Source organism: Trematomus bernacchii, unplaced genomic scaffold (assembly GCF_902827165.1).
Source record: "Trematomus bernacchii unplaced genomic scaffold, fTreBer1.1, whole genome shotgun sequence".
Lineage (NCBI taxonomy): Eukaryota > Metazoa > Chordata > Actinopteri > Perciformes > Nototheniidae > Trematomus > Trematomus bernacchii.
Genome location: NW_022987895.1, coordinates 1 through 65,681, shown reverse-complemented (window position 1 = coordinate 65,681; position 65,681 = coordinate 1). Strand labels below are relative to the sequence as shown.

General features: G+C 40.2%; 1 protein-coding gene and 1 pseudogene across 1 annotated transcript; both read left to right on the top strand.

The window, feature by feature from the left end:
* Window positions 1-17,431: 17,431 nt before the first annotated feature.
* On the top strand, window positions 17,432-41,531 carry LOC117469917 (annotated as a pseudogene).
* Window positions 41,532-47,729: 6,198 nt separating this feature from the next.
* LOC117469919 (verrucotoxin subunit beta-like) lies at window positions 47,730-63,694 on the top strand (the record flags this gene model as incomplete). Its single annotated transcript, XM_034114392.1, has 3 exons — window positions 47,730-47,759; window positions 59,220-59,321; window positions 61,581-63,694. Coding segments are annotated over exons 2-3 (2,214 nt in total), but the record flags the coding sequence as incomplete, so codon positions are not given.
* Window positions 63,695-65,681: the final 1,987 nt, after the last annotated feature.

The window sequence follows — 65,681 nt, the reverse complement described above, 5'->3', positions numbered from 1 at the left end:
GTGTGGAAATCTCAATTCATTTGTAGGGCTGCGTGAGTATGGCCAAAAGTATGGGAGTAAATCTCACTGTACATACATTTAGCATGGTGTACAGGGCCGGTCTTTGGCATAGGCGACACAGGCGGTCGCCTAGGGCGCCAGATCTGGGGGGGAAAAAAACCTTTTTGACTGTTTGCGCTCATCCTAATTTTCGGCCTTGATGTAACAACATTCATAATTAAGTAAATGTAACACCCTTTTCACCCCGGTTACACTTTTCATTTGCCCTGTACGATGGGCGCTGTAAGTGATGAAAGTGGGGGGTGTTGGCTTATCAGGCGCCCGCAGCTCACAGCCAAAGTGGGCGTGGGAGCGAGCGAGAGAGATAAATGCAATTTATGTAAACAAATATTTCCAAGGCACTCCTTTATGATTATTTGGATAAACAGGTTTGAAATCATTTCAATGTATACTATAGGACAGTAAACCAGAAATATCGTTTAAAACTTGAGAGATATAAAAATATGCATAAATAAATGTTAACTAGGTAAAATAAGATATGAATGAACAACAAAAATAAAAGTTACATTTATTTGTTATTGGCTATGGTAGGTTATTGGTTATGTTCACATATTTGATTATTAAAATGTAAACCGATCTTTTTCATATGGGTGTTTAGAGTTGTACCCCCTAGATCTAGTCTCTAGTAATGTGTGCTCAAAGTGCACCAGATTGAAGCATTTTACTTTACATTTTCAAACATTTCTTCACACACACACACACACACACACACACACACACACACACACACACACACACACACACACACACACACACACACACACACACACACGCCGCTGCAGACTCTGCACGAAGGAGCCGCGGTGCTCCTGATCGGAGCAGAGACACACGTTCACTAAGCGGAAAAACTATATCCTGTCACAGAGATCTGCTATTTTAAAGTAAAGTCAACACATATCGACCCTAAATAAAGTCTATATTAAGAACGAGAGATGGTTTAACATATGGCTTAAACAAATGACAAATGAGCGAGGGTGATGACGTCAGAGCATCGTCCTATGTGCCGGGGCTGAGCCCCGGACAGCCCCGGCACAATTTAACCCCTGAGTACGTCTGATATCAAGGATATGGTATGAGGGCATTTGTTCTCACTAGTCAGGTTCTGTTATAAACATGTTAGACTTTGACCGTACATGTTACACATTTTTCTTACATGTAAGGCCTTTCCTTCAACTAGTTTGGCTTTTTTTGCACTAGTGAGCAACTGTATGCAACTAGTTAGATATTGATTCAACATGTATGGCTTTTTCCTAAATTAGTGGATATTTTCAGCCCACTAGATGTGGTTTTCTTCTCTCTAGTTCAACACAATGAACTAGTTGACATATACGTGCAACTAGTTTACTAGTGATGTGTAGGAGGCGTGTGGCGCAGTGCCCTGGTCTGGGGATCAGATGGTCACAGGTTCAAACCCCACTGCAGTCAGCATGTCGTTGTGTCCCTGAGACACTTCACCCCAAATTGCTCCTGTGGGGATTGTCCACAGTATTGAATGTATGTAAGTCACTTTGGATAAAAGCGTCTAACATGTAACATGTAATGTGTACAAAAATGCACTAGTCAACATGTATGACTTTGAAACAATTCACTAGTTAACTAGTAATGTTTTATGTAAAGCAGAGTGCCAAACTAGTTTGACCATATATCTAACAAGTGAAATCAAAGAGCCAACTAGTGTAGGCAGCTGCCATCTGATATCAAGGATATGGAATAAATACTCAAAATTAAATGTTCCCTCTGTGGGAATCAAAGTATTCTGATTCTGATTCAGAAATGAAAGGTATATCACGGATGAATGGAAAAATCGGAATATTTATTTTATCTATATGTAACTATATTTGAACTCAGGTGTTGCTCTTCCTCCTCTGACGGCTCGTCCCTGATACACCGGTTTCCCCGTGACTCTGAGGTGTTTTGATGAGGGTGTGACGGCGTCCTCAGATCAGATGCATGCAGACACAGGACAGACGAGGACGAGCTGAGTTTCCTCCACACCTGAAGAGAGTCTGTGAGTGGACATGAAGAGAGTCTGTGAGTGGACCTGAAGAGAGTCTGTGAGTGGACCTGGAGAGAGTCTGTGAGTGGACCTGGAGAGAGTCTGTGAGTGGACCTGGAGAGAGTCTGTGAGTGGACCTGGAGAGAGTCTGTGAGTGGACCTGGAGAGAGTCTGTGAGTGGACCTGGAGAGAGTCTGTGAGTGGACCTGGAGAGAGTCTGTGAGTGGACCTGGAGAGAGTCTGTGAGTGGACCTGGAGAGAGTCTGTGAGTGGATCTGAAGAGAGTCTGTGAGTGGACCTGGAGAGAGTCTGTGAGTGGACCTGGAGAGAGTCTGTGAGTGGACCTGGAGAGAGTCTGTGAGTGGACCTGGAGAGAGTCTGTGAGTGGACCTGGAGAGAGTCTGTGAGTGGACCTGGAGAGAGTCTGTGAGTGGACCTGAAGAGAGTCTGTTATGTCAAGTCTTGGACCTTCTCAATATAACTATGATTTAATTACAGTTTCCAGATATTGGAAGAGGCCTATGAGTCTCTTTGCTAATTATCAATGATCTTTGAAATTAACAGCAGATGTACCCATGTTAAGTAAATTGGCAAAGGTCAGAGGAACTCCAAGAGAGGTCTTCCTCAGATATAATACAGTTAAAGTCTTGTTAGTTAGTGGTTCATATCCAGCATGCATTAGCTAAGAAACGATAAGGATGTTGGTGTGTTAGTTAATGTAAAGAAATGTATGTGCGCTCATGTGCAGACGATATATATAGTTTGTTAATTGGATAATTCATATCCTGCAAGGCTCCTAAAGACTTCATGAGATAATGACCTTTTGACATCTGGAACTTACATGTTGCTCTGATGTTGGTGCGTTCAAGTTTAGGAGAACTGACAATGTGTGTGCGTTAAACATGATTAGGGAACATGTTCGTGTGTCATTTAGGAAACCTATAAGTGTCGTGTGTTTCTGAATATTTGTGGGACCATTTCTGCGATTGGTTGCTCTTGAAGCAAGGTAATGTTTCCCCATTATTGTTTAGTGGTGCGCAACTAAATAATAATGATTAATCTCAACTATTTCTGTGTTTGTGTTTCATTGATTCCTCTCTGTTTCATTCTTTCATGTTGTGTGAGTACTTGGATCGCCACAACATTTTGGAGGTTCCACCGAGATTGCTGATGCTGGAGGTTGCTGTGTTTTTCCCTGGAGGTCTCAACTCACCCTGATCAGGCAGCTACATAGAAAGCTGTGGTAAACTCAAGGAATTGAGAAACCAGACTTGAGACTTCCACAGAAGAAATACCAACTCACAGTAAGCAAAACGTATTTGGAATGAAATGACTTTTGAAGTTGTATTGGTTAAAAGGAAAATGCAGAGGAGTGGATTTGAGATATTTGCACAGTTATGGTTGAGATCTGTTGATTGTTTGTTTTGTTTGTTGGTCTTGTTTTATGTTGATAAATGTTTATACTGGAGAGATCACTTTATCTGACCTCGTAATCTGCCTGAGAAGCTAAGGGTTTGATTGAGGGGATATGATCTTTGCTAGCCGTAAGGACATGTTATGCTGGAGGAATCACTGTATCTGACCTCGTAGTCGTGAATTCTGCCTGAGAAGATCCTAATGATTGTCTTAAGGTTCAGATATTCATTTGGCTGAGGGGATATGATTTGCTTTGCGAGCCAAGTGCACATCCGGTCCGTTCGGTAATTAAGAGATTAATAAGCCCGATCTGAGTTCAGGGAGTTAAAAGTATAAAACTTGCCTGGCGACTCTGTGAATTCACTACATACAAAAGTGGAGTTTTCCATGTTTTGTCAGACCGTAATGTAGAGTCTGTGATAAAGCGCTAAATGTTTTGGTATACCATAGTTTTAATTTCTTATTGGTCAAAGAAGCTGCAGTTTGAAATATGTCCCCCTTTCTTCTGAAAAGGCTGAGAATTCCAGCCGGGGTGTGTCTGTCTTTGTCTGTGAAAGTATCTCCCCCCCCCTTCTCCTGATTCTGCTCTAATTGTCGAGCAGCAGCCCGGAGTGTGTCTGCTTGTTTTTTCTCTGAAAGAAGGCTGCATTGTGTTTCTCTGTTTAAAACAAGGAGTGAAAGATCAACGAGTGATCTGAAGTTGGAGTGAATACATTGAAAATGAATAGATCAATGTGTGATTTGAAGTAGTAGATATATTGAAATAAATAAGAAACAATGATTTGTTGCTATTTAAACATAGTCTTTGAGAACTGATTGTTACCATTGCATTGCATTGTGAATTTCATGGTATTTGTCATTTGACTAAGAATTGTTACTTATATTTCAAAGGAACTTAATTACATACAGTAACGTTAAGGCAAAGTAAGAAGAGGTTTACTGAGTATATGAAGTACATTAAGGTAAAGGTTTTATTCAAATTAAATATAATAGTGGATTTTTCCACCTAGTACAATACATAGAAAGAGGAGAATTGTTAAACATGAAATAACAAACTCACTGTAAGAAATATATATTGTAATATTATTTAGGAGTTGTATTTATCATACAATAGTAACTCTCATTTGATGGTTGTTTAAAGTAGATAGGAAACTGAAAACGCAAACGATTCACCACAATTGTATTTTTTAAGTTTATGAAGAAAGAGTAGTAAGTAATAAGCAGGAGGTTTTTATAAGTTTGTCAGTCAGAAGGAAGCTGTTAATGTTTAAGCATGAAAGAGGCTCTGTACGATGCTTGCTCAAGCCCTCTCACACTGTTGGATAACATAAGAGGTCAAGTGTGATTGATGAGAGAAGCTTGTGGACAGGAGCAGCTGCAGGGCACAGTGAGGAAAGAGAGAGACAGGAGAATTAAGATGTTTTGAAGAGTCTAGAGAGAGTAAATGTTATATAAAGTTAACTACTATTCTGGAAAATGTTCCTATGGTTTACTGTTTTATGAGTAACATAAAATATAAATATATATATATTACTAGATATAAGAACAACATGCTTATCTAGGTTAACAGAGAATTGCTATTAACCAGTTTCAGCTGCAACTATCCTATCTTTGTTCTAAAGAGAACATACGTTGAATTTACTATTAATGTTAAGAAAGTTCACAATTGATATCATTGAAGACCGTTTTGGATTAATGGATTGTTCTTTAGGGCCCAGAGATATTTATTCTTGGAATATATGGCGTGTCTGTCATAAACATTCATGCTTAGATGGAATAAAGTGTTGAGATGTTGAGATGCTTTTTTGTTTTTATTGAAACAATTGAGTGATAAGGAAAGAAAACTGTTCCGTGATGATTTCTTTAGGTTTTAGCTTTAGTGATGAAGATTACATTTTGTGAGGAAACTTTTCCACCAATAATTCATTAACTGAAATTAGATTACTTGGGTTTTTCAAATATAGCGCGGATTGAATACAGTTACTTGATGTTTTGTATTATTACAACCTAACCCTGCTTGTAACACAACTTAGATAAATAATTTGAAAAATAATAGAATAAGCAAGTAGATAAAAGATGAATCTATAGTGTTTAAATGAAGGTTTCCTTGTTTTGCTCATTTGACTTAGAACTGAAGTAAAGAAGAATAGTGTTTTATGAAAACTATCATTTCTCATAGTTTTAAAGATAAATCATCAGTTTGTATGAACTTTGATGTTAAAATGCATCATGGTGGAGAAGGAAGACCTTTTTGGTTTCGAATTTAAGAAGATTTTAAAGCAGACAAAAGAGATTTTACAATGTAGTTGTACTACTTTTGGTGAAGTAAAGAATCTGGGTAAACTACCACCATTAGTTTGTTTTAACATTCACATGTTTCAGCATTCCTGACCATATAGACACTCAGCCATTTCATTTTGTAAGCCGTTGGGGGAGAGATTTAAATTGAGTTTTTCTCTAGTAGCTGATTGGCTGTGATTACAGCAGCACTGGATAGTTATGCGCCACCTTTGGGTTGTACTCTGAATCAGTGTCTTGGTGAAATGTTGCTCACTACAGAAACAGAAGAAGTGTGCAAAGAACGCATCTCTGAGGAGGTTTTGACATTTTGCTTGTGATGGACATGAACCCTTGTTGTCAAGGCAACAGTGGTGTGAAGAGGAACTGCAGTTTTTGGGGATTTCTACTGTCCAGAGGACAACGTGTGTCTGCTGATTGTACCACATTGATCCAAGAGTTTCCTTCCCTCCAGATGCCAGAGAGTTTCCTTGAGCCCACTGACCAGGGCCGTTTCTAGCTTTTTGGGGACCCTGCCACTGACTACAGCTGCAGAGGACAACAAATCACTGACTGTTCTCATTATGACAAGATCTTGAGACAGGCTTGTCTCAGACTGTTCAGACTCTGAAGAAATTATGCAATGATTTTACAGCATAACTGTGCAAGAGTTTTCCAGAGGGTGGTGTAGAACATTATGTTTAGTGTTTAAGAAGAGAGGCTGCTTGTTTAACGATGGTCTAGAATACTGAAAAGATTAATACTATTAATATCCTTTATTTTGCATACAAGACATCTGATTATTATATCACACAGAATCATCTTGAAATATAAACTAGCTATGGGTAAAATGTGTGGTCGTTATACCATTGTTATAATGAACTGAAAGTAAATAGGGAAATAGTGTCTGGTTAAAGATGAACGGATTTGATATCCTAGAAAGGGTTAGTTATAGTGTGAATACTTCACAAAGTATTTACTAATGTATTTTGAAGTACAAATAACAAAAAAACACGAGTCCAGTTTTGTTTTTTAGTTTAAATTGTCTATTAAAAAAACTGTTCACCTTAGGTCTAGCTTTAGACTTTGATAGTAAAGGAGTATTTAGGTTTATTTTTTATATATCTGACATTTTTTTTAAATATGTTGGCTATTCACTAGATAGAGATTTATTGAGGACATTTCTGAAGATTGAATATTTGTTCAGTTTCTATTATTTCTATTTAAAACGTAATTTTAGAGTAACGAAGGCTGATGCTGAACTTGGAAAAATGTGTTAGTGGTCTGCATGATGTAAACAAAGAGGCTTTTGTTTGTTCAATCACCAGTTAAATGTGATACAGTAATACTGATCTACTTCAGTACCTGGTACTGTAAAATGGTTTGGTATGATTGATTTGGCTAACACTTAGTTTAACATCCTGATGTAACATTATGAGATATGTTCACTTCTAAGGGTAAACAAATTAATAAAAAGGACTATTATTATTATTATTAATTAATTGAAATATTAATTAAAAAGGCCGTTATCTGCAGGTTCACTTAGGGATGCCTTGCAAGAACATTTGTCAGGCTTTGTGTTTCCTAGGGGCAGTACATTAATGAAGTGTATTGATAATTTGTTTGTTTAACATCTGAAGAAAATTGTGCTGCGAACACGGGGAAAAACTTTGTTGCATTGTTTGACATCAACACAATGATGTCACTAGTAAAAACTCCAGCTGGTAGAATATCAAAGTGCACTACTAAAGGACATGAGATCTCGAGACTGACTTAGACTTTGCAAAGACTGAATGAATGTGAATTGATTTGTCAATTCCTGACTGTTACAGTAACACTGACACACCGACAGAGTGATTTTATTTTGGGATATACGCATTACTTTTGGAAGAATGGATTTCTGACTATGCCATATTAGTTGAACCATTGTGAGACATGGTGCATGAAATTTGTATTTGTGTTGACTATGCATGATCCCTGCATGGCTTGATGACTATGTAACTTGATATTTAACATTGTTGATTCTTTTTGACAGGAGAAAGTTTTCCTGATGATGAGTCATAGGACTTTGAAATAACAATATATGAGCAGATGGGTACTCTGAGGTATCTTACTTGGGGAAACATGGTCTCTATGGTTTGGAGGACAATGTTTCCAGGAGGGGTATAATGGGTTTATTGTTCTTGTTCACGTGAATTGTTTAACCCTCACATGATCCAGAGGGAAAATGAAACAACTTGTTGCCTAAACAATTTTTTTCCTACATGGTTAAGCTCCTGATTGGGTTCTGCTAAAGATAGGTATGATTAAATGTAATGTTCGAAGTTGGGATCTGATTGGTTTCAGCACCGTGGCTGAACAATTTTGCAGAATATGTTTGTTGTGTGCTTAGGAAATTGTGGGTAAGTAAAAACACAACACAAACAACATTTCATGGTTTCAAGAAGTTTAAAAATTATAGGTAAGACTCTAAGACCTAGTGGTTGACTTTAGGCTGTTAACCCAGAATGCAAGTGCTATTTTCTACCCAGGTCAAAGCTGTCTTTCCCTTGCAATCTTGAGGAGGGAAGATGGATCATTCTGAGGCAGATGTTTAAGGAGCTGCGTCTGGAGGCAAACTGGAGTGTCAATGAAGGCAGCTGGATGACTACCTTCAGTTCCAGCTATTCTTCCACTGCTATTGTCTTATGGGTTTGGGTCAACACGAAGAACAAAACCCAAAACTTCTGAGATGATTTACAGCCAAGTATATTAGTAATCTCAAACTCCAGAGAAGAAGATCTACCGTTAAACTGTTCTTTTACAGAAGTCTCAGTTTTCTGACTACAGTTCCGTCCAATTCAAATGGTAATGATGTTGCTTCAGATGTCATCAAGGGATTTTGCTATGAGATGGGACATTACAGCATGAAGGCTAAGATAGATATTCCATCTAAAGGCTACGCATGGAGATCGGAACGTGCACCACCTGAAGAAGCGTTCACTGGACAATATAACAGAAGCAGAAAGAGTGTACGCCAGTTACATCTTGCTATAAGTGTTTTGGAAGATTTTTCCTTATGTATAATCAAGTATTAAATTGAATGTTATTTTGTTAATATGTATGTATGTAAGTTTGTTAAACTTGAATGGGACAAATTGATTTTTTCCTCTTAAGCATACTGAGGTTTTTAAATGATTTTCCATTTAAGTAGAGGAGGTTAGCGCAAATTGTCTTTTCTTCCACTTTTTGTGTTATAATCAAAAGGGTGGTTTTTTGGCTATTTGTGAGTAGTACAGGTAACCCTGTGACTTCTGCCTTGAGTAAAATGATTATTCATTGATAAGTATTTTTCAGAAAGTCATTTTGGGCTTTGAAGGGCGGAACTCAGTAGGTTATCTGTAAGAGTTTTTTTGTATGATCTGGAAACTTAAATTAATAAAAGGAGGGAATGTTATGTCAAGTCTTGGACCTTCTCAATATAACTATGATTTAATTACAGTTTCCAGATATTGGAAGAGGCCCATGAGTCTCTTTGCTAATTATCAATGGTCTTTGCAATTAACAGCAGATGTACCCATGTTAAGTAAATTGGCAAAGGTCAGAGGAACTCCAAGAGAGGTCTTCCTCAGATATAATACAGTTAAAGTCTTGTTAGTTAGTGGTTCATATCCAGCATGCATTAGCTAAGAAACGATAAGGATGTTGGTGTGTTAGTTAATGTAAAGAAATGTATGTGCGCTCATGTGCAGACGATATATATAGTTTGTTAATTGGATAATTCATATCCTGCAAGGCTCCTAAAGACTTCATGAGATAATGACCTTTTGACATCTGGAACTTACATGTTGCTCTGATGTTGGTGCGTTCAAGTTTAGGAGAACTGACAATGTGTGTGCGTTAAACATGATTAGGGAACATGTTCGTGTGTCATTTAGGAAACCTATAAGTGTCGTGTGTTTCTGAATATTTGTGGGACCATTTCTGCGATTGGTTGCTCTTGAAGCAAGGTAATGTTTCCCCATTATTGTTTAGTGGTGCGCAACTAAATAATAATGATTAATCTCAACTATTTCTGTGTTTGTGTTTCATTGATTCCTCTCTGTTTCATTCTTTCATGTTGTGTGAGTACTTGGATCGCCACAACAAGTCTGTGAGTGGACCTTGAGAGAGTCTGTGAGTGAACCTGAAGAGAGTCTGTGAGTGGACCTGGAGAGAGTCTGTGAGTGGACCTGGAGAGAGTCTGTGAGTGGACCTGGAGAGAGTCTGTGAGTGGACCTGAAGAGAGTCTGTGAGTGGACCTGGAGAGAGTCTGTGAGTGGACCTGAAGAGAGTCTGTGAGTGGACCTGGAGAGAGTCTGTGAGTGGACCTGGAGAGAGTCTGTGAGTGGACCTGGAGAGAGTCTGTGAGTGGACCTGGAGAGAGTCTGTGAGTGGACCTGGAGAGAGTCTGTGAGTGGACCTGGAGAGAGTTCAGCAGGTGAGAATGCTCCCAGAGGAATCTGTCTCATCATCAGGATCACTCTGATCACATTGTGCTGTGTCTCTGTTTATCTGGACACGTTTCTTCATCCTGATTCTAAATATCTGTTTGAAATATTGTGTTTCTCTCTGAGTTAAAGCAGAATGAATTTAGAAAGATTTCCATGTTCTGTTGTCAGTGTTTCTCAGGTAGAAAGAGCAGCAGTCTGATTGTTATCTTAGATCACTAACATACAGAACACACGTCATCAGTGAAAATGCAGGGTGTGTCAGAACCGGTCTAAGAACTCTGATCATGTGACTGAGGTGCATTTATTTTTAACTCTTCATACTCTGACCTAAAGTGCATGGATGAAGTGAGAAGGGCTCAGATACAGCCATCCTCCTACACTGACACTGAGCTGTTTCACTGAAGAGCCTTCAGCTCAGCTCCTACTGGCCTACAGGACTCAACATCCTTTCTACATAGACCAATTTAAAGTTTGGGATTATAAGAAGGGTTAGGAGGGTTACTTAAAAATGTTTAATCTGTTACAATACCAATTACCTGTTAAAAACAGTAATCAGTAACGTAATCTAATTACCCCAATGTTAAAGTAATGTATCCTGATTACTTTCTGTTACTTTTGGATTACCTCAATATCAAAAATAAATATCAATAAGATTGCTTTTACTTATTGTATTCTGATTTTGACCCATCAAGAATATTTCTCTAATTGTCCACTAAAGAGGCATATGGAAAATGTAATTGTGATTAAAGTCACTAACTGCATTTACATAACTAACTTCCTTATTTGTATATTTTTCTAAACATAACCCAGTAGTTGTGTTGTTGTGTTATTGAGAATGCAGTCGTACAGGAACGTTGTTTTGTGGGAGGCTGATTTGTAATGCTCAGAGGAGAGGAGAACAATGGAGGCTGCTGCTTTTATTCACCTGGGTCCCATGGGAGGGTCTCACCTGGGGTGAAGAGATGAGATGAGATCAGATGAGATGAGATGAGATGAGATCAAATGAGATGAGAGGAGATGAGATGAGATGAGATCAGATCAGATGAGATGAGATGAGATGAGATGAGATGAGATGAGATGAGTGGCAGCCATGATAAGTGCCGTTCCAATTCTCTAGATGAAAGGAAAGGAGGTTTCAAACTTCCTTTATAACCTCCTTTAGCTTAGGAACCACTGGACCTCCCTAACCGAAAGGAGAGGAGAAAATGCTGCCCCACAATGCCTTGCGTCCGCGGGCCGCGGCATTTGCCGTCACCCAACAGTCGGCCGTTCACAGAAACAACCGATTATGAACGAGAAATGATATCATGAAAGTTACGGTGCTTATTAAGCATTTTAAAACGTATGTGGTAAGTTGCCAAAGTGCTTTGTTTTGAACGTTCATCAGTATTATAATCAAAAAGAGAAATATGAACGTTAGTTTTTACTGAAATGATCAAATAAAGTCAACATTTCATCACAGTCTTTACTGAGCTGTGTGGGGTTTGTTCAACTTTTAAAAGATGTTTGAATGGTGATATACACAGTGATAGATGTTAAGGACTAACGTTTATAATAAATACATTTGTATTGATTTTAAGATCTTTTCATACAATCATACGTATTGGGATCATTTGTATTAATGTGGACCGGAGGGAGAGGGTGATGAGCATAAGTTTCACTTTCCTTTTTTATTTCAATTCCAACTTTGGTCATGAAGAATATGTTTCTCTGTTGTCCCCGTTCATAAAGCATAAAGCAACAGCATCAGAGCACGGTGCAGAGTCTCTAGATGAGTTTACAGTAGTCCCTCGTTCTTATTAAACATCCCTGTTGTAGTCCGCTGTATAGAAAACTGTAGTTTCCATAGTTTCCCCACAGCAGCAGACGCACATTTATGCCCTCCGCTGGCGCATCATAAACACGTCGGATAGTGAAAGTGCAGTCGATTCTCTAAAGTACAGCAGTCTCTTCTCCAAAGTCCTTTTGAATTCTCCTATCCACTATCCCTTAACCCCGTGACCTTTCACTCAGAGGTCAACGGATAGACGATAGGGTTAGAACTTAGGAGCTGATTTTTGGAGTATAGAGTGGCGAAGTCCCTCCCCTTCCGGTGGACCTCCATGGGACCTTATTTCGGAAAAGTTATGCATTGAAGTCAATGGAGAGAGAAAGATTATCTTTCGATCCCGTTTGAATTGTGCCACGAATTACACATATGATGTTTGTCAATTTAAAAGATAATTTTGCAAGTCAAAAAAATTAAAATGTGTCGTAAAACTGTGAAGTAACACATTTGTTTGTGTGAAAGGCTCAATGAACTACATCTCTGGTCAACCACACACGTCACCAAGATGGCCGTCACTACTGTCTTGTCAACAAAACGATTGACTACCCTCACTATCACCACAATGAAACACGTCCTGAAGAATGTCATGCAAAGCTGCCTGCCTGCCTTCCTTTGATTCTCTCTGAACTGCCTGGTCGTTTTAATGTTTAATGCCAACCATTTGTGCAGATAGCATGAAGTAGAAAAGATCGCCGATGCTAACGTTAGCGTTAGCATTTCTCCCCCGGAATTAAATGGTGTATTATAGAATGATCACACCGGTGACAGTACTCTTCAAAGGGTTCACGAAATATGACTACTACTCTTACTGTTTAACATTTTGGGTTACTTAATGTTACTTCATGTTAAGGCTAATAAAAATGACAAGGCTGTAATGCTAACTAACGTGCTAGCTACTAGCTAGGTAGCTAACTTGATCAAGCCACTCCTGGTCGTTTCATCAGACGGGAAGCAAAAGAACGAGCAAGACCCATTGCTGGTATGATAACAACCTGGTACTAAGCACACAGGCATCTTGTTAAAGTTATCTTATCTTAGCCAGCGCCATATAGATAGATTATATCTATATGGCGCTGATCTTAGCTATCTGAATGGTGGAGGTAAACAATTGTGACATCACTTACGCGACTCTGGGATTTGTAGTCTTTCTAGTTACGTATTTTTCATAGTCTTATATTTCAACAGTTTTACGACAAACTGTGACTTTTTTGACATGGAAATTATTTTTTAAGATTGACAAACATCATATGTGTAATTAATGGCACAATTCAAACGGGATCGAAAGATAAGTTTTCTCTCCCCATTGACTTCAATGCATAACTTTTCCGGAATAAGGTCCCATACCCCGGAAGTAAGTGGGAGGGACTTCGCCACTCTATTCGACCGCAACCCACGTGATTAGTTCTCAAGCTCTGTGATTGGTTGACCTCGAACTGCATTTCATATGAAAAAAAACGTTTCGTAAAAGATAAAATCATACTTTATTCAGCAGTGCTTGCTTTACTCTTTGAAAGTCACCACATGAATGCATTGTAATAAATGGTTTGGCTGCATTAAATATTACACATCTGTCGTAGTTCTTTATTTATCTACAGAGATCGGGCCTCAGAATAGACCGGAAACTATTCTTTTACCGTTCTGTTTTAATTTCACAATAAAGTTAGTAGTAATAATTTGTTTTGATATTATTGTTTTTTATTAACTACTCGACCGCTGGGTCATGTTAAGACCATCTTTTCTGTGTTGCTGTGGGTTTTTTACATCGCTTTTGTGTTACAAATATCAAAACAATAACAGAATATATCCGTCGTAAACTAAACCAGAAACAGCAGTATGTTTTATTTTGTTAACACGGTAAACTTGACAGCTTTTTAACCCGCACCTCCTACTGGTTAAAGCACATTATTACACATTTAGAGTAATTGCAATGCAGGTAGATTGTGTTGCTTTTTAATGATTGTTTTAAAATGCCTTTTTCTTAATGTCTTTTATTTTTGTAAAGCACTTTTGAATGTGTTATATTTGATGAAAACATTTAAATATTAAGAGTATATACAAAATAGGAGGAAAGTAGAAGGTCAATGATAGAAATATAGAATAGCAAATATCAAGAAGATACTGTAAATCAGGGGTGTCAAACTCAATTTCATCGCGGGCCACATTTTCATAAAGGTTGCACTCAAAGGGTAACCTTGTAACGGTATAAATATATAATATATATATATAAAATAATGTATTATATTACATTATTGCCTCTGAATTGGATTATTATCGGATAAGCTAATAACTTAGTGATTAACTATGTCTGAAAGCAGAAGTCCAGGGCAAATAATTGCAAGTCTCTTCAGTGCGCATGTCACAAAACGAGATGCATTGTGGGACATGTAGTTTATGAAACAGGATTGATTGGAAGAATTTAAAACAACGTAAATACAGGATATAATTCCACAAGTGGTGATAGGATGATATGGTGATACACACTCTTGTACAGTAGGTGGTGGTATGCACCTTAAAGTTGTTTGCAATCCGCCAAAAACCGAGAGAAGAAGAAGAAGAAGAAGAAGAAGAAGAAGAAGCCGACTCCGAGCTGTCCGACTTCAGGCGAGCTTTTTGAGACCTCCCTCGGCTGCAATCGGCTATTCTCGTCTACTTTCGAGGCGAGCCGCAGCTCATCTCAAACAAGCCTTGTTTCTGTGAAATCATGTGACTAAAGAGAATCCTGCCCCTCCCTCCCCTTATTATACATCCATGCTCCCTCCCCACTGGCATTTCAAAACGTTTCCTCTCTGCTTCCTCATCTTCAGAGAACAACGACAAAGGTAAGAACACTTTAGAGCAGGAAGCATGATTTATGACGTTTTTACTTTTATCTCATAATTATAACGCAATATAAATCAGAATCAAAATCCCTTTATTTGTCCCACAGAGGGGATATTTACAATTGTTACAGCAAAGAGCCAAAGACAGCTTAATATCTTTATATTTCACTCAAGAAGTATGCATACAAACTATATTACAGATACAAAACGAGACATTTCACAATTTACAAAATACAGTACCAGTAACGGGCCGTCTCCACGGCAGCGTTAACAAATCTTGAAACGCTTCTGCCCATTCACTTTGAATGGGGTGACGTCACTTTTTTTCGCTTTCGCCGAAATGCATTGTGGGCAGGCGAGCGGAGATTCTCAGGATTTTCAAGATCCAAAGTTGAACAATGTTCAACTTTTGAAGCTGAGGAGGAAGCGTCAGCCAATCAAATCCCGTGTACGCAAATCTGACAGTTCAAGCTCTAGCCAATCAAACGGTGTGTATGCTGGGAGAGACAGACCGCAGGTCATTTCCTCATATTCCAAAACATGGAGGAGAAATTAGCGGTAGCGAATCAATCACCCGGTGCTTTATGACCAGACCTACCGGGATATAAACCGGAGGAGCCAGGCATGGAGGGAGGTGGCAGAGACAGTGGTATGTTTTCGCCTGTTTTGGGGAGTTTATATCCAGTTTACTTCGGGCTTTTTGGCTTCATATGTCGCGGGCGGGAGATTCATGTGATTGGATGATCGCAAAAAAATCCCCAAGCCTCAGATACGCCCACCTCCAAGATTTTTTTAACGCTGCCGTGGAGACGGCCCGTAACAGTATAGAGTGGCGAAGTCCCTCCCCTTCCGGTGGAGCCCCATGGGACCTTATTTCGGAAAAGTTATGCATTGAAGTCAATGGAGAGAGAAAGATTATTTGAATAATTATTATTATTTCGATCCCGTTTGAATTGTGCCACGAATTACACATATGATGTTTGTCAATTTAAAAGATAATTTTGCAAGTAAAAAAAAAAAAAAAGTGTCGTAAAACTGTGAAGTAACACATTTGTTTGTGTGAAACGCTAAATGAACTACATCTCTGGTCAACAACACACGTCACCAAGATGGCCGTCACTACTGTCTTGTCAACACAAGAGACTACCCTCACTATCACTACAATGAAACACGTCCTGAAGAATGTCATGCAAAGCTGCCTGCCTGCCTTCCTTTGATTCTCTTTGAACTGCCTGGTCGTTTTAATGTTTAATGTCAACCATTTGTGCAGATAGCATGAAGTAGAGAAGATCGCCGACGTTAGCATTTCTCCCCCGGGCTTAAATAGTGTATTATAGAATGATCACACCGGTGACAGTACTATTCAAAGGGTTCACGAAATATGACTACTACTCTTACTGTTTAACATTTTGGGTTACTTAATGTTACTTCATGTTAAGGCTAATAAAAATGACAAGGCTGTAATGCTAACTAACGTGCTAGCTACTATCTAGTTAGCTAACTTGATCCACACACTCCTCTTTCATCAGACGGGAAGCGAAAGAACGAGCAAGACCCATTGCTGGTATAATAACAACCTGGTACTAACTAAGCACACAGGCATCTTGTTAAAGTTATCTTATCTTAGCCAGCGCCATATAGATAGATTATATCTATATGGCGCTGATCGTATATATACGGTATTATACGTATATCGTAGTGTCTCAATTGTGACATCACTTACGCGACTCTGGGATTTGTAGTCTTTCTAGTTGCGTATTTTTCATAGTCTTATATTTCAACAGTTTTACGACAAACTGTGACTTTTTTTGACATGGAAATGATTTTTTAAGATTGACAAACATCATATGTGTAATTCATGGCACAATTCAAACGGGATCGAAAGATAAGTTTTCTCTCCCCATTGACTTCAATGCATAATTTTTCCGAAATAAGGTCCCATTACCCGGAAGTAAGTGGGAGGGACTTCGCCACTCTATAGCGATATAGCAGCCAGGTGAAAGTAAAACAAGTAGTAGAAATTGCACAGCTATTTACGGTAAATATGTTGTACAAAAGTATTATTGCACAACAGGAATGGGGGGGGGTTACCAGGGGCCGTGGTCGTTGTATAGTCTGACCGCAGCAGGAGAGAAGGTATCTCTCCGGGAGACACTGCAGTCTCTTCCTGTAACACAACATATCACTGCTATTATGAGACGGAATCGCCTTTTTGCCTTGGATCTTTCTACTTGGGCTGTTTCATACTGTTTGACATTGTTTTCTTTAAATGACTATATATGTGTGTTTTAGTTTATCATTTTTAATAAGACATCTTTTAGTTCTTAGATTGATTTTCTGCTGTAACTCCATCAGATTTAACTGTGAAATCTGATGGTTTTTGATAAAAACGTTTTAAATATCACTTTCTCTCAATAAGTGTGATTTTAAAGTCTGTGTAGTTTAAAAACATGTTTTCTTCTATGCAGAAAACTCATCAGGCGATCCATCCTCATGCTCCTGTAAACCAGTCACCATCGCACTCGTTTTAACATATATATAGTAGTAGTAGTAGTAGTGGCTCCCTACCCGGTGTTCACCTGTTGGACCTGCTGCCCTCCAGGGGGCGCTACAGGTACATTAAAACAAATACAAACAGACTAAAGACAGAGGCCGTTTCTCAATCGCGAGGATATTGGCTTCCAAGCCAATATTTCAAGGATGCTACGTCATCGAGTGCCGCCGAAGGACTGTTCCAATCTCCAGCATTCTTGGAATTTCACCGAGGCCGCGTCCTTGGTTTTGGGGAAATTTCGAGGCTGCACATGGGTAGACTTCGCGTCCTTAAAATCCCCACAATGCTTTGCGCATGGACCAATTTCCCCAAATCTGTGGCGGAAGATGTAAGGCGGGGCCTCTCATATGACGCACACCTGCACACTTGCTAGCCTGTTCCACTCTTTGTTTTCCAAATGCCAGGAAGTATTCTTGCCTTGCTTCTGAAGCAAGATGCTGGCTGTGCTACCAAGCCAGCATCCTCGCGATTGAGAAATGGCCAGGTTCTCCCCCAGAGCAATCACTGCACTGAACTCTGGCTCTATTACCCCTCAGTCTTCCTCCACTGCACATTAACCCATACATGCAATATATATCATTTATACATATTCCTATTCTCTCTACAACTGAATATAAGTCCTGCACTACTGTTATTTTACATAAGTGTGAATGCTGAGGGTCTTTGTTGTTGTATGTTGTCTATCTTATTTTTATTTATTTTTATGAATGTTTAATTTTTTTGTCCTTCAAAAGGAGTATCTCTTCTCTTTTCATTGTACATGTATAATGACATTAACGGCTTCTATTATATAATATTCTATTGACATTTTTAATATGTTCTTATTATGTTCTGATGTGTTCATACTGTCCCTCCTGTCTGTCCTGTTCAGGTCACCAAGACGAGGCGTAACTGAGGTGGAGGATCGCTGAGTCTCTGCTGAGGTGTTTACCGCTTTATAGGATCAGGTCACATGTGTGTCAATTAAACAGCTATTAGTTAGTTTCTTTTGACTTGTTAGAGAGTCCCGGTTCTTGGACGTGGATCCTAAAAGTGTATTATGGGTATTGTTTGTGATGTCAGGCTGTATGCTACGGAGCCCCCTAGGGGACATGGAGAAGAACAAATTAATTGGTTGAAAAATAAATAAATACAAATGTTTTGCGAAATCTCGCCAAACCCCTTCGCGAGATCTCGCAAAAACTTTTCATTTAGCTCAATGTACTTCAGTCAGTTCGGCAACACAGAAACCACAACAATGAAGCGGTTCATCGATTTTTACTTTGAGCTTGGCCTAAAATATAAAGATATAACATCAGTGCTTGGCAAAAGGCACGGGTTTCACATAAGTGAAAGACACCTCAAGAGAACACTCAGAGCGAGGGGACATAGCATACTCTGAGCTGAGTTATTGACAGATTCGAATTTCGCGGATCAATAACTCATGAACATACATGCAACGTTGTAAAAATACAAACAACATGACTTTATAATCATAGCAAGGTAGCAAGGAGCTACAGAGTCGTTCTTATCAGAACAATTCGATATGCGCCGTCATCCGAGCTAAACATCAAGAATTGGTCACAATCTGCAGCTGCCCCCCCACTGTAGAGCCTTGCCCCCCCAGCTGCCCCCCTAACTTTTGAGTCCCTAAAACTGTACTTGTAGAAACAAACCTACACTATGTCCACACGCTTCTCAATCAACTAAACAAGCAGTACATTAATTAAAAGTGAATCATTTTAAATATCATCTTAGGCCCGTTAACAACGTAGCTACGGCCCTGCATTAAACTGCGGAGCGGCGTTCACACAGACCGCGGCGGAGAGGGAACGAGCTGTCCCAGCACCTGAAGGAGGATCAGCACCTGAGGGTGGATCAGCTTCCCCTGGGAGCATTTCCCCTTCGACTGGTTTTGTTTTTAATAAGGACGAGAGTTTGAAACAAAATATGAATAAACCGCTGCCGTTTGAATCGATAGCGTTTAACAGACGGTCGCTGTTTGGGACGTTACGTTACAAAATACTACACAGACAGCGCTAGCTGGGAGATCGATCACTTTATTTGCTAAACTATGCGGTACTATTAAATCCACGTATATTACACATCACAGCCATGAGGCCAGCTAAATTAAACCAGGATACATCCTTTACCGTCAAACTGGATCTAAACGCAGCTGCCTGTGTGCGTCTGATAAATACTTTCTGATTTTATATTTATTAGTGGCTATGCTACTTATCAGCTACATGGCCCTAACGTGTAAAGTTAGACAAGCATTTGTACCAGTGCTTTTCACAAGTAGACTCTTGCAGGCCAGAGTAGCTGGAGTGAGTCAACAAAAATAAAAAGACATATCTGAGAAGTGATCAGGATGAGTAGAAAGAGGAAAAGGAAAAGAGAGTTCACTGAAGAGACCAGGAGGGTCAGAGCAGGAGGAAGAGGAGGAGATGAAGAGACCAGGAGGGTCAGAGCAGGAGGAAGAGGAGGAGATGAAGAGACCAGGAGGGTCAGAGCAGGAGGAAGAGGAGGAGATGAAGAGACCAGGAGGGTCAGAGCAGGAGGAAGAGGAGGAGATGAAGAGACCAGGAGGGTCAGAGCAGGAGGAAGAGGAGGAGATGAAGACATTAGTGAAGAAGAAGAAGAAATGTATGTGAGGAATGCAGATGAAGTGTCAGAAAGAGGGCCAGAGGCAGGGATCAGGAGGCAGAGGAGACTCCAGCTGGACCACATGGTATGTTCTTATTCTCCTTACATATTCCATCACAGCAGCTCAATCTAGCAGCTCTTAGTATTGACACATATTATTTATTTAAATGTGTTGCTGCACAGGTCACCTTTAGCTCTCTGAAGAGATGGGTGATGTCATGTGTGTACTTAATTATAACTAAGTATTCTTACTGTACTTACAGTAAACAGAGTTCTAGGGTATCATGAGTATTTTCTGCTGTTTTATATTTTAGTTTTTTTGTCTGAACACCTTGTTTCTCTTGTGCATTAAGAACACTTGTGTTAGGGCATGATTTAACAATAAATAGGTTATATATACAGTATACGTATAAGTATAAGTATAAGTATGGTATAGTGGTGGTCTAATGGATAGTGAGGTGGGCTGAAGATCGGAAGGTTGTGAGTTCAAATCCCGCCTGGAACACAACCACTAGTGTGCCCTTGAGTAAGGCACTTAGTCCTTAGTTACTCCAGGGAGAATGTCCCTGTAATTGGTCATTGTAAGTCGCTTTGGATAAAGAACCGCCACAGGGATTCTTAACATTTAACAAACTATTAATGTGTCAAACCCACCTAACGGGAAGAAACTCAGCTAACTGACGATACGAACCATTTTCACCGAAACAAAACACAAGTCTCACAAGAAGCGTCTAAATGAGCCCTGAGCGAAAAAATGCTAACGCACTTCGCACAGAACTCACGGTATAAATACTTGATTACTTATCGTATCTGCACAAACAATATACCAGCTAGCAAGCTGAGAATCCACAGATTCTATAAATATAAGTATCATCACTGTGCGATCAAAACCCGCGGCAGGGGAAGCAAACCCAGACATCACACGACGTAGCTTTACGGAGCAAAAACGGCTAATTTGTCTTACCTTTTGCTGTTTCTGATCAAAAGTTGTGTTCAAAGGCATTACAATGAGAAAAACGCTGCTGAAGGTTAAACCAATGTGTTTGTCTCACTTTGAAATGATTACTGACAATCCATCATTCCATTTTTGTCAAAAACTGAGATTTCATATAAACTGCTATTAGAGCTACAACCCAGCTTCCGGTTTAGGGCAAACTGCGTGCGCATCTCTCTCAATCCTCAATGGAAATGTTTAGATGGATTTAGGAACTTCCCCTCTAGTCTATTGGCTCAAAAGAGGTGTCAATCATCAAAATCGACCGAGGGGGGCCAGAGATATGGAAAATGCACCCAAATGACCCCAGAAGTGGGTTTGTTTTCTAAATCTCTCTAAAAAGGTCAAATGTCACTTGTTTTTCATCAATCTTGATACAGGGTACTTATTATATGTTATAGTTTGGATTCCTAAAGCTGCAGTACCCATAAGGAGCTGTACTGTACACATGCCGCAGTTTTTGTGTGGCTGTGTCTTTAGTTGAAAGCCCAGTGGCGATCTGCTCCTCTGTCATCGAAAATAATATGCTACACAGGCGCGAACTGGTCATCTGTGTGTTCTGGAGAATCACAGAACGGCCGGTCGTGAGCGGGTCGTTTGCAGCCGGCTCGGTTCGCTGACGGTCGGCACCGCCCTTTATTTAAATGTGTTTAAACTGCATCATGTGTTGCGCTGACAGGCGAAAGAGGTCCACAGCTGCCCCACAGCGAGGCTCCCCCCCCCCCCCCCGTTGACAGTTCACGAACGACGGCACACTGATCAGAAGTTTAAATGGCACTTCATATGAAAAAGGTTGCCGGCCCCTGCTCCTTAGCAACGGTTATTACAGTCCTTGACAGCGGTCTGTTCTACTGGATTTACAACGTGTCACATGTTCTGAATTTACTAATCAGAACTTTATTTAGCCTCCGTATTGTTAATGGTTGAATGTGGGCCGTACAAATGTTTTTGATTCTTATGGGCCCTGATTTGAAAAACGTTGGGAAACGCGGTGCTAGAGCAAAAAAGTGTTGCAGCTTTTCAAATTGACGCACTGCGTAGTGCGCACACAGCGCTACCTTGTAATGCAAGTGTTGGATGTCCCTCTCGTCAAACGGACTATAGCAGAGGATAGTTTAGGTTTGCTAATGGCAGCACCTGAGAGCCAACGTAGTGCGCATGCGTCTTTGTTTGTAGACATCTTGTGTCTCTTTGTTGAGTAAAAAGGTCTAATTGAAATCAAAATGTGAGCATGGTTGGACATGATATTACCAAATCATCGAAGTTAACTAACAAGCTGTTGTCAATTATTTTCTGTTCCTTCAAAGCGATGACCTCTAAAGGCAGCGGGACGATAGAGGTGGCGGCGCTCGGACGGCCTTTCAGCCTCGGGATGTTGTACAGCTGCCGCAACGACTCACTCGTCCCTGGTGAGGAAAAAACATCACCTTTAAAAACAGACATTTTCTTTTTGCCAGGAACGAAACACACAGATGAAAAGTTATAAATAAGTTATTTAAGATTTGTTGTTTGTTTATAGCATGGATTCAATGTTTGTGATGTTGGAAGAAGCAGGTTTGGACTAGCTTGTTTATGTGAGGCTCAAGTTTAGATTCTGGTCAAAGATAACACCCAGGTTTCTTGTGTATGGTTCGACATTGAGGGCCAGGGTGTTGGTTTATGTCAGAGACAAAGTTACCAGGAACACTAAGAAAGACCTCGGTTTTGTATGAATTTAAATTAAGGAAGTTAAGTGATATCCATAAAGGCAGTGATGGAGAGTACTAATATTACCCATCACATTTAGCCAAACTTTAAAGTAAATCTGCATGTCGTCAGCCTAACAGTGCTGAGAGATAGAGTGAAACTGACTGAGCCGGTAGCCTAGAGGTAAAGCCATAGACTGTATATATAAATGGACGTAGGGTCCGTGACGTCACCCATAGGATTCTGCAGAGTTGCCGAGAAGCCCTTAGTAGGCGGAGTCGGCCACTAACGGCTCGACAGTGACGTCTGAGTCTAACTCCCGCCTGCTCCAGCCTGCTCCAAATAAGGGCAAAGAGGCGGAGCCGAGGCGGGACCTTCTGCCTCCAGCTGGGAAGTAACAGAGCTAGCTCAAGCTAAGAAGCTAAGCTAACATGCTCCCCATCTGCACACTGCCGTCACATTTTACGTTTCTAAGGTAAGCGGACATGAAACTATTCAGCAAAACTATAAATAATAATCTAAGTTATTGAGTTTTTAGCATAATACTTCAGAATCTTAAAATCCCTTAACGTTTGTATGCAATGTGCTAAATTAAACACTGGAATCAAGCAAATATGAATATGTTTGCATGACATTAGTTATTTATATTTTGCTATCACTTAATTATACGTTTAATACATTTAAGTTAAGCTAAGGTGCATGTGATGGTAGCTAGTTAGTGCTCTTACCTGTGAGGCCTCCTCCAAACAGCATTATAACCAGACTGTATCATTAAAACTACAAGTACCAGTTCTAGATCCTTGACTTTAGACAAACAATTCAAAAGACAAAATGTATTTAAAGACCAATTTTTATTTGAAGGTGCCTCTTAACCTGGGATATTAGTTATACAGTAATAGTATTGACAATCTAAAAAAACTGAGCAACTCAACAGTCAACTTTATATTTCTTATTGTCTAAAGCATTTATTATTTTCATTTTCCCCTCTCATATTCAGTGTGGACGGATTGAGACAGCGTGGTGTCCAGAGAGCTGCAGAGACTTCAGGGAGAAACCTCCGTGTGATGGACGTCCAGTCTGTTGGTTTGAGGGTCTGAGGGTCTTTCCTCTGTGAGGAGGACCAGGCCTGATGGAGGAGCCCATGCTGGGCATAGCTGATACCACCTGATCAGGCCTTGTCTGTCACTTTATTTGACTAAATGTGTTTACTTATACATTTAATAGGTTTACACCTTCTGTCCATATGTGCTTTTTTATTTAAAACATGTTTGATTAACTTTTGGTTCACATTTCAATAAATTGAATTTGTATTTGCACTCCTTTTGTCCATTATTCTTACTGAAAATGTTAGATTACACATTCACATCTGACTGAAGATTGGCCCCATTTATTTGCGTTGCAAACTCTGCGGTACAAGGTACATGTTGTGAAGCTCATAAAGTGAGGCAAATAGAAATAATCAGCTGATGGAGTGTAGATGTGGAAATAGGTGCATTCGATCAGCTGACTTCACAATAAAAGTAGTTTCTTAGTGAATGTCCTGTACTGGTCTTAACATCTCATAACATCAGCTTTTAATTTTCCTCTTGGATGTTCTTCTTGACCCTCAGAGAAGGAGAAAATGTTGAGTCGTGTCTTTCAGGCATGTCCTTTCCTAACAAAAATTACAGGAAACATAAAACATATTATTGCAGAACAAGTGTGTTATTTATGAAAGAGGTGAGTTTGTGTGTTTAGGGGCTGTAGATATAATTATTTTGTAATTGTAATGTTTTATTTTATTTCAACAGTGAGCTACAAAGACAATCAGATTATGAATGAACAGTATGACATTCATCAACATTGAAATATATTTTATTATCAAAATAATATTTAACTGTTATCAAAACTTAGTGCAACTGTAGAAGCTTGCTCTGTTGTCTCACTGAAAGAATAACTTTTACCACGTTTTTTACAGACAATATTGAGAGATAAATAGTAGCAGTTCTCACTATGTGTTAAATAGCTTTGCCTTCAATACCTTAAATTAGAAAGCTGACAGTCATATTGCTTGTTAACATGTTGAAAAAACCCTCAACTTCACTGATGTGTAGGTGATCTAGTATTTAGTATTGTTTAATGGAATGTATATCAGTGTATTAAAGTCAATACTTCATTTATTTAAACCAATATCTTTCTTGATTCTTTGTACAGTATGAAAAAAGAGTATTTGTACCTGTGCTGAAGTTCACTGCTGTGAGGAGTCCAGTTCTGTCTCTCACTCTCTGGTCCAGCCTGTCTGCATCACCTGGAAACTTTAAACAAACAGATATATATGTAAAGTACCATATGTACAAACAATATAACTTATTCTCTTCTGTTGAACATGTTGGATTGTGTATTGTCCGAGTCAGGGTCCTTTTTATTTTACTGTAACTTTGGAAGTTGTGTTACCAATGCTTACTGTTTATTTGATACCAATTTGGTAATGCAATTAATAAAAACAACAAGGTTTGGGTTCGTTCTTCAGATGACTGTGACGTTAACGTGTAAGCTCAATAATGAACTCCAGCTCAACCAACCATATTGTAATATCCAAGTAATCATCTTGAAATATGACATTAATAATTGTAATATACACACATCTTATTGTGAGGTTGATTTCACATACACTACTTCGACGTTAGCTTGTCTACATACTTGAGCTTAGCCAATTTAAATTAACCTTAGCGATGCATACAGTTCCTACCTACATAATAAAATATCTCTCTAAGTTACAAGGATGACCTTATTTTATCAACCTCAAACAGAAGCCTTTTGTTCTCCAGTATTATCCCACTTAACGCTTAACACTTGTCTATTTCATTTTAACCTTTATATATACAGTCTATGGTTTTAAGTTAACTTGGAGGATACGATTAGCATCGTTAGCACCGATGTAGCTACCACTCGCTTACACGCTAACCCAAGCCTTAACATTCATTACGTAGCTGATTAAAATCATAAACACATAAGTACTCAAATTTCACTTACCGCAAAACGGCATTCATGCACCGTCTGTTTTAACCGCAGAGCGAGTCACAATAGTCCGGTATATAAGCATGAAGAACAAACAAACACGGCCGGGGTCAAGTTGTGTTCCCTGGATGAACTGAGCAGGCAGAGTCCCTGTAGCTTCACGGACGGAGCAGCTAGCAGAGAGACAAGAAGCTAACAGCAGCAGTCACTTGACAGAGCTGTCACTCAATGTGACCACGCCCTAATTTATGCAAAAACTTTAAGACCTAATATAAATAAAAGGGTCATGTTAGAAAACAATTCACTCACAGATCCATAATCATGAAGGTGGAATCTAACTATATCTATAATAATATTTATTGGATCCATGGCTAGAAACATGTTTTTTTAGGCTGTAAAATTGGGCATTTTAACATGGGGGTCTATGGAAATTGCTCCTTTCTGCAGTCAGCGCCTATCGGCCAATATATGAACTGCAGTTTGTGGCACTTCCGTATTGGCGTCCCGGCTCTTCCCCAGAGTTTGCCGCTTGGGTAAAGCGTATAAAGAAAATGTTTTGGGGCCAAGGATTGATCCCTGTGGAACTCCACAGAGTAAAGGGGCAGATCAGGTCATTCTTTTGGAACAATTCCAAATCCTTCTAAACTTTGAAATAGATTGCCCATATCAACTCAAACACCACGAGTCATGCTTGAGTGGGATCTGAGGAATGCTTGACATTAAAGTAGAGATTATTTTTATATAAAATCAGTGTTGTGTGGGGAAACAATGGAAGGTAGCTTTTATTCCAGGAGATAGATAGATATCTTAACAAACAAAGGAGGCCATTGACAAAAGATTGATCAAAAACATAGAAGAACTTGGCACCAAATCTCTTCAAATATTCATCTGAAAATCCATTAGGGCACTAAAGGACAGCATTCACCTATGACATTTTGATATAAATAATGTCCGCTTAGGTGCCCTGTTGGATGGCCTCCAGGTCTTGTTTGATTTCAGCATGGAGACCAGCACACTAGCAGATGCCAGTTGTGACGTGAAGTGCCCATCTTGGCTTTAACTACCTGCAGGAAAGCCTTCTCATCAGGGTTATTTTGGCCGGTGATGGATGCTGGAGAAAGTAGTGCTGTCATTATCCTTTGTTTGAGAGCAGCGCTAGCCAAACTTTACACAGTGACTGGTTGGTTGAATACTTTTAGTTTAACATGCCATGGCAATCACAACATGTTCTACAATGTGTAGGCTACTGATTGTTGTTACCTGTCACTGTAACCGCTGAACTGGAAGTTATTTGACTTTTATTTTTTGTTGGAATAAACTCAGGACGGCTAGACGAAGGTGCTCAGAATTCACAGAATTCAAAAACTCTAAATGAACATCTGTTTCCTATAACTACCATAGAAATAACCAAAAATAACCCTGTATCATAGTGCCTGGTCATATCACTTTTTGTATGGTTTGGCTCAACAACTGCGGTCTGCAACACTCTGTCAGTTTCACAACAAGGATGCAGTGTAACAGTCGTGAAAATAGTCAAGTACATTAAACTGATTTGTGTCTTTTTGTCTTGTAAGCAAGACAAGCTTTCTTTATTATCATAAATGTTCTCAGGAATTGCATCACTGAACAAATCCTTCTATATTTCAGTTCCTAACAACAGGAAAGCTACAATTATTGGAAGGACGATGCTTTGATTCCCCTTAAAGTTATAGTGTGTATTAACATGTACTCTGGTTCTAGCTTGATTTGTGGTTATTCTTTTGCAGGAATCACTTTGTGGGACTGTGATGACCTTCAAAATCATATTAGAGAAAGACAACAAAAATATAATAATTTTGATATAGTTGCATCTGAATCAATTGAGGACAAATCTTCAGCCCTAAAGGTTGAAGCATCACTGAAGGCAAGTTTCTTGAGTGGACTGGTAGAGGTTGAAGGATCAGCCAAATACCTGAACGATACTAAGACTTCCAAAAATCAGGCCAGAGTAACACTGAAGTACCAAGCTACCACAAAGTTCCAAGAACTGTCCATGGATCATCTTGGAAGAGAAAATGTTAAGAAACATCAGTTTGTGTTTGATCAAGGAATAGCAACTCATGTAGTCACAGGTATCCTTTATGGCGCACAAGCCTTCTTTGTATTTGACCGTGAGGTGTCTGTCAACGAGAACCATCAAGACATTCAGGGCAACTTGAAGGTGATGATCAATAAAATTGGCTCCCTTTCAATAGATGGTGAAGGCTCGCTGAAAATCGAAGACAATGAAAGAAAAAACGTTGAGAAATTCTCCTGCAGATTCATTGGCGACTTTTTCCTTCAGAAACCTCCTACATCCTTTCAGGAGGCAGTAGAGGTCTACCAAAGTCTGCCAAAGCTGCTGGAGGGCGGGGAAAACGCAGTACCAGTGAAGGTCTGGCTGTTGCCACTGACATGTTTAGATTCTACTGCCGCTAAACTTGTCCGTCAGATAAGTATAGGATTAGTTCAAAAATCTCAGAGTGTCCTGGAGGACTTCAGTGACCTGGAAATGAGGTTCAACGATGCACTGAGAACCCAAACTGCACAGCAGTTCCCACAGATTGGAAAACAACTCAAAACCTTTAAACAGATGTGCTCTGAGTTCAAACTGGAATTCCAACAAACCCTGGCAGAGAAACTGCCATCAATCCGAGGAGGAGGATAAGAAGAAGCTGTGCTCACAGAGATCCTGAGGAAGAGATGTTCTTCTCCTTTCAACAGCAAGGAACTGAACGAGTGGATGGACTGTAAGGAGAGAGAAATATACACTGTGATGTCTCTGACCGACATGATGACAAACACCAAGATCATCTCATCTCAAACAGACCTGTACAAAGAAAGCTTCAAAGCAGAGCAGGCTGTGTGTTTTGTCTTCACCTCGCTGGGAAGTGATGAACCGTACCTCTCAACTTTATCAAACTACCTTCAACAAACACCCAAACCAGACGACGCTCAAGATCCACACCCTCCAGATCAATGGTACAACTCAAGAAGAGAAAGGGAAGCAATGCGGCATAAAGCAAAGCTCTTCAATGATTTAGCAGAGGCCAACAAGGAGAACAAGAACATCACATTCCTGACGGTGGGTTTAACAAACGAGACACAGAAAGGTGCCAGCATCTACCTTTATACAGACGGCTTTCTTGTCAACGAGAACTTTGAGCCGCCTTCAAAGCCTGCAACAGTAACAGGAAGTGATATAAACCACAACAGTGTGACGCTGAACATTTCTCCACCCAGATTTGGAGCAGAGGACATCACCTCCTACTCTGTTGAGTACTGTGTCAGAGGAGAGGACGACTGGAAACAGAAGACAGCATCTAAACCTGAAGAAGTCACAGTGAGCGGCCTGAGTCCTAACACAGAGTACATGTTCAGATGCAGGGCAGCGACACCAGTAGGTGCCGGGCCAGCCAATGAAGTCAGAGGATCCATTAAAACCTTACCCTGCAGCCCTCCTGGAAAACCCAACGTTGAATCTACCCCACGTGAGATATCAGTCAGATGGGAGAAACCTGCTGAGCTCGGACAAGATGTCCACGTTTTGAGCTACATCGTAGAGTACGCCAAACCAGACCAACAGGTGAAAGAGGAAGATCTCCACTGGGAGCAAATGAAGGCGGGAGCTGAGAAGGCGATCATTTCAGGACTTCAGCCAGAGACAGAATACGCTGTCAGGGTCAGGTGTGATTGTGGAGCAGCTGGAAGAAGCAAAGAAAGCATTGCTGTTAATGTCGGCACAACAAAACCTTCACATCTCACAGAATTCCTGAAAGGTAAAAGCAAAAGGATCAATTCTGAATCTCCCTCAGTTTACAAACTGCTTCTGACAGAAGTAGGCCTGCAGTGTGTGTGTGTGTGTGTGTGTGTGTGTGTGTGTGTGTGTGTGTGTGTGTGTGTGTGTGTGTGTGTGTGTGTGTGTGTGTGTGTGTGTGTGTGTGTGTGTGTGTGTGTCTTCTGCAGCTGCACTGCCTCCATGTGTCCAAACCCATTACTGCAGCCTCTCAATGCTCACATTACATGTGCTTTATAGCTATGAGATGTAACATCACGGTTTTAAAATGTCTAAAAACGGTTGTTAAATCAGAAAAACACATGGACCACCACAAAAAATGCAAAACAAAAGATTAAAAAAACACATGACAAAGGTGCAAATCGAAGTAAACATCCCCCGTGTGTCCAAACCAAGACCCCAGGTTGTGCTCCGGACTCTGAGGAAAATATTCCTAGTGGTCAAAAGGCGGTACTACAATTTCCATATCAGTCCGTGACATCACCTGGCCCAGAAATACTGTTTACCCATTGACTAACATGGGGAAAGAGACGTCTGTAAATCAGCAGATACTTTTTTTTAAACTAAATAAACTACCCAGTATGAACTATGTTATAACACTTATTAGAATCATTAGGTTCTTAACGTTGTAAAATGCACTAAAAGCCGAATCTAGATTGATTTTCTCTCTCCATTTATTCTACTGAGAGCGGGAGATCGGGGGCGGGGCTTAAGGGGAAACTTAACTGCGCTCTATGAGCTCTGACAGCAAGGCATGATGGGTAATCTGTGACTTTTTGCTCTCGAAAATGTGAGAAGGGTCTAGCTCAGGGGTCGGCAACCCCTGGCACGCGTGCCAGCATTGGCACGCGACACCGTAACCAGTGGCACACTAGGATTAAGTGGAATAAGTGTGCAAAATATTTAAATTGTATTTTCGGATCCTGAACGAGACCGCCGCCAGAGCGCGTCTCCCCGTTACCTGCAGAAGGAAGCCATGCACGCAGCGCAGCCCCGCTCTCTTGAACTCCAGGTGACTTTCTGCCGCTTTCCTCCGTGGTGCAGTGCTGATCGTTTCACCACGGAAGAAAGCACTTCACAAATTGCAGTACCCATAAGGAGCTGTACAAATATCACAGTTTTTGCGTGGCTGTGTCTTTAGTTGAAAGCCCAGTGGCGATCTGCTCATCTCTCATTGAAATAATATGCTACAAAGGGGCGGACTGGCAATCTGTGTGTTGAACTTTCCTGTCGGCTCCCAGACCGTAGTCGAGGAGGGCAGAAGCAACAAGCTTCAGGTTCAATAACCCACTTTAGCTTAAATGACTGGAGAGAGGCGAGCTCTTCTTGGGATGCATTTATTTAGCTGTTCTTCTGTTTCACAAAATACATCACAGACCTCTGTTTTTCTGCTGCCTCGTTTCACTTCCAGAAACATACACACGCTCCCTCACTGTCGCTCTACCATCCACACACACACACATGCACACGCCACACCCCTCTCTCTCTCTCTTAAAGGGACAGCGATCTCATCTCACTCTGCCTGACCCTAATATCATAACATGTGTGTTCTGGAGAATCACAGAACGGACGATCGTCCTTATTATTATGCCGTTTAAACCAATTATTTAAATGTGTTTGTTAAATTCGGAATTATGTAAGTTGTGCTGACAGGTCCACACACTGCTTCCCCGCAGCGAGGCTCCCCCCACCCTCCTGTTGATAGTTCACCAGCGTCAAGCTCCTCAACACACCCCCCCCCCCCCCCCCCCCGTTGATCATTTTCGATCGTTGGCACGCTGATAACAATGAATTTTTTTAATGGCACATCATATCAAAAAGGTTGCCGACCCCTGGTCTAGCTCATGGATGTTTAATAAGAACTGGATACAGCGTCGGAGGCGGGGTGTCGTTCTTTCCTATGAGAGCTGCTCATTGGCTCATGAGGACAAAATGGCCTGATATTTTTGAGAGCAAAACGTCACAGATTACCCATCATGCCTGGCTGTCAGAGCAGAAGTGCCCGTATCAATAGTGGGTGCTTCTCAATCGCGAGTACGCTTGCTTGACCAAACTCTTCCAGAGCTTCACCCCACAAACAGAAATACAAAAACCTTGCTTGGTTGTGCGCACCCTAACATTAGTTTGAATATTACTCCAGAGGGGTCTGGGAGAACGGGAAAAGAGAGGGAGGATGGGGACAGGGCGAGGGATTCACTTTCACCCTCATTTCCCAGCAATAGAAAGTTAGACAAAAAATAAAACTAAATCATCCTAAAAATATTTTCATGCATTTTTAGATCGTATATACCAATATAAAAGTAGCTCACGACTTGTTTTATTTTTTGAAAGTAGCTCTCATCCTAAAAAAGGTTGGAGACCCCTGCATTAGATAGATGTTCTTCCTTCCAGACAGATTTCTGCTGTAACTCCAGCAGCTGTGAAATCTGATGTTTTTTGATAAAAAGGTTTTAAATATCACTTTCTCTCAATAACTGTGATTTTAAAATCTGTTAGTTTAAAAATATGTTTTCTTTTATGCAGAAAACTCATCAGGTGATCCATCCTCATCCTCCTGTAAACCAGTCACCATGTCAATGTGAGTAATACTAAACATTTTATCCTTTTATTCTGAAAATACAATAAAATGCTGCTTTATAAAATGTTCCTTTACATGTTGATTTAATTTACAACTTAATTGTGGATTTAAAGTGTCTGAAAAATGCCTTAATACACAGCCTGTTGTTTTGCCTGAGTTCATCTCTGACTATTAATCAGACCTACTGATTGACCTATCAGAAGTTATTGAGACTATGCAAGTTTACCGCCAGGCTCGGATCCACCTCTGAAAGGTCTTACTCAGCGTTTCCACGCGCGTCTTGCCGTCATTTCACACCCTTATTCAGCTCGGAACGCCCTGAACTCGAGCCGAGGGCGTCCAAATAAAATAAATTGAGAGAAGATCAAGAGTTTTTATCGCTTTAAATGACGAAAAGATAAAAAGAAAAAGTTTTGAGCAGAAAAACAACGCCGCATTTCCCAATAACCTCCATGCCAGGAGGGGTGTCCCTGTCAGCCCTGGTCTGGCGGAAACACTGGTCTTACTAACTTCTGGAAAACCAGGTTCAACTAACTGCTGTTTTAAAGCAGACAACAGAATAAATCAGTTTTACCTTCAGATCCACGAGTGATTGGACCCTACACATTACATTACATGTCATGTTGGGAGGTGTGTGGTGCAGTGGGTTGTGCGTTGGTGTTTGGATCAGGGGGTCACAGATTCAAACTCCACTGCAGTCAGCATGTCGTTGTGTCCCTGAGACATTTCACCCCAAATTGCTCCTGTGGGGATTGCCCACAGTATTGAGTATGTAAGTCGCTTTGGATAAAAGCGTATAACAAGTGACATGTGATGTCATTTGTTGGATAAAAGCGTATAACAAGTGACATGTGATGTCATTTGTTGGATAAAAGCGTATAACAAGTGACATGTGATGTCATTTGTTGGATAAAAGCGTCTACCAAGTGACATGTAATGTCATTTGGTAGACGCTTTTATCCAAGGCGACTTACATACATTCAGTACTGTGCCACTGAGCCACAGCCGCCCCATAAGTGGGTAAAAAATGACCCATATTAGAATCAATGTGTTTTTATGCCATTTCTGTCACTTTGGTCAAGAATAGTCACTTGTATAATAATAATAATAATAATTCCTATTGTATTTTGGTCCACACAAGAATGATTTGATGTTTGAAATTTTTAAAAATGTCACCGTTTAACATTTTGAAAAAACGTTTTAAGTGTCCCCGTAGGTCCCGAGGTTTTAACCTTTCTCATTACAATGTGACAATTATTTCCCTCCGGTGAAACTTAAAAGGTATAGTCCTTACGTCACCGGTTAAAAAATGCCCTCTGGTATAAACTTAGAGTATAGTCTTTAAGTGACCAGTTTAAAACTGTAAAGCTCCAGATGTTAAAGGTCCCCTATGATACTGTTCTTCATCAATATATCACAGGTCTCAGATATATCCAGAACCTGTCTCTGATTGGCTGAAACACCAAACAGATCATTGCAGCATTACCCATAATCCCCTCTGTTTCAGCCCTGTTTCCAAAGTGCTGATTCTCTGTCTGTTACTTGAGAGCAGGGGTGGGGAACCTTTTTCCTCTCAAGGGCCTTTTCAATTTTTACAACATCCTCCGGGTGGCCGTACAAATGATTGAACTCAACCTCTGCTAAAAAAACTAAAATCACAGCCCATTCTTTTGGCCTTTCTTTCATGATGTGCAAAGAAAAAGCAACCTCTAAATCCAGATATCTTACCATGACTCGCGCATGCATGCACGTGCACGGTGTGGCACGACCACCAAAACAGAAAGATATGGACACAAGATGTGTGCAAATGTATTTGGTTTCCTATCCATGTGGACATGATTTAAGTGGGGGGGGGGGACCTACAGTAACCTCCTCTAGGGGGGAAGATTTTTTTTTTAATGTTGAAGTTAAAAGCATCAATCTGGTGCACTTTTGAGAGTAACATTAAGAGAGCTATGGATACATCTCTCAACAACCATATGAAAAAGATTTAATTTTTCTTTATGGATATTTCACAAATCACTCCCCTTTTAAAATGTATTCTTGTTTATTAATAACAACTTTTCTTTACTGTCATATAGTATTTTTTACCTGTTTTTCATTTATTCTCTTATATTTTTATTAGGGCTGTCAGTCGATTAAAATATTTAATCGCGATTAATCGCATGATTGTCCATAGTTAATCGCGATTAATCGCAAATTAATCGCACATTTTTTATCTGTTCTAAATGTACCTTAGAGGGATATTTTTCAAGTTTTTAATACTCTTATCAACATATGAGTGGACAAATATGCTTTATATGTTTATTATCATTTGAACAATGACAAATATTCTCATGAATATTAAACACAACAACCTCTGAACATTACAAATATTCGCCTCAATTCAACCTGGAACCTCATACAATAATACTGTGTGTGTGTGTGTGTGTGTGTGTGTGTGTGTGTGTGTGTGTGTGTGTGTGTGTGTGTGTGTGTGTGTGTGTGTGTGTGTGTGTGTGTGTGTGTGTGTGTATGTGTGTGTGTGTGTGTGTGTGTGTGTGTGTGTGTGTGTGTGTGTGTGTGTGTGTGTGTTTGTCTCAAGGCATATATGCTCGAACGTGTGCTGCCTGGACGCTGCAATCATGTAGCGCGTACTATCCGTGCTGAGTGCGCTGACTTTTCGTACAATGTCCCACTGTCTGGCTACCTGCATAAAGTCAAGTGCTCGGCGCAGTTGTCGGCGAAATGTCATTGAAACAGCTCCTTATATCCGTTAGCGCAGCTAGCTAGCACCAGATGCTAACAACAAGTAAGGTGTGCCTCGCTCGCGCGAGTCGCGCCACACATACACACTCCCTCCCGGTCCTCCCGATGGCCAGTCCGGGCCTGCTGGTGAGCGTGGAAGTGTGGTCTGCCACAAGCGGGCTGCAGGAGCGGGGCTGTCAGCATCAGCTTGTAGATGGTATTTTAAACTCGATGCGCTCTGAAACTACGGGGCGGCCGAGGACAAAAAATACACATGCGTTAATCGCGTTAAAATAATTAGTGGTGTTAATTTTTTTTTGCGTTAACGCTCCGGCTCGGAGCTGGAGCTGGAAAAGCGCTGGTTTTTCCTGTTCACACCGCAGCGGCGCCGCGTCATAGCTCCGGAATGCGGTTCACTCCAAATTGTCGGTCTAGAGCAGGGCTTCTCAAACTCCGGACCAAGGTCCGGATCCGGACCGAACTGCAAATCAATCCGGACCGAACCCTGTGTCCCATTATCTAAAAAAAAAAAATTATATAAAAAAAACCAATCTGATTCTGATAAATTAATGTACATCATTGTGTACGCGCGTCTTGTGTCTGACGCGTAGTGAGAATGAACGTGCATATATATTTACTTGTGTGCGCAAGCGTGACACTCATTGCACACCGGAAGTTAACCGCAAGTTTACCTTGACTTTCTAATGCTTCTAATGCCTTTTTTGCCGAGGCATTGGCTACAGACAAACAGCCAAGCCACCATACTGTATGTATGTATTGAATGTGTGAGTGTATAAAGCGGCGCCGTTTGCCGACAGGCAAGGCAGGCAAGTGCTTGGACCAGAAGGGGGCCCCCAAAGAAGGTAGATTAAGAAGGTCCACAGCAACGACAACATTAAACACCCTTTAATTTACTGCAACGACATGTCGGGAAAGGGGGCCCCATGCATAGCGTGCCGTAAGAAACTGCTTCTTAATTTCAGTTTCGTTTCAGGGGGGGGGGGGGGGTGACTTTACTGGCATTGATCCGGACCAGTGACCTTGTATAAAGTTCACAAGTGGACCTTTAATAAAACAGTTTGAGTACCCCTGGTCTAGAGCAAGCCCCCAGGAAGTGCGCCGGACTCAGATGAAAATATTCGTTCCTCAAGTTGTAAAAATGTGCTAATAACGTTATTCTGTGAGTTATTTCCCTCTGCATTATGAATGCGCATCTAACCCACGGGACCGCGCCGCCCGGCACGTTCATGTTACGTGTTCAGCACAACATGCGTTTATCTTTACCCATGGATGCACAATAAGAACGGACCCATATCGCCTTACTGCCAGCCCACGGAGCTGTAATAATGGATATATTGCACATGTTTGCTGTAATTCATCATTTGTAAAATATTATACTACATGGGCTGTATGATTAAATCTTGTACCGTAAATGTTGTATTAAATAAAGTTAATATTACCGACGTAGATTAACGTCCCTGTACAGTAGCTTCTTATTGCACTAAGAAGCTTATTGCACTGTATATATATATATATATATATATATATATATATATATATATATATATATATACATACATATACATATATATATATATATATATATATAGTGCAATAATTATTTCATGCTAAATGAAGCTCTGTTGCTTGGATATCACTAGATCCTGTTACAGCGTAATATAAAAGTACATAACGATTGATGTGTAAATTAGCATAATTACTAGCTAACCGCTAGCTGCTAACTGCCGCCTCGTTAATATCAAATCTATCACAATAACAACCCATTACCATGCTGTCATGAACGTGCGGTGCTGTTACGTGTACGCAAATTGACGTGCTTGATGTGAACGAGCATTTTGGGGGGCATGGTTAAAGTTGTGCATGCGCTATGAGCGCACATACGGGTACTTCTCAGGCATGCCGGGTAATCTGTGACGTTTCGCTCTCTCAAAAGTTGGGCCATTTTATCATCATGCGCGAATGAGCAACTCTCATAGGAATGAATGAGGCCCCGCCTCCCACGCTGTATCCAGTTCTTATTATACATCCATGGTCTAGAGGCAAGAGCTTCGGAGCTATGACGCGGCGTCGCTTACGTCTCTCTTACGTCGAGGCGTGCAGGAAACTAAACCCACCTCCCCTGAACATGGGTCGACTGAAGAGTCTCGTCATGCCTGCCTACAAGCAGTAGCGCTGAGCAAAGTGACTAGAAGGAAAAAACAGACTTTATAAAGTCAGGCAACACTAACCAGGCTTCGTGTGATTCTGTTTATTTGTACCTTACTTTGACCATCCGTTCGCTGTTATTGATCATTTTGGAGAGCAGGCAGACGTTTTGTTTGTTATTATAGCAGCTATCGGATGGAATCAATACATGGGCTGCACAGGTTGTCATGTCCGACTATCACAAGTAGAATCATAATGAAAAATACGCCGGTAAAATGTGCCTGTAGAAAACGGCTTAGCAAGTAGTCAGTTTAGCTTCGGTTGCTATGCTAACATCACCCATGTTATACCTGAGAAACTTTCATAACAGCGTTGTGAGGCCAAACAGCGTCAATTCAGACTGACACACATTCACTTAAGGGGAACTGGGGATATGTATCAGCTGCTTGTGTGACAGTCAGACAGTGAATACTTTAGAGCCGTGTGAGCTAACCCGGAGCTAACGGGAGAATAAACTCCGGTGGACGAGCAGCACTGCAGCGGTCGGTAAATGCCGCTGAAACACATTAATAAACAATGAACCACGGCACTCTGGAGAAAAGTATAAGGTTGGAGAAGTCGTTATTTAATTTAATCTGGCTTCGTATGATTAAAAGCAACACGATCATCGACCCGACGCAGTCCCCCATTGTTGTTGTTGTTGTGAGCTCCGTTGGGGAGCAAATCAACGATGTAAACGGTGACGTCATGACGCAGCAGCGGCAGCTGGGCGGTGTGAACAGAGCGGGAGCTGAAAAGGGAAACCGGAGAACCAGAAAAGCTCTAGCTCGGAGCTAAAAAGGGAAAAGCGCTGGTGTGAAAGCCGCAGTAGACCGTATACGGCCCGGAGGCCGGAGGTTCCCCATCCCTACTTTAGATGAAAATAAGGAGCCCCTCCCCACGCAGTGATGCGGCTTTCACACCAGCGCTTTTCCCTTTCTAGCTCCTAGCTAGAGCTTTTCTGGTTCTCCGGTTTCCCTTTTCTGCTCCCGCTCTGTTCACACCGCCCAGCTGCCGCTGCTGCGTCATGACGTCACCGTTTACATCGCTGATTTGCTCCCCAACGGAGCTCACAACAACAACAACAACGGGTCGATGATGCTATGAGGCGGCGCCGCTGCGGTGTGAACAGGAAAAAACGGTACTTTTCAGGCTCTAGCTCCGAGCCGGCGCTGAAAACGCGTTGGTGTGAAAGGGGCAAGAGAGATATTTGGTTACAAAGAACTCAATGGTGCTCTAGGAGGAGATTCAGGTGATAAGGGGGGGGGGGGGTTACCTTGGTTGGTGATTGGCTAATGGTTGTACAAGCCAAAACATCGTTATGACATCATCAAGTGTATCAAAATCTGATCAGCTAATTTTCAGACAGGTTTTTATAGAAATGGATCAGGACAAAAAGAGAGAGAATCTTTGTTCCTGAAACTTTCAGAGTCTCTTTACACAGAGGGGACACATGTTGATGAAGAAGAGACATGAAGAAGAGGGGACACATGTTGATGTAGAATAGACATGAAGAAGAGGGGACACATGTTGATGTAGAAGAGACATGAAGAAGAGGGGACACATGTTGATGAAGAAGAGACATGAAGAAGAGGGGACACATGTTGATGTAGAAGAGACATGAAGAAGAGGGGACACATGTTGATGTAGAAGAGACATGAAGAAGAGGGGACACATGTTGATGTAGAAGAGACATGAAGAAGAGGGGACACATGTTGATGTAGAAGAGACATGAAGAAGAGGGGACACATGTTGATGTAGAAGAGACATGAAGAAGAGGGGACACATGTTGATGCAGAAGAGACATGAAGAAGTGGGGACACATGTTGATGTAGAAGAGACATGAAGAAGAGGGGACACATGTTGATGTAGAAGAGACATGAAGAAGTGGATTGTGCATAATAGGTCCCTTTTATGTTAAGTTTTCCCTCCTTAAGTGTTTGACCTTCCGATCATTCTTCCTCAGGCCACCAGTACATTTCTACTCCTGTGTCTCACTAAAGGCTGACTTTATATTTTCCATTAGAAGCAGAAGCAAATACATGTCCATTTATACCGTTATATGTGTATAACTCATGTTATTCCTTTGTAGTGTTGGAGCAGAACACCTATTATGGGGGTTATTAGCCACCCCCTCTGCTACGCGCCGTTCGTTGGATGAGGCTGAAATCTCTATTAAAATAAAGAAAGGAATTGAAAACACCGGAATCAAAAGTTATAACAATTATCTGAGTTTACTTCTGGTAGGAAACCAAACACATATACAAGTTATACAGAGTACTCCGGGCTTCAGGCTTGTGATGCGGTTTTACAGGTAGACAGACCAGCTTTCAGAAAAGAGAAGTATGGACTCCAGGTTTGTGATGCGGTTTACCGTCTTCTAGCACCAGCTTTCAACAAACCAGAAGCATTTTTACATACAAAAACATCAGTATTCATATCCCTATTTTGGGGCGGAGATGTGTTGATTTTTCCCTTCCCCTTTTACCCCAAAGCGAATCAGAGAGTCCGTGAGGAGGAGCTGTGTAAGCTGCTCCCATCCCCCAGGTGTCCTGACTGGCTGGATTCACTTCTGGTCGGGTTCAATAGTTCTCACCAGAACTTGAAATTCCAAAGTTCCACAAGGTCAAAAGTCAATTCTTATCTTTGTCCCGATCTCCACTCCATTCCCTTCCCATGGGAGTTTTTCACATAAAGTATCCCTTTTCAGACATTTAAACTTTTCTGCACATATTTAACGATGTCTTTAATGACCTTAAAAACAACATCTGTGTGGAGGAGTGAAAAGGAGCGGTGTAATGATGTCTTTAATGACCTTAAAAACAACATCTGTTTTTAGAGGTGAAAAGGCGAAGTGTGTGTGTGAAGAACAGGATCTCTGGGTCAGTGAGTTTGAAAGTAAGAATATCATTTCTATATATGTGATTACCCAAAACCGTTGTGATTACCTAAAACAGTTGTGATTACTTAAAACAGTTCAAACAATACATGTTCACTAAAATACAATTCAAAATAATACATGTTTACTTCAATACAGTGTAGAATCATATCTTTTTACTTCAGTAGTCAAAGACTGGACATGTCTGGACTAGCCTCACGTTGTATAAGTACACTTTTATGAAAGTGAAAGTGAACGCATACAGTACATTTCCATTAATGTCGAGGCCTCCTGCTTTCAGCCTGCTGTGAGAGTGAAGCTGTCTTTCTTATAGTGACTCAAATAGTGATAAGACATGACAACCCTTAACCTTTTCAATTTAATTACAACATTATGACATTATTACATGTACCAGGTAAAATAGTGTGTGGCCTTTGAGTAATTAGTATTGAAATATATAAATATATATATATATATATATATAAACATATTCATATGAAATAATCATGTTTGAGAGTTCTTTGAGGATTAAGGTATACAGACACTAAACCGTGGTATTTTTGTAATTCTATGTTCAGTAGTTTGGAGCTAATATTTGAACTTTTCTACAGGAACACCTCATACAGACATGATAACACCAAATACAGATTTGAGATCATTCCAGGATCTCCTTCTGTCTACCGGCTGATACCAAAACAAAAGAACATTGGCTCTATTAGAAAATGGACTCATGGTGAAAAAGATCCAACAAAGATAAACAAAACCATCTTGCTTGTTGGTGAAACAGGAACAGGAAAATCAACTCTGATCAACGCTCTGATCAACAACGCCCTGGGAGTGGAGTTCAGGGACAATGTCTGGTTTCAGATGGTACAGGAAGAGAAGAAAAGTCAAACAGAAAGTCAGACGCCAGATGTGATCGTGTACGAGGTCTTTGGTCTTGAAGACAGAACTCTGCCCTTCTCTCTGACCATCATCGATACCCCCGGGTTTGGAGATACCAGAGGGAATGAGAGAGATGTCCTCGTCAGCGAAAGATTGTTGGACTTGTTCCGCTCAAGGGATGGAGTTCATGAGATCGATGCAGTGTGTCTGGTGCTGAAAGCGACTGACAATCGACTGAGTGACCGACTGATGTACGTCTTTGATTCAGTGGTGTCTCTGTTTGGAAAAGACATAGAGAAGAACATCGTTGCCCTCCTCACACACTCAGATGTTATGAAACCTGAAAATGTTCTACAAGCTCTGGAAGATGCGAAAATCAGGTGTGCAAAAGACGAGAAGGGTCAGCCTGTTCATTTCATGTTTAATAACAGGCAGCAAACCAAGAGAAATAAGAGAATTGAGCGTGCTCTAAAGTATGCATGGGAATCAACAGACGAAGAAATTGGTCGATTCGCAGATTTCCTGAAAAATACCAAACCACAGAACCTGAAAGAAACCGTTGGAGTGTCAAACAGACTCAGGAAGGTCTGAAGAAACACGAACAAGACATGAAGAATAACAAGGACTTCAAAATAGAAAGGAAAGCTAAGAAGGACATACAACAGTTGAAAGAGATGTATGAGAAGGGTAAAGAAGACAGTGAGGAGTCAGTGAGCCTCTTTGAAACTCTCCAGGAGATCATGAAAGACCTCCAGAAAGACAAAGATCAGTTGCTGGAGGAGTCTTTCCAACATGTTGTGGAACTGGAGAAGATCGCCATGAAGGGTGTTTCCCTGGCCACTCAGGCCCACCTGGACTTCCTGATCGAGAAGATGAAGGAGAAGGGAGAAAAAGAGAAGGTCAAGAAACTGGAAATCATGAAAAGTCAAATGGATCAAAGTCCAAGAGTAAAATCAGCGCTGAGATACATGTATGGTAAAACAGCAGCATTTGATAAAGCCACTATGGATCTCCTCAGAGGGAACACAGCTGAGAAGAAAACAAGCTCTACACTTTGATGAAAGGTATTTCATTATACCAAGTGTGATGTTAATATAATGTTTTCATATTTTATGTGATCACCTTTTTAAAAAACATTTAATTTCTGGAAGCAGCACCCTTTGTGGTTTACCGTTCAATAACCAATCCTTACTTCACGTTATTACGTTATATCATTCATATTTTCCACCTTGTGAGTTCACTTTGTCCGTGAAGTTCCGCGAGGACTGTACGCCTTGCTAACGTGCCGACTGCATGCTCCTCCAGCTGGTTACCAAGCAGAAGAAGAAGAAGAAAACAAACTGAAGGATTGTTTGGAAGAGATGTTGAATGAGGATACTCGTCGTTACCAGCATGAATATAATTGAGAGAGTTTGTGGAGCTCCAGACGAACACAGACCCTCAATTGTTGCTCTGGTTTCAAATTGAGGAAAGAGCCCCCCCTGCTGTTCAATGCTAGCTACAGCAGCACAATATATATATAATATAAGAGCACAAGTTTGGTTCTTTATTTGAATCAATATGAAACATTTAGAGTAACTAGCTCCATGTAGTGCTGTAATTAAATAACTAAATACAAGTGATTACATCTGTTATAGAGGGGTACAAAAGGGTTACATCAGAATATAGTATTTTGATGTGTGTGTGTGTGTGTGTGTGTGTGTGTGTGTGTGCACGCGTGCGTGCGTGCGCGCGTGCGTGCGTGCGCGTGTGTGTGTGTGTTAGTTAGTTAGTTTGTGGAGTTGCTGAGTGAGAAGCAGGGAACTCTTTTATTGTAAAAGTTAAACATGACTGACGCTGAGGACTAATCACGGGTTTGTCAAACAGAGCACATGGTGTAGTCCCAAACGATAGCTGAGGATTCTGGGTAGTGTAGTGTCTTCTGCCATCCTAAACTCCGAAAAAATATTTGTTTCTCCGAATCGAAGGGGAAAAATACAAAAGCATTGCACACAATTTAAACCAATCAATGTCGTTTAATTAACAAGGATAATCTGGTGTTTTTGAGTTGATGAGTAGTGCAGATATCACTGTAAAATCAATCGACAGTAAGGGGAATACTTACTTTCGGGTGTATAATCCTCCGTTATCCAATGGGAATGGACGCTCACATTGCCTTTAACTGCCGCCGACATGGACCGATGCCGTGCTTCCATGAGCGTCAAATACCGCCGCCGATGGGAATACATTGCAATCAGTTGAAAGCTCTTTGCGTCCGTTTATGAAGCTGAATGTAGCACTACTGCCCTCTTCTGGATTTAAACAGAATGTCAGGTCTTCCTCACGATGAAGCTCACCCTGTTTAAAATGTATTATTTTGATTTCAAATAATTATTTACAGCTGGAAAAGTACTAAAACTTTACTATGAAAATACCGCAGGTAAAAGTCCTGCATTCAAAACCTTACTTTAGTAAAGTGTATCAGTGAAATGCAGTTAAAGTACTTAAAGTAAAATAATTGATGTTATTTGTGTCTCTTTTATTTACATGTGATGAGTGTGATTTGAACAAACTAAGCTGCAAGTAACATCCTGATATAAGGTGAATACACATGTAATCTTTTACACCAAACACAAATGTTAAAAGTTCCCTCTTCACGTCAGAAACATGCCTCTGAGACAGCAGCTGCTCAGTCTTTCTGCAGGACTGTCAATTCAAAGATGTAAAGGCTTTGTTGGCTCATGTCCATCAAATACAGCTTAGTTTTGGTAATGAAATCTAAAGGCACCTCCAAAAAGGTGCATTTATTTACTTCCGATTCTTTGTACTGTATATGGAGGAGGGAGGGTGCTGTTGTACCTGACATTCAACAGCAGGGGGAGTTCCTCACTCACTTTAAAACTACAGCAACAATTGAGGGTCTGTGTTTGTCTGGAGTTCCTCTAAAGCAGGGGTGTCAAACTCAATTTCATCGCGGGCCACATTCGCATAAAGCAGGGGTCTCCAACCTTTCTTCATCTGAGAGCTACTTTCAAAAAATGAAAGTGGCCAAGAGCTACTTGCATCACATCGCTTACATTTATTCACATAGCCCTCATCAGTTGAATTAAGCTATACTTTTGTACACGTGTGAAATTGCAATACCTAAAGCTTATCAAAAATAAGGTCCAAGAAAACGAAGATTTCTCACATATTATTATGGCCCACATAATAAGTACATCACTGAACATTCACATAAGTGTCCTTAATCACCACCTTACAAGCATTTCACTCTTTTGTTAGTGAGATTAATGGCACTGCATACAGTCCACCATAGAGGTGTATGCTGGACCCACTTAGGTTCACTTAATAGAGTCATTTAAATGTTCATCAGTCGGTCTTGTTCTGTATTTAGATTTCATTCATGTCAGAAAAAGCTGCTTCACAAAGGTATGTAGAACAGAACCAAATAAAGCAGACATTTTCAGTGCTGCTTGGTGAATGTTCTTATAGTTTTCTGGGTCTACAAGGCTCCAGAAATGTTGTGAGTTTTGCTGAGACTTAAGCTGAACATTATTTTGGAGATCTCCACAGGATTGACACTGAACAGTTGTTCAGCCATCTTTTTCTTCTTCTTCTTCGTCTTGACATTAAATTATAAACCATAATAAATCAATTGTATAGGTCTAGCCTCCCTATATCTGTGTGTGAAAATGGTTCCATCCTCAAAAACAAAAAACTAATACTTCTGCAGTCTAGCTGCAGCTTCTAGCAACGGTCTTCTGTTAAAAAAAAGACACACATGACTTGAGTCTGAAAACAGCAGGAGTATTTACAATAGCATTATAAAAACAAAAATAGTGCATGTGGGTGCACACTTACATTCTCTGTCTTACTGTTACATAAATCCCATGAATGTATGAGATTAAGTTAGCTTCATCATATCTCAATCAGTGATTAAGTGAATAATAAAGTTTCTATCGGGTCACTATCAGCCTGTCACTCATTATTTTCAGGGAGGGGGCGGGGTTTGGAGGAACGGAGAGGAGACGGTGATCGCGGAAGCTTTCCTCCTGCCTTCACAAACTTTACACAAGTATTTATCAACTGAAAATAGCAAGAGGACATTCATACTCTGCAATCCAAGACTTGATTAAATTCACCAAAAACCTGACATGACGATAACGAGTGTTTTTCAAAAAACACAAATCCCTCCCTGTGTGTCTCTGAGGCGCAGCGACAGGGCCTGATTCAGAGCGGGTCATTCTGCTGTTAGTTCTGGACTCGTGCTGGTGGAGAAAGCAGACTGCTCCGTGTGTGTTGTCGCTGTGCTGCTGTCACGTCTGTTCCTTGATCTCTGCGTCACCGACCATTTGATATTCGTGTGACAGAAAAAAATCTAAAATAAAAAAACGTTATTGTCCAGCCGCGGCCGAAAAATCAATAAGCAACCTTACTACGCTATAATCGATAATCGAGCGGCGAGCTACTGAAAAGCTGCCCGCGAGCTACCGGTAGCTCGCGATCGACGTGTTGGAGAGCCCTGGCATAAAGGTTGCACTCAAAGGGCCGGTTGTAACTTTATAAATATATAATATATATATAAAATAATGTATTATATTACATTATTGCCTCTGAATTGGATCATTATCGGATCGGGTAATAACTTCATAATTAACTACGTCTGAAAGCAGAAGTCTGGGGCAAATAATTGCAAGTCTCTTCAGTGCGCATGTCACAAAACGAGATGCATTGTGGGACATGTAGTTTATGGGCAACCTGCTTCTGTAAATCGGCATGTAACCGTATAATAAACGTATTATATTCTTTGCAAGCTCCTGCGGGGCCACAGAAAATGAAGCTGCGGGTGGGATTTGGCCCCCGGACCTTGAGTTTGAGACCCCTGCTCTAAAGGGTTGTAATGTAGTTGTTTTCTGATTTACAATTTAGTTACAAAATATGTTGTAATTGTATTATTTCCACTTTCCCTGAAACAAAATACTAGTAAGTACATTTCAGTGTTTCAAATGCATCATAATCAAAGTCTGCGTTTTATAAAAAGTGATATCGGATATCAGGAAATACACAGGCAAATAATGAAGGCTTATATACTCAACACATTGTCAGTAAATGCTTCCCGGGCCTCTAAGGCACAGTATAAAGACAGGATGCAGGGTGTTCATCATGTGTGTTAAACAGGTAACAGCTGCTGCTCTAGCAGTGATAACTGTGTGGGTTTATAATAATCATTTATACTTATATGTATACGTGTTGCTCTCCCCAAAGTTTCTTCCATTTCCCCGTTAACGGTTGGGTTTCTTTGGGAGTTTCTCCTTGTTGCTGTAATGGTCTAAGGTCAGAGGGTATAGTGTTGTAAAGCCCCCTGAGACTTACGTGTCATTTCTGATAATAGACTTGATAAATAACATTTGATTGATTGAATAAACAGGTACAGCAGCACCTGCTAAATACCGAAAAAAAACATTGTGTTAAATAATTACGAGCTATTATTCTTCAGCTTTCAAGTTCATCTTGTGGGGAAATGTTCTCAAAGGGTGTTTTCCTCACTAGCTTGTTGAGCCTGTTACACAATCACATCTTTAACAAATAGGTTTTAAGACCAAATAGGGTAACACTTTATTTTGATAGTCCATAGTTAACACTCTATAAGTCATCAGTTGACATTCAACAACACTGTTTCAACAGACAAGTAACATGCATTTAACTAACTGCCAGTAGAATATAAGGTAGATCTCAAGTGTTGATTTATAGATTTTACAAAAAGTGTCTGTTGACTGTCAACATGTTTTTTGCAACAGGTTATTAACCGATATTCAACCTTACTATCTGTAGATTGTGTCAACATCTTCAAAATTGACAATCAACTACTCAAAATCAATCTGTCAGTTGAAAGTCAACAGGGTCATGTCGACTATCTGTTGATAATCTGTTGAGAGTCAAGATGTCAACTAAAGATTACATTACTAAGTCAATAAGCATTAGTTGATGATCAACAAATAAGCAACTAAAGTTGAGTTGACTATCCTTTGATTGTCAACTAATCTAGAGTTGACTATCAGTATACTTTTAGTAGGTTCTCCACTAAGTGTTTGTAGGCATGTGTTAGGACTATCCAATTAAAGTGAAAAACAGTTGAGAACAGTAGAAGTAGTAGTAGTCACTTGGTAGTCCTTTAGTAGGATTGAATGTGGTTCACAACTGTTCAGTGTTTTTACTTGTAGTATATTATTAAAATAAAAAAGCGTTCTTTCTCTGATATGCTGCATATAGTGTTTGTTCTACTGTGCTTTATAGCCTGGCATTGACTTCAGTTATCCAGTGTTCGTGATCAGTTGTGCAAAAGATTTCGCTTTATTCCCATGTCTGTTGCATATAATTAGTGGATGAATGTATGTGTTCTGTTGATAGGTTATAGACTTTCTACTGTTCTCAACTGTTTTTCACTTTAATTGGATAGTCCTAACACATGCCTACAAACGCTCAGTGGAGAACCTACTAAAAGTATACTGATAGTCAACTCTAGATTAGTTGACAATCAACAGATAGTCAACTAAACTCTAAAGTTGCTTATCTGTTGATCATCAACTCATGCTTAATGTAATAGTCAACTGAACTTTAGTTGCTTATCTGTTGATCGTCAACTAATGCTTAGTTACTTGTCGGTTTGAACGGTGCTGTTGAATGTCAACTGATACATGTCAACTGGTGCACTGTTGACATGCTACTAAATGTCAACTGATGACTTATAGAGTGTTAACTATGGACTATCAAAATAAAGTGTTACCCAAAATAGTTTATGGAGTGAGGGCAGGATGCTCTTTGGTCACATGATTTCACATAAACAGAGATTTCACATAAACAGTCTGTTTCTGTGAAATCATGTGACCAAAGAGCATCCTGCCCCTCCCTCTGGTATTTAAAAACGCTTCCTGCTCTCTGCTCCCTCTTCTTCAGAGAACAACGACAAAGGTAAGAACACTTTAGAGCAGGAAGCATGATTTATGTCGGAGTTCTGAGATTAAAGCCAAACTTTGGAGAAGAACGTTTTTCACTTGTATCTCATAATTATAACGCAATGTAAATCAGAATCAAAATCCCTTTATTTGTCCCACAGAGGGGATATTTACAATTGTTACAGCAAAGAACCAAAGACAGCTTAATATCTTCATATGTCACTCAAGAAGTATGCATATAAACTATATTACAGATAAAATAACTAGAAATTCCACAATTTACAAAATACACATCCAGTACCAGTACCAGTATGTAGCAGCCAGGATGTGAGGAGTAAGGGACACGGCTTAGAACGGGCGTGTCGCCTTCTGTCCTGCCAGTGTGTGGCATGAATTAAAATGTCGAACTCGGACTTAATTTTAAGGACATTTCGGCCAGGGGTGTCGAGCTATATTTGTTTAAGCACCGGATTGGCAAAACAGGAGAGTGTGTGCACCAGTCTGCCTTGATCTATGAATTCATGTCCGTGACACTCACAGTATCTGCTGCCCACAGCTGTTTCATAAGGAAAACCTCCTTCACTTCATGAAATCTCTGCGGCACCAGGAGGCAGCGGGAGGGTTAACTCAGCCTCTGAGAAGAGGAGCGTGCAGTGCCTTTCACGCACCGCCTTCACTGTGTTTACCTTCAGAGTCATTAGAAAGGCTAACGAGCGACCACAGGCTGATGTGTTTTAACCACACACACCTCTACACACACACACACACACACACACACACACACACACACACACACCTACACACAAACTGCCCGATTATCCCCCCTTTTATTAGTAATTGGGTTATTTACATAATATGTTTACATGATTTTAAAATTCCACCGGCGGTCATACGATGGCTTAAGATGCCCTCACGAATGGCCCGCCCGTCCACCATCTGATGTCAATTTCGGGACAGTGTGACAGGGGCTTTAGCAACGGTCATTACAGTCCTTGACAGCGGTCTGTTCTACTGGATTTACAACGTGTCACATGTTCTGAATTGACCAATCAGAACTTTATTTAGCCTCCGTATGGTTAATGGTTGAATGTGGGCCGTAAAAATGTTCTTGATTCTTAAGTGGGCCCTGATTTGAAAAAGGTTGGGAACCGCTGGGCTAGAGCAAAAAAGTGTTGCAGCTTTTCAAATTGACGCACTGCGTAGTGCGCTTGTAATGCAAGTGTTGGATGTCCCTCTCGTCAAACGGACTATAGCAGAGGATAGTTTAGGTTTGCTAATGGCAGCACCTGAGCGCCAACGTAGTGCGCATGCGTCTTTGAGTGTGTTTGTAGACATCTTGTGTCTCTTTGTTGAGTAAAAAGGTCAGTAGTAGTAATGATGCTGTTTCAATCACATTAGTACGCATAAAAAGTGACAGGTGCTGTGACAGGTCACACCTTTCCGTACTTATGCTAATGATCCCCTTTGTATGCTAATGTCCCCTTTGTTTGAGGTGTTATCACATGTAGGTGTGATATCACACCCCCTTAATTAAGCCTTTGATGTGAGGTTTGAGGTGTTATCACATGTAGGTGTGATATGCCCCCCTGTAGTAGACCCTTTGTTGTCAATCTAATCTAATTACCCCTTTGATGTCTGTCCTTTGATGTGAGGGGTGAGGTGTTATAGCGTGCAGGTGTGATATGCCCCCCTGTAGTAGACCCTTTGCTGTCAATCTAATTAGCCTTGATCTATAATCGAATTAGCCTCTGAATTCGTCCTTTGATCAGTGTTTAATATAATTAATGTTAATTAAGGCAGTCTCGTATTGTCCTGTCTAAATTAGATTAGTTTTAATATGATTAGTGTTAATTAAAGGTGGGGTAGGTAATTTTGGAGAAACCAGCTCGAGTGTGCTAAAATTTGAAAATACACAGCTGGGAAAAATCTGCCACTTCCTTACAGAGCCCCTCCTCCAACACACAGAAACGCGCACATGACCAATGAGGGCACGAGATAAGTTTGTGCCCAGATGGAAGGCTGACAGGCAGGTAGGCCATCCAGTTACTTTAGCCGGGCCGGCTCAGATGATTGGTCGTGCTTTTTACAGTACTACAGCTTCCACAGATGACATTTTTTTATGGATTTTTTGTCAAAGCACTTCAGATATTCATTGCTATCGGGATATTAAGAGCATTCCATGGAATATAACAAAAAGTGTATCTCGAGCCGGTTTCTCAAACTTACCTACCCCACCTTTAAGACAGTCTCTGTGAAGTTGTGTGAGACTGTGTGAGACTCTCTCCCCCTACCCCTTCCTCCACCCTTCCTGCCATCCCCCTGATTTTTCTGTGAAGTCAGAAGATAGAGGGGGTGGAGTTAGTTTAAAAAAGTCACCTAAACTTTATTGTCCTCTCTAAATTAGATTTAGGTTTTTTAAATGATTTGTGTTAACTAAGGATGTTTCTTTTTAAGCTGTGTGAGACTGTTAACTAAAGTTTAATTACTTTACTAGCTATAAGGAAGTCTCTTTTAGGAAGAGGGTAATAATCATTTAAAAGATCTTAATGACCCCCTGATCTTGTATTTTTAATGTTGAATTACTTCACACAACTTTAAAGAAGCCCCTATGAAGTTAGGTGAAGTTGTGTTGGGGTAATATTAGAATTAGCTGTATGCAGCAAAAAAAAACAGAGATATATTTTTAGCTGACAATATACATGTTATAAGGTTAAAATAATATATTTATATAAATATATATATATGTTTGGGTGTTTATGATGAGCGGGGGTCTAAGACCTTTGCTGTATCAGGTTATGCGCCATTTTTTCTTTTTTTTCTATCTATTTAAAACCCTTTTGGACAAATTTTAAATCTAAAAAAATAGGTTTTTCTTCTTTTTAATGTTTATCTACATGTTTTGTAATGTGTATCTACATATTTTTAATGTGTATCTGCAAGAAAAACTAAGTAATGCTAATTTGTTAAACTATAAGGATTAAAGCGATTGGTTCTCAGGTTTTTTTGAGCCATTGACCTGTTTATTGTTATCAGGGTGCTGTTTCAGTGAGACAATGCAGTTTTGATCATTTTAAGTTTCAAGTTTCAAGGCTTTATGTCATATGCCCATTGTCACATTGCCACAGTGACATGTCATATGTCAATGAAAAACATAGGTCACAGGCTCCTCCAACAGTGCAACATATATATATATATATATATAGAGCACATAAAACAGATAAAATACTGCAATAGAATGTTTTGATATATATATTTATATATCTAAAAGGCAAGTTTGTGATTTTAACACTTATTTACTGACACTAGGCAGATTTTGGCTTTTTTCTCTTGCCAAGATACTTTTAGATACACTTTGAGGCAAAAACCTTATAACTAGAAAATGAAGTACATTGTCTGATTAGATTTTTCTTAAAGACTGTTTCTCTAGAAGGCAAGTTTTTGATTTTAACACTTTTTACTGACACTAGGCAGATTTGTGTGTAATTCTCTCACAAAGGAACTGAAAGATACACTTTTTATGTATGCAAAACCTTAAAAATTAGAAAATAAAATGCTTTGTCTGAATACATTTTCTTTAAAGGCACTTTTGATTTTAACGGGAGGTGTGTGGCGTAGTGGGTTGTCCGTAGGTGTTCAGATCAGGGGGTCACAGGTTCAAACCCCACTGCAGTCAGCATGTCGTTGTGTCCCTGAGACACTTCACCCCAAATTGCTCCTGTGGGGATTGCCCACAGTATTGAGTATGTAAGTCGCTTTGGATAAAAGCGTCTAACAATTAACATGTAATGTAATGATAATGCTGTTTCAGTGGAACAATCCAGTTTTGTTAACATCAATGCTTTTTTTCTCTTTTCTTGTGTTACTAAGATACTTTTAGATACACTTTGATGTATGCAACACTTAACAACTGGTAGAATATGAAGTACTTTGTAAGGAATTTCTGGAAATAACTTTTTTCTCCTACAAAGATACTTATAGTTACACTTTAATGGATGCAAAACTTTATAACTTGGTAAAATATTCATTCATTTGTAATGAATTGAGATTCTTAAAGAATCAAACTCTAAATGGAAAGTTTGTGATTTTAACACTGTTTCGATGAAACATTGCAGTTTTGATAACTTGACTTGACTAACACTACTTTTTTTTTAAATATATGTTTTTAGATGCTATACTTTGATTTCTTTCATGTTATTTTTAACACAACATTACTTTCTTCATATTTTTCAACATACTGTGATATTTGTTTTTCTCTCCTTTTTCCATTATATTTTTGAAAAACTACACAGTGATTTTTATCAAAATACAACATGCAACTAATACATTATACAATATTACGACTTTTTGCGATATTTTCAACACAATATACTTGTACCTTTTTTGTAGGGCTTCAAGATATTTGGCATGTCATGCATAAAACCGGTGTCATCTTTCTTGAAACTGACGTGCTGTCCGTTTTACAAACAAGTTATTTTCCTGCTTCTTCATCCTCTGAATTTTCCTCGCCCGTCCCTCTTCCTTCAGCCATCACAACAACAATCAAGTCAGATCTGTCAAATTAAACACCTCTTCCCAAAGCGTGACTTCCCTATTGAGGGCGTGCGTCTAGGGCAGTAGGGCCTAACCTGATTGGCCAAATATACTAACATGCAGAATGTATGGTATGTTTGAAAAAGACTAACCATTTATCCAGTTCAAGCTGTCTTTAAGATGTGACATCGCGATAACAATAGGTTTTAAATATATTATGCAGCCCTACTTTTTGACTAACTGCATTATGATTTTTTTTTTTTTTTTCAACGTACACAATGACTTTTCGATATATCTTTTTCTGACAAACTATACTTTGACTTTTTCCGTAAATTCGTGACAAACTATTACTTATTCTTAAATTTGACCTCTTGCTGCTTGGTTGAAAATGATAGATGAAAAAGCTACAAAGCTTAAAGAACTTTTTTAAATAGTCAAACAGCGAGGGACATTATACTGGTGAAAAAACTCTCAATTATACAGATGACTCCCCCCACTCAACGCAATAAGTCCCGCCCCACTCAGCAAATCATCTAAAACCAAGGACCTCACTAAGACGACCGTTGAAAACTAGCCATGGATCTGAGAAAAACTAAGTCTCCCCCCGCGAGTTGGAGCCAGGAGCAAACTCCTGGACTACCATCATCACCACCATTTTGGACACCCGAATCTTGCAGTACTACTGCTGCTGATGTTACTCCTTGGTGGGATTTGTATCCACCAGAGTCACCAGAGTCACTATGGATTTCACCCGGGTCCTCTCCTTGCCCCTCGCTCCCCGGTTCTCCGGACCTCCCAGGGGATACGACGGTTGATGTGACGGACGGCGAATTGACGGCGCCGTTTCTTCACAATCTCAAGACCTCAAGACGCCTCAAGGAGAGACTTGAAAAGCTTAGTGCTGAGCTGGGTAAAGAAGAAGACGACACCCAATAACAAGATGTTGAATAAAGCAATTGATTTTTTTCTGTAGGACTTAGACTTTCTTTAAAGGAAACCTATCATGCTATATTTAAATGATATATTGTAGGGCCATACCTATATAAGGTATATTTATACGTTTCTGTTTTCAAAATACCAAACAGATCATGCATTTTAGCCATGCCTCATTTCGCTCTATGTGCTGTTTGCTGTCTACGGGTCTGATTCTGCTGACCACGCCCCCCTGCAGGAGAGGGGAGACGTGCTCTGATCAGCTGCTGGGCTGTCAGAAGAGGGGGAGAAAAAGAGATCTCCGTCCTCCGTGTTTTATTATATAGAGTCGTTATTCATTTGTTTTAAAGCTCAATAAATAACAAAGAAGACCTTTGACCGGCACTTTTCAAATTTTGTCCGGAAGATTTAAACTTTAACGGACATCTTGACCGGCGAAACAAACTGAAACTGAAACTCTGCCGCACGGTCCCCTCGTTCCTTGGAAGAGGCGGAGAGGTGGGTGTTTGTCATCTGCTGGTGGACTAACCGGAGAGAATTGCAGTGCTTGCCTCGACGGGGAGGGATTGCATTGAATTAAAGCAGCGGGAGCAAACGCTTGCCTCGGGGAGGGAGAAAGAAAGCCACAGCGGAGAATAAACAGAAGGGTAACCATGGTAACCAAGTCTTCTTCACTGCTTTTGTGGCAGACTACAGCGCCACTTACAGGCCTGGCATATGTACTACAGCATCTCAAGCGCTTTCGAACGGCAATGGCCGTGGCTGTCTCCTCCTGATTGGTGGAGTTGGCCCAATAGCCGTAGCGCCACCGTCCTGACGTCAGGACAGTGTTCAAATCTGGATCAGTTTTTATCAGATCCGTTGCAGCCCCTTTTTTTAGAGATTTGGGTATGGAGGAAAATAGAGAGGGTTGTGTTTTCTGACACTTGGTGAGTTTCCTGGAACACCGGGGACACATATTCATGTAGAAAAGACGTACACAAGTGCATTTTGCATGATAGGTCCCCTTTAAAGTAAAAAAAAAAAGAATGGGGAACTACTATGCAAAACGCTCTGTATATATTAATCAGAATGTAGTCAATACCCTTTTAATAAGTCTGGTGATGAGGACGATTGAAAACAGAATGAGTAGTGATACCCGTGTAAACAGAATGGCTGAAGTTTGTAAACTAGAAGACATTTTGGGTATCGTTCGTTCTGGCAGTACTATTCCGGGTCATTGGGAAACGATTGTAAACAAAACATTTAAAATGGTCCTGGAATCTTCATTTTCTGAAACATTCTGTAACATTACCGAAGAAATGAAACAAACACCAAAAGTGTATCATGTGCTCTCATTGTATGCTCTGTTTGTAGATGGAATGCATCTTTGTGCCAAAAACAGAATACACATGAATACTTTGACTGAAGTGAAGAAACTCCATTATGATATTTCATCATATTTCAATCTGGGGAATTATAAGCTGGAGACGGTCCTGGGGATGTTACAATCAGTATAACTATTGATTTTGTGTGTGAAAAAATAAAAATGTAAATAGGAAATAAAAAAAGAAATAAAAAAAGTGTTTTTTACATTTAAAAACTGCTGTCTTCATTATAGCAAGGGGAGCGTGTCTGATACATGTGTATTACAGTCCTTCACATGCACTGTTGTCTTCATTATAACAAGGGGAGGGTAACAGGGAAGATGTCTGATAAATGTGTATTGAAACGTGCATATTATATCCCCCCGTATCCTGGTAGTTTAGGAGGAGTAGAGCGACTACGTAGAGAGGTGTATAATGAAGAGGGTAAACAAATTACTGTGTCTGCAGTTAAAGATTTCTTATCTGAACAAGACACTTAAACTTTACATAAACCTGTCAGGATTAATTTAGTCAGAAACAGAGTGTTTGTACTTTGCCCCTGTAACAATTTCAGGCAGATCTCTGTGACATGCAAGCCTTATCCAAACATAATGATGGGTTCAACTATTTACTAACAGTCATAGATGTTTTTTTTCCAAAAAAGCCTATGTGAGAGCTCTGAAGCAAAAAACGGGTAAAGAAGTGGCTGTAGCATTTGATACATTTCTAAAAGATAGATTATTTTCCAGCATCCGTTTGTAACTTTTTAGGAATCTGACTCTCTTTTAGAATTGTATCAAATGCTATAGCCACTTTTAGCTAAAAATTGTTCATATTGTCAGTTAGCGAAGTTTCTTACCGTTAAAAGGGTATGGAACATTAATAGTTTCATAAATGTTAAGAAGCCCTGAGACATAGTCTCGAAAAAAAACGGTGGGGGGGGGTCCACTGGGGGGACCGTCGTGCTTAAGAGGTTAAATCAAAAGCTGCCATTAAGAGTCACATTCTTAAATAACATCTATTTAGACAAAGTATTTGATTTTTCTAGTTTTAACTTTTTGCATACCTCAAAGTGTATCTAAAAGTATCTTGGCAAGAAAAAAAAGCCAAAATCTGCCTAGTGTCAGTAAATAAGTGTTAAAATCACAAACTTGCCTTTTAGAGTCACAGTCTTTAAGAAAATAAAAATGTGTTACAAAGTGATTGACATTCTATCAGTTGTAAAGTTTTCAGACAACAAACTGTATCTAAAATATCTTGGTAGCAGAAAAAAGCAAAAATCAGTAAAGTCATCAAAAACGACATTGTTTAACTGGATTGTCTTACTTAAATCAAAAACTGCCATTAAGAGTCACATTCTTAAATAACATCTAGACAAAGTATTTCATTTTTTCTAGTTTTAACTTTTTGCATACATCAAAGTCAGTGGCGGCCGGCCCATAGGGGCGCTAGGGGCGCCGCCCCCCCTCTTCCCACATTAAAAAAAAAATATATATATATATATATATATATATATATATTTAAAAAATATATTTTTTATTTTTATTTTATTTTTAATAAACAAGGTAAATATTATATAATTGGTATCAGTAAAATGTATATTCTACCATAAAATCTCGTTTAAAATTGTGTTACGATGTCTAAAGTTACTGATAAGTCACATGTTTCCTGCCTGGCCTTGCCCGTGTATCATTACTCCCTCTCGTCTGGGCGCTATGCACAGCGCCCAGACGAGAGTGCAGCAAGTGCAGCAGAAGCCAACTGTTGCTATCTTTAAACTATGCCGCCGAAACATAATTTCAGCCAATCAGCGTCGTCAAATCTGATGGTCACAGGGCTCCTACGTGAGCGCCCGGTGCAGTCTGTGAGTTGTTTGGACTCGTATCCAAGGAGACAAAACAGGAAGCTGTCATACACTCTGGAAGCTACCATTAGCAGCTAATGAAAACTCCGTTTTTGACATAAAAATGGAATTATGGATCATCAATCATTTGTGACAGACACATTGGATTAACCTTCAGCTGCGTTTTTCTTGTTTTTGATCAGAATTGTTATTCTGCAAAAGGTGAGCATATCTCCGTGTTTTGCTACCTAAAGCTACGTCGTGTGATGTCTGTATTTGCTTCCCCTGTCGCGAGTTCTGATCGCTCAGTGATGATACTTATATTTCTAGAATCTGTGGAATCTCAGCTTGTTAGCACAGTTTATGCTGTAGAAACTATGTCCAGGACAAGGTGTTTGGAAGTTTTGGAAGATTCATAGCTAACCACACTGAAGTTATGGAGGTATTGATCAGTCTTCTCATATTTTTAAACCTCAAATTGTCCTTCCCCCCCCCCTCTAACATCACCAGAAGTCATAATTTAGGGGGTCTTTTCTCAAAAAAATGTACCGGGGGAGCATCCCCCCGGACCCTCCTAGTATTGTTTGATCACCATTTCCACAGCCCCACCTAAAATATTTTCCACCAGCCGCCACTGATCTTACAGTTCCTTTGTGAGAGAATTACGCACAAATATGTCATATCAAAACCTTCTATTGCAGTATTTTATCTGTTTAATGTGCTCTATATATACATATGTATCAGTGACGTGCGGTGAGGTTCATGGCTGGTGAGGCACTGACTCACTGAGTCAGATTTACAAATATTATATTTTGACCTTTATCGAAATATTCGGTTATTTTCAAAAGCTTTTTTAGTCTGATGCTTCGATTCATTTTAAACAGACCGTTCAACAAAAGGATACCCAAAATCTAAATATTGGATTGTTCTTTCTTAGTAAGATCCCATTTTCATTACAAATGTGGTCTTACCTTGACTTGAAGATGAAGTCCATGCTATCCTTCTGGACAACAATCTCTATTACTTTTTTGTAAAAGTCCTCCTTATCTTCCTGTAGTTTCAAAAGTCTAATTTGTTGTTTGCGTCTACCGTCTCTGCGTAGAATTACAGTAGCAACAAGAACCTGTGGGCTCACGTGCGCCCCCTTCAGTGCGGCAGAGGTTATGGCTGCCTCCCCTGGTGCTTTTTTCATTGCCGTTGTACGATGAGACCAGCGAGCCTAAATATCATATATACGTGATATAAGTTATTTAGAGACTATGGATGGCGAGGATAAATGTAATAAAGGGATCTACAAACATTACATTGGTGACCTACAGTGAGATGGTAACAGGCATGCGCTTAGGGCCCGCTTTCCAGCCAGTTTCTGTGGGATGACGTATTCTGAGGTGAGGCAGAACTCATCTGTGCCTCACCTCACCCCACAGTAACTGGCTTGAGCGCGCTCACAAAATAAGTGCCCGCGCTAAATTAGTGCCCGTGCTCCAGCAAGTTACTGTGGGCTTACGAGAGGCAGAGCTCGTCCCTGCCTCACTTCTCATCGCTCCCGTACCGGAGCTCGGCACATTTGCTGATTTTGACTATAAAAAGCGATTGGAATCATACATAAATCACACTTACAACACAGATCAGTGGAGACATTTTATTATTATTACTATTTAGTTTTTCTTTAGTTGTTTTTCCGTTACATTGCAGTATGACAGGTGAGGCTCTGCCTCCCCTGACTGCACGTCGCTGATATGTATATATATGTTGCACTGTTGGAGGAGCCTGTGACCTATGTTTTTCATTGACATATCTACACTGTGGCAATGTGACAATGGGCATATGACATAAAGCCTTGAAACTTGAAACTTAAAATGATCAAAACTGCATTGTCCCACTGAAACAGCACCCTGATAACAATAAACAGGTCAATGGCTCAAAAAAACCTCAGAACCAATCGGTTTAATCCTTATAATTTAACAAATTAGCATTACATAGTTTTTCTTGCAGATACACATTCAAAATATGTAGATACACATTACAAAACATGTAGATAAACATTAAAAAGAAGAAAAACCTATTTTTTTAGATTTAACATTTGTCAAAAAGGGTTTTAAATAGTTAGAAAATAAAGAAAAAATGGCGCATAACCTGATACAGCAAAAGTCTTAGACCCCCGCTCATCATATACACCCAAACATATATATATATATATATTATTTTAACCTTATAACATGTATATTGTTAGCTAAAAATATATCTCTGTGGTGTGTGTGTGTGTGTGTGTGTGTGTGTGTGTGTGTGTGTGTGTGTGTGTGTGTGTGTGTGTGTGTGTGGTGTGTGTGTGTGTGTGTGTGTGTGTGTGTGTGGTTTGGGTGTGGTTAACGAGTCGTTAGGGTGCTTCTTTTGTTTCCTCCAGAGTGAAACTCTACCCCATCATTTTCTGTGTAGGTATGATATCACCCTTGCATTGATCTTCAGTATATGAAACCTTGTATGTTTGGAAATGAATAATTTCATTTCCCCCACACTCTTAATTCTATGCATTTTAAGTGTTTACAGCCTTTTCTGCTCTGATCACCCCCCTGGATCCGCCCCTGGAATGAATACAACAACAGAAAAATATTTTAACACCTCAAACAAAGGGGGTCATTAGCATAAGTAGGGAAAGGTGTGACCTGTCACAGCACCTGTCACTTTTTATGAACACTAATGTGATTGAAACAGCCTCATTACTACTACTAAGGTCTAATTGAAATCAAAATGTGAGCATGGTTGGACATGATATTACCAAATCATCGAAGTTAACTGTTGTCAATTATTTTCTGTTCCTTCAAAGCGATGACCTCTAAAGGCAGCGGGACGATAGAGGTGGCGGCGCTCGGACGGCCTTTCAGCCTCGGGATGTTGTACGACTGCCGCAACGACTCACTCGTCCCTGGTGAGGAAAAAACATCACCTTTAAAAACAGACATTTTCTTTTTGCCAGGAACGAAACACACAGATGAAAAGTTATAAATAAGTTATTTAAGATTTGTTGTTTGTTTATAGCATGGATTCGATGTTTGTGATGTTGGAAGAAGCAGGTTTGGACTAGCTTGTTTATGTGAGGCTCAATAATAATAATAATAATAATAATAATAATAAATGGAATTTATAAAGCGCCTTTCAAGGAACCCAAGGTCGCTGTACATGGTGGACAGACAAAACAAAACAGACAAAGAGGAGCAAACAAAACAAAAATAAAAGTAAAGCGTATAAAGAAAATGTTTTGGGCCAAGGATTGATCCCTGTGGAACTCCACAGAGTAGAGGGGCAGATCAGAGGCCTGTACTACGAAGCTGGATTTTCGCTTAGCCGGCTAACTTCAGGGAAATCTCGGGCTTTCCGGTCCTACGACGCTGGTTCTCTTTTTAGCAGGCTAGATTTCCATGGTAACTTATGCTGAGCGGCAAACCTGCTCCGGAGCAGGTTAGGTGGCAGGCTAAGAGATCAACTCAGTGAAAGCACCGCCTGCTGACCAATCAGAGCTCCGTGTGCGGAGTTTAAAGCGATCAATTCATATTACAGGATAGAGGAAATACAGAAAAACTGCCGTTGCAGGAAAGACGGCCGGCCAAAATCAACTGACTGTGAACGTGAAAATTAATAGAATATCCCCTCCCATCTTCAGAGCAATCTGACTATTATAACATTAGCGTTAAGAAAGCTTACTTAAATATCTGCCACGACATAAGTAACCGGATCAGAGTAACATTAAGTACAGTCCGCGGCACTGTGAGTGCAGACGTCGATGTGTCCCATTATCATTCATATCATATCACATCATAATGTATCATATATTTCCTTATCTGAGTCAGCTGAGCCGTATCTGGCCGTGCAACACTCACAGTGTCACATACTGTATGCAGAAGTATTATTTTAAGCAACACATTAAGTTGACGAAACACTCGAGTCAAATTCTCCTAATTAAAGTCAGATCGTGTCTTAGACGGGGTAGTGATATCATAAACCTGTTGATGTACGCATTCAAACACTTTTTCTTTTACCAGCTGTATTCACCTTGCAGGTGCAGCTATGTGGCTTTTATCCTGGATAAAGTGTTTAAGTCATGGATGTTTAAAGTTTAACTTCTTCATATTTGACTAATATTAAAGTTCACTTTTCATTCAGGAAGTATGACGCTGCGCTGTCAGTACGCTTGTCCGTGTTTGAGATTGGTCGAATGCTCCAAATACCACCCCTTTCATGTGAACGCGCACCTAACTAGATAGGACACGGCTGGCTTGAGCGATCCACTTGATAACCAGCGTCATAGGACAGTTTAGCCAGAGCGCGTATGTTTTGGATTGGGCCAACCGGCTAACTCAAACATATCCAGGTTAGGTTGAACCAGCTTCGTAGTACAGGCCTCTGGTCATTCTTTTGGAACAATTCCAAATCCTTCTAAACTTTGAAATAGGTTGCCCATATCAACTCAAACACCACGAGTCATGCTTGATTGGGATCTGAGGAATGCTTGACATTAAAGTAGAGATTATTTTTATATAAAATCAGTGTTGTGTGGGGAAACAATGGAAGGTAGCTTTTATTCCAGGAGATAGATAGATATCTTAACAAACAAAGGAGGCCATTGACAAAAGATTGATCAAAAACATAGAAGAACTTGGCACCAAATCTCTTCAAATATTAATCTGAAAATCCATTAGGGCATGCACTAAAGGACAGCATTCAGATATGACATTTTGATATAAATAATGTCCGCTTAGGTGCCCTGTTGGATGGCCTCCAGGTCTTGTTTGATTTCAGCATGGAGACCAGCACTCTAGCAGACGCCAGTTGTGACGTGAAGTGCCCATCTTGGCTTTAACTACCTGCAGGAAAGCCTTCTCATCAGGGTTATTTTGGCCGGTGATGGATGCTGGAGAAAGTAGTGCTGTCATTATCCTTTGTTTGAGAGCAGCGCTAGCCAAACTTTACACAGTGACTGGTTGGTTGAATACTTTTAGTTTAACATGCCATGGCAATCACAAAATGTTCTACAATGTGTAGGCTACTGATTGTTGTTACCTGTCACTGTAACCGCTGAACTGGAAGTTATTTGACTTTTATTGTTTGTTGGCTTTGATTCCCCTTAAAGTTATAGTGTGTATTAACATGTACTCTGGTTCTAGCTTGATTTGTGGTTCTTCTTTTGCAGGAATCACTTTGTGGGACTGTGATGACCTTAAAAATCATATTAGAGAAATACAACAAAAATATAATAATTTTGATATAGTTGCATCTGAATCAATTGAGGACAAATCTTCAGCCCTAAAGGTTGAAGCATCACTGAAGGCAAGTTTCTTGTGTGGTCTGGTAGAGGTTGAAGGATCAGCCAAATACCTGAACGATACTAAGACTTCCAAAAATCAGGCCAGAGTAACACTGAAGTACCAAGCTACCACGAAGTTCCAAGAACTGTCCATGAATCATCTTGGAGGAGAAAATGTTAAGAAACATCAGTTTGTGTTTGATCAAGGAATAGCAACACATGTAGTCACAGGTATCCTTTATGGCGCACAAGCCTTCTTTGTCTTTGACCGTGAGGTGTCTGTCAACGAGAACCATCAAGACATTCAGGGCAACTTGAAGGTGATGATCAATAAAATTGGCTCCCTTTCAATAGATGGTGAAGGCTCGCTGAAAATTGAAGACAATGAAAGAAAAAACGTTGAGAAATTCTCCTGCAGATTCATTGGCGACTTTTTCGTTCAAAAACCTCCGACATCCTTTCAGGAGGCAGTAGAGGTGTACCAAAGTCTGCCAAAGCTGCTGGAGGGCGGGGAAAACGCAGTACCAGTGAAGGTCTGGCTGTTGCCACTGACATGTTTAGATTCTACTGCCGCTCAACTTGTCCGTCAGATAAGTATAGGATTAGTTCAAAAATCTCAGAGTGTCCTGGAGGACTTCAGTGACCTGGAAATGAGGTTCAACGATGCACTGAGAACCCAAACTGCACAGCAGTTCCCACAGATTGGAAAACAACTCAAAACCTTTAAACAGATGTGCTCTGAGTTCAAACTGGAATTCCAACAAACCCTGGCAAAGAAACTGCCATCAATCCGAGGAGGAGGAGAAGAAGAAGCTGTGCTCGCAGAGATCCTGAGGAAGACATGTTCTTCTCCTTTCAACAGCAAAGAACTGAACGAGTGGATGGACTGTAAGGAGAGAGAAATATACACTGTGATGTCTCTGACCGACATGATGACAAACACCAAGATCATTTCATCTCAAACAGACCTGTACAAAGAAAGCTTCAAAGCAGAGCAGGCTGTGTGTTTTGTCTTCACCTCGCTGGGAAGTGATGAACCGTACCTCTCAACTTTATCAAACTACCTTCAACAAACACCCAAACCAGACGACGCTCAAGATCCACATACTCCAGATCAATGGTACAACTCAAGAAAAGAAATGGAAGCAATGCGGCATAAAGCAAAGCTCTTCAGTGATTTAGCAGAGGCCGACAAGGAGAACAAGAACATCACATTTCTGACGGTGGGTTTAACAAACGAGACACAGACAGGTGCCAGCATCTACCTTTATACAGACGGCTTTCTTGTCAACGAGAACTTTGAGCCGCCTTCAAAGCCTGCAACAGTAACAGGAAGTGATATAAACCACAACAGTGTGACGCTGAACATTTCTCCACCCAGATTTGGATCAGAGGACATCACCTCCTACTCTGTTGAGTACTGTGTCAGTGGAGAGGACGACTGGAACCAGAAGACAGCATCTAAACCTGAAGAAGTCACAGTGAGCGGCCTGAGTCCTAACACAGAGTACATGTTCAGATGCAGGGCAGCGACACCAGTAGGTGCCGGGCCAGCCAATGAAGTCAGAGGATCCATTAAAACCTTACCCTGCAGCCCTCCTGGAAAACCCAACGTTGACTCTACCTCACGTGAGATATCAGTCAGCTGGGAGAAACCTGCTGAGCTCGGACAAGATGTCCAGGTTTTGAGCTACATCGTAGAGTACGCCAAACCAGACCAACAGGTGAAAGAGGAAGATCTCCACTGGGAGCAAATGAAGGCGGGAGCTGAGAAGGCGATCATTTCAGGACTTCAGCCAGAGACAGAATACGCTGTCAGGGTCAGGTGTGATTGTGGAGCAGCTGGAAGAAGCAAAGAAAGCATTGCTGTTAATGTCGGCACAACAAAACCTTCACATCTCACAGAATTCCTGAAAGGTAAAAGCAAAAGGATCAATTCTGAATCTCCCTCAGTTTACAAACGGCTTCTGACAGAAGTAGGCGTGTGTGTGTGCGTGTGTGTGTGTGTGTGTGTGTGTGTGTGTGCGTGTGTGCGTGTGTGTGTGTGTGTGTGTGTGTGTGTGTGTGTGTGCGTGTGTGCGTGTGTGTGTGTGTGTGTGTGTGTGTGTCTTCTGCAGCTGCACTGCCCCATGTGTCCAAACCCATTACTGCAGCCTCTCAATGCTCACACTACATGTGCTTTATAGCTATGAGATGTAACATCACGGTTTTAAAATGTCTAAAAACGGTTGTTAAATCAGAAAAACACATGGACCACCACAAAAAATGCAAAACAAAGCAAAAAAAGATAAAAAAAACACATGACAAAGTTGCAAATCGAAGTAAACATCCCCCGTGTGTCCAAACCAAGCCCCCAGGAAGTGCGCCGGACTCAGATGAAAATATTCGTGCTGGCCAAACGGCGGTACTACACTTCCTTTTGGTTGCCAGGCCCGGAAACACTTTTTCCCATTGACTTACATGGGGAAAGAGTGGTCTGTAAATCATTGGATAATTTTTTTTAAACTAAATAAACTACCCAGTATGAACACTTGTATAGCCCTTATTAAAAACATTCGTTCCTCAAGTTGTAAAAATGTGCTAATAACGTTATTCTGTGAGTTATTTCCCTCTGCATTATGAACGTGCATCTAACCCACGCGCCGCCCGGCACGTTCATGTTACGTGTTCAACACTACATGCGTTTATCTTTACCCATGGATGCACAATAAGAACGGACCCATATCGCCTTACTGCCAGCCCACGGAGCTGTAATAATGGATATATTGCACAAGTTTGCTGTAATTCATTTTGTAAAATATTATACTACATGGGCTGTATGATTAAATCTTGTACCGTAAATGTTGTATTAAATAAAGTTAATATTACCGACGGAGATTAACGTCCCTGTAGCTTCTTATTGCACTAAGAAGCTTATTGCACTGTATATATATATATACATATATATACATATATATACATATGTATATATATATATACATATATATATATATACATATGTATACATATATATACATATATATATATATATATACAGTGCAATAATTCTTTCATGCTAAATGAAGCTCTGCTGCTTGGATATCACTAGATCCTGTTACAGCGTAATATAAAAGTACATAACGATTGATGTGTAAATTAGCATAATTACTAGCTAACCGCTAGCTGCTAACTGCCGCCTCGTTAATATCAAATCTATCATAATAACAATCCATTACCATGCTGTCATGAACGTGCGGTGCTGTTACGTGTACGCAAATTGACGTGCTTGATGTGAACGAGCATTTTGGGGGGCATGGTTAAAGTTGCGCATGCGCTATGAGCGCACATACGGGTACTTCTCAGGCATGCCGGGTAATCTGTGACGTTTCGCTCTCTCAAAAGTTGGGCCATTTTATCATCATGCGCGAATGAGCAACTCTCATAGGAATGAATGAGGCCCCGCCTCCCACGCTGTATCCAGTTCTTATTTACATCCATGCGTTATACACCATAACGGTGCACAGCTGATATAAAAGGACTTGTCGTTTTTAAAGATATTACTGATTTTCTTTGAATATAAGAATGTAAATACTGAGTTGAGAGAATAGTCAGGGGATTTGGGTGATGGGAGACACATCGATGGATTCAGAATTTCAATAGCTTACTGTTAAATGACGGATATACCTTTCTGTCTGTGATGTTTTACAAATCAGATATTATAAGTAAAACATGTGAAATAATATAGCAATATCCTGTACAATTATGTGAAAACATGAATAAAACTACACATCTTCAGATGTTATACATACAAGTGTCCTACACTAATAATACAAAGTTATTATGGCTGTGTGTACCTTGTGTGCACCGCCTAGTGGTTAAAGCACGTTATTGAATTAGTTGTGTATGATATGTCAATGATCCTTAGAAAATCTTGAAATCTTGAAAGGGATATGCAAAATAGCCATATATACAGTCTTTAATTAACTATTAGTAGAGAATAACGAGTAA